The sequence below is a fragment of the Pinus tabuliformis genome, chromosome 5_2, assembly GCF_031772625.1.
Source record: "Pinus tabuliformis cultivar Carrire ecotype Pingquan chromosome 5_2, CPIR1, whole genome shotgun sequence".
Taxonomy (NCBI): Eukaryota; Viridiplantae; Streptophyta; class Pinopsida; order Pinales; family Pinaceae; genus Pinus; species Pinus tabuliformis.
The window spans coordinates 502493901-502565989 of NC_142306.1; positions in this window are offsets into that span (position 1 = coordinate 502493901).

The following is a 72089-nucleotide window of genomic DNA, read 5'->3' on the forward strand; positions in this document are numbered from 1 at the left end:
TGTCGTGCAGAGGGACCCCGTCTGGAGGCTGCGGCCACTGTCTTCTTCTTTCCTTGAGGGCGTATCATCAGGAAAACAAATTTCCTAGTTTTGGAAATGATCTTACTGCATTGTTTTGCAGTAATCAAAGAGATGGCGGTAGGTGGTGCTACCTCTGGTATCCTGTACAACTTATTTCCCAATGTAATAATAACAGCACGGAGTCTTGATTCATACACAGCATGTCGCTTCCACAAGTATGGTTGTCCTAGTAATACATCACAAACTTCAAGGGGAGCAATGTCACACAATACCTCATCCGTGAAGGGCTTGATGTTTTATGGAAGGCGACACTGCTGGCTCACGCGAAGATCTCGTCCTTGGTGAAGCCACCCAATGGTGTATGGTTGTGGATGTGCTATGGTTGGTAAGCCCAACCGCTTCACGACCTCTGCAGAAATGAGGTTCTTTTGACTCCCGCTATCAACAATGAACTGTATCAGGGAGCCCTTTACCCACATCTGGGAGTGGAAGAGACGCTCCTCCTCCTCTAGATCTTCGGGTTCATTTTTCTGGATCTTTGCGGTAGCAACAGTGGCGTTGGGATCCGCATCAATGATCTGCTTCCCTTTTTCATTCCCCTTATCAGGTTCTGACTCCGAGTCAGAACATGCATCTGATTCTGAAACCTTTAGCTCAGCCACCAGTGACTGCTTGGCTCGACACTCACTTGTGTTGTGAGTGGAGCTCTTATGGAACTCGCACCATTTTCCAGTGTCCTTTTTCAGCTTCGCGGCGTTGTTCTTTTCTTGCAATTTCGGCTGGTTGTCTTGGGTTGTCCCGCCTTGGCTTTGTCCTTTGCTCTGTGGCTTAGGGCCACCTTTCCCCTACTTTGGATTCGCAGATCCAAAGTCTCGCTTCTTTTGTTTAAACTTCTGCTCGACCTTGACGACATATCGGTATGCTGCGCCAAGCGAGGAGATGTTTAGGAATTGTATTTCTTCCTGGATGTACTTGTGTAGGCAGCCATGGTATTTGAGTATCAAATGTTGCTCCGAATCCTTGATACCCAACTTTGTGCGAAGGGTATGGAAAAGATTGGTGAACTCCAGCACGTCTTGGTCCCTTCTCTGCCGCAGCGTGGTCCACTTTATGTATTCATCCTCATAGCTTCCAACAGGGTAGTACTGCTCCTTGATGGCATCCCGGAACGAATTCCAGGTGGGTGCGGCTGAAAATAGTGAGCCAGTACTTTCATCCTTCTGCTCGTAGTAGGTTTCCCACCAGTCCTTGACGTGGGGGGCTACTTTCAGAAGAGCAAAAACAATATTTTCCCGACTCGAAAATTCATGAACAGAAAAATAACCCTCTAGCATATTTAACCATTTATCTACGGCATCTGCGTCTATCTAACCCTCGAATATGGGGATTTCAAAATTAAATTGTACCTTAAAGGGTGTGGCGTTTCCAGAGTAGCTGTTGGAAGCCGATGCGTCGCTTCTGGGTAGCCGCTGAAGGATCTAGGCAAAGTTGTCCATCATCGCGTTCTGTTGTCGCTCGAGGGCTTCTTCGAGCAAGATTTTGATGGGATCTCCTGCCCCCTCGTCTTTCTTCTCATCCGCCATGGGAGGCCGTCGGGATTTGCGAGGCTGGTCTTGCAAAGGTTCAACCCGTTCAAGCCGTAACTCCTTATATCCCGACCTTGTTGGGGACATGAAAAGAAAAACAGAGAAAAAGCAGACCGCTCTGATACCACTGATCCGGATTTAAACAGGAACACAACAAATTACAGAGATAACCATATACACAAAGATGCAGCGGAAATAATACTTCATTTCATTAATGGAAAATACTGAAATATGCTTACAATCAGAAATGGAAATAAACCGGCTAGGGCGATGGTAGCTTATCTCTGAGAAGGGATGTGATGGCTACATGCCTCTGAACTATGTTACAATGAGGCTCAAAGGTCTATTTATTGTTGAGAAACAATGGAAAACCCTTCACATTCCAAAACCTAACCCTAGGAGATGAAACGCCAAACTGTGGGCCCCGTTTGGGGTAAGTTGGTACATCAACTTCCCGGGGTCGTAACTTTGGCATATGATCTCTGTTTGACGCATACAATAGCTCGTTAGAAAGATCTATCCGAGCACTACCATTTTTGGAACGGACAACATCAATCCATTCCATGGACCTGTGTTGCCCCCGGATTCCCCAAAAAACGTCGTTTAGGGCCTCAAAACGGCTCCAGAAGTTCAGGACCCGAAAAACTGCTAAAAATAGTAAGTTGTGCTACAATTAAGGAAATTGAAAATGCTGAGAAAAGCAATGGTGGGGGTCTAGGTGGACTTGCCAGGTGGCCACGAATATCCACCTGGATCGGTATCGAAGCTGTTGATCATCAAATCTATTATTCAGAAAGTGTTTACATCTTATTTCTTCAGGCAGAGTTTGTAATTGAGCCAGGTAGCCTCTGGATTCATCCTTCCTTTGGAAGGTGAGATATCTGGTAAAAGCCCATACAGTCAATCTTTGTATGAGAAATAATTTGTTCTCACGAATTCTAGATCAGAGGCGGTTGAGTTTTGAGCTGGTGGGATTCGAATTTGCAGCAATGTTTTCTTGGTGTCAACGTTGCAATGTCTTTCAATGGATTATGATTGGAGTATGCTCTTGAGGGCAGCTCGAACTATATTGCATGGAAGGACAGGATGGAGGTGGCGTTAGATGATAATGGGTTGAAGGAGTTCATAGAGGTTGAGGTCCCAAAGCCTACTAATGCTGCCGAGGCTGAGGTTTGGCAAAAGAATACAGCAAAGTGTCAAAGGATTCTGTTGGAGGGCATGAAGGATCACATTATGTCCAGCCTGCATGGAAAAGCTTCTCCATAATTGATGTGGAAAGCATTGACAAATCTATTCCAAAGAAAGAGTGATCAAAGGAAGCTGGTGCTCAAGGATAAACTCAGAAACATTAAATGCGAGAAGGGAGACAGTATGCCCAATTATCTCACGAGGTTCACTCAGTACAGGGATGAGCTAGGAAGCGTGGGGTTGACTATCGATGATGAGGACTTGGTGAGCTTGGCTCTCCTTGGTCTTCTGAAGAGTTGGCATTCCTATCAGGACTCTGTCAATGGTTGCGAGAAATTGCCAGGATGGGAGAGACTTTGGTCAGATCTTGTGCAGGAGGAGATCAGGCGGAATACCAGGGACGGATCTTCATCAAAGGTACCTAATGAAGAAAATTGCAATTTGGCTGCCAAAGCAAAGAAGGGGAAGAACAAGAAATCTTCTCATTCTGGTGCAAAAGGAAAGAAGCAGGACATGTCCAAGGTGAAGTTCTTTCACTGTCACCAGCATGGACACTATGTCACAAATTTTCCATAGAAGAAGAAGAACAAGCAAGCTGCTAGATCTGCAGTAGGAGAGGCTCTAGCCTCGTAGTTTGAGCTTGCTTTTTCATTGATCACATGCTTGGTATCAAGTGTGATGGGATCAGTATGGTTCTTGGACAGTGGTGTGTCTTTTCACATGACAAGAGATCGAGATTTTTTTTCTGATCTAGAGGAGAAAGATCTTGGAGTGCACATCGAGATGGGAAATGATGGTAGATACAGTGCGATCGGTATTGGTACCATTTCCTTTGAGAGGGAGTCTGGTAAACCCTTCGTATTGAAGGAAGTGATGCATGTTCCAGGATTGAAGAAGAATCTTATCTCTGTGGCGATGTTAGAAGACAAGGGATATGATGTTGTTTTCAGCGAGGGAAAGGCTTTCCTATGCAGTAAGACAACTGGAGAAAGCCGAAAGATAGGGGTTCGAGTGAGGAACCTTTATCAATTGCATGTAGATGGCTATGCAGCAATGGCATGCAAGGCAGAAGGATTGGTGAGCCGGTATGATGGCGAGTTGTGGCACAGTAGATTGGGTCACCTTCACCATGGAGCCTTGAAGATACTACAGTAGATCACTACTGGGCTGCCCAAAGGCACTCTTGTGCAGTCAGATCAGTGCAAGGGGTGTACTTTGGGAAAGTTTGTGAAAGCCACCTTTCACAAGAAGGATAGTCGTGCCATGAAGATCCTTGAGAGAATTCACACAGACGTGTGTGTACCTTTCTCAGTAGCTGTGACAACAAAACACAGGTATTATATGATCTTTGTTGATGATTTCTCTCATAAGTGCTGGATTTTCTTCATGTAGAAGAAGAGCGAGACATACTCAAAGTTCTGTGAGTTCAAAACACTGGTCAAGAAGGAGTCGGGGAAGAAGGTGAAGGCTCTTAGGAGCAACAATGGTGGTGAATACATCTATGACGAGTTCAAGGACTTTTGCAGTGCAGAAGGGATTCGAAGAGAGCTCATAGCTCCCCATAACCCACAGCAGAACGGGGTTGCTGAGCGGAAGAACAGAACGATCGTGGGTGCTGCATGGGCGATGTTGCATGATCATAGCCTACCCCTTCACTTGTGGGTAGAAGCATGCAATACTGCAGTATATGTGCAAAACCATTGTCCTCACAGGATACTTGGCATGAGTACACCCGAGGAGGCTTATTCTGGTAAGAAGCCTAATCTTTCTCATTTGAGGATTTTTGGTGCTAACGTTTACATGCATGTGACAAAGGATGCTAGGAAGAAGCTGGAGCTGACCACAGAGGTTGGGATATTTGTGGGGTACACTGTTACGCCCCAAAACTATCATGTGTATTTTCCAGACAGTGGCAAGACTATTGTGCGACGGGATATAAAATTTCAGGAGGAGAAAGCCATGAAGTGTTCGCTTGAGAGGGAGCCACACTTGCATGCAAATGAGGAGCTATTAGTTCCTAAGGATGAGCTTCAGGATGTGGATCAACCACAGGATGAAGTTCAAGGAGTGGAAGAGACCACTCATGCAGTGCCAACCATCAGAGGGCGAAAGTGCTTGATAGAAGCTGAGCGACTGGCTCAAGATGCAAAGAAGGTTGTAGGACCACCTACAGCTCAACGTAGATAGAGACAGTCACCCGATCGGTACAATGGATACATGGCTCTTGTGAGAAAATGTGTTGTGACTGATCCATCCTCTTTTGAGGAAGCTGTGGAGGATCCCGCATGGGTAGATGCCATGGTGGAAGAGTATGATTCGATTATCAGAAACAATGCATGGGAGATTGTCCCAAGACCGGAAGGGAAATCAGTGGTTGGTTTGAGATGGATCTACAAAGTTAAGTAGGAAGCTGACAGGAGTGTGGAGAAGTACAAGGAAAGATTTGTTTCCCGAGGTTTTTCACAGATAGAGGGGATTGATTATGAGGAGACCTTTGCACCTGTCGCAAGGTATTCTTCCATATGGCCGATTCTTTCTCTCTTAGCGCAGATGGGGTGGCACATTCATCATATGGATGTGAAGACTACATTCCTCAACGAAGTCATTGAGGAGGAGGTGTACATAGGACAGCCTGAAGGTTTTGAGATCTTTAGCAGCGAGTCGCATGTGTGCAGGCTCAAGAGAGCGTTGTATGGGTTGAAACAAGCACCATGTGCTTGGTACACACGAATAGACAGTTATTTCACTAGACTTGGATTCTCCAAGAGTGAGGCAGATCCTAACCTATACCAGATTGTGGTGGAGGGTAAGTTGCTTATCATTGTACTTTATGTAGATGATTTGATTCTAACAGGTGATGAGTTGTTGATACTTCCATGCAAGGATGATCTTGCTAAGGAGTTTGAGATGAAGGACTTGGGCCTCCTTCATTATTTCCTGGGATTGGAAATCTGGCAGCGCAGTGATGGACTATTTGTTTCTTAAGATAAGTATGCTCAGGAGATACTGGAGAAGTTCAACATGCATGGCTGCAAGCATGGTGATACTCCTCTTCCTGGAGGTTGGAGGAAGGAGGATTCCACTTCAGCAGAAGAAGTGGATGCCACTGTTTATCGACAGTTGGTGGGGTCGCTTATGTATCTGGTCAATACACAACCCGATATATGCTATGCTGTTAACCAGCTTTCACAAGCTATGGTTAAGCCAACCAAGCTCTTCTGGAAGGCAGGCAAACATGTATTGCATTATCTCAAAGGCACATCGGGATATGGATTGTGGTACAGACATGAGGATGAGGTGAAGCTATGTGGCTTCACGGATGTAGATTGGGCAGGGAGCCCAATGGATAGAAAGAGCACATCAGGAGGGGTCTTCAGTATCGGGTCGACGGCAATTTCTTGGTACAGCAGGAAGCAGAGATCTGTGGCACTCAGATCAGCAAAGGTCGAGTATATGGCAACAAGTTTGGCTGCATGCGAGGCTATATGGATGAGGAAGATCCTGGTCGGGTTGTTCGGTTCATATTTGGAGCCTACTGTGATTTATTGTGATAACCAGAGTTGCATTAAACTCTTGGCTAATCTAGTATTTCATGATAGATCTAAGCATATTGACATTAGGTACCATAATATCAGAGATTATGTGCAGTGGAGAGTCATGTTACTTTCATACATTCCAACGGAGGATCAGGATGTTGATATCTTGATGAAGGCGCTCACCAGGAGAAAATTCAAATACCACCAAGGCAAGATAGGGGTTGCTGATAATCCATATATTATTGAGAGGGAGTGTTGAGAATGCAACACGATGATGGAGCTTAGTGGAAAGAAGTCGCCTTCACTAAGTGGGCCCGCAGGCTATTTTTGGTGATAAGTCTATTTTTAGACTATGTTATACATATGGATCATGGTATATGAGTTGTAGGATGCTATTTGTGGATGATTGGTCATGTTGGAAAAAATAGATGGACTTCTATTTTTAGACATATGGGCGGTTTATATTTTTAGACTGCCAGGCTAAAAATAGAAAAGTTGAATATTATTGTCTCATAATAATATTTGGACTATAAACATTATCTTATCCTCTTGGAGCACTTTAGTTTGAGCTACAGATGTGGCACATGCAGCTGTCAGAAGGAAATACGCTTTTCTTGTGGGTCAGTTGAGCTATTGCATGCAGGACTTCAGTTAGAACTCATGTGGTTGAGTTTCGGTGGAGTTGATGGAGTTGTGTTCAATTTGACTTGGTTGAACTAGTTGTATTTTAGTCTAACTAAAGAATACACTAGTGATGAGTTGTGTGAATTAAATATTAACTAATTCACTAATTATTAACTCATAAAGCAACCAAAGAATACATCAGTTAACTCAGTGCATGTACAGTTCAGTGGAGACAGGTGTTAGAGGTTGATATTGCTATCAGTTGTGACTATAGTTGTGCATGAGATTTGCACATGCATGGATGGAGATTGACAATGATGGCTTGCGTAGTATACCAATGGAATTCATTTTACAGAGTGGATGATTTCTCTTGCAGATTGCGCAGTGGAGGCAGGAAAACAGTGGAGGAGATTTGAGGCTTCAGATCTGAGCTAGTTTGTGTGTAACATGTGGAGATAGTGATGGATACTTGAGAGGAGTATTGTACTATGTATTGTTACATGTTCTCTATCATTATAATATACAAATAGTGTGGGGTTTTCAGCTATATGCTTTCCCCGGGTTACATACTATGTTAATGTGTGCATGCAATTGATGTTTCGTTGATTTTAATACTTCTAAATTGATGATCAACGTAGAGGAGATTATGTATTGTGCATGTATTCCACAATAGTGTATAATCGGGATAATATCATAAGTGTCATATTATTCAAAATTTCTATAGCCATGATCCTCCAACATAGAAATTGAAACCAAATTATTATTCATACCTAGAACATACATGCCATATTTTAATGTGAGAGGACAACCATACTGTGAAATGTAACAGTATCGATGTTGGTCACGCTATACCTTCCATCATCTCCCATTTCGATGTGCATCTAGAGGTCATTCTCCTCCAATTCATTGAATAATTATTTGTTGTCATTCATATGGAATGAGGCTCCACTATCCAAATACCACACACTAACCATCATTGATGTCACCAGACAAGCGATGAGGGTGAAATCCAGCTTGAATTGTGAAGCAGGAGCTTCACCTGCTGCTCCTCCTAAGGGATTGTTTTCGGACTTCTTGTGTGAACATTTCGTGGCATAGTTTCCCAACTCATTAAATTGAAAACATTTAAGCTTCGACAGGTCCTTATTCTTGCCACCCTGAATGGAATCTGATTTGGAATGGGATGACTTCCCTTTTCCTTTCTTTTCCTTTCCATCTAAGGCCCAATTCTCCTCATCATCATGCTTGGATGAGGATCCATCTTCGGTGTACTGTTGAATATCTTCTTACACCAAGTCGAACCACAAACACTCCCACGCTGGTGGCTTCTCCCTCCCATTTATTGATCCCTAGTAGTTGTGATAGCTCTTGGGAAGGCCTATAAGTGATAGGCTAACCAAATCATCTTCAGCAATTATAACACTAACACTTCCAAGATCATCCTGACATTGGGTGAACTTGGTCAAGTAATTTGGTATTGTTTTTCCCTTATCCATCTTGATTTTTCTGAGCTTGTCCTTCATTTCCAGCTTCCTTTGGTCACTGTTGTTTTGAAACAGGTCTGTCAAGGCCTTCCACATTGCATATGGAGTTTCCTTACCATGGATGTTCGAGACAATATGATCTCGAACTCCTTATAGGATAATCCTTCTCGCCTTTACAACTCATTTTCTCTACTCTGCTAGATCTTGAGCATCAGCTATTGGAGTCTTAGGAATATATCTGTCTATGAATTCCTTTAGCCCATTGTCTTCCAACACTACCTCCATCTTTTCCTTCCAAGAAATATAGTTCGAACTACCCTCAAGGGAATACTTGAGTTTCAATCCATAGAATGACATCCTGGTGCCTATGAAGTATGATACTACAAATTTGATTTCACCTGCAAAATACAAACTCATATTCTACTCTTCTAGAGTGATTTTTTCTTTGATACCATGTACAAATTCCTTGTAGATTCAAACTGCTTATGTAATATTCTAAAACAAAATACTTGAATCTACTCTTCTCATCAGCAAAAACAATTAAACAATCGTGAAATCATGAAGCATACAAGAGAAATAATTCAATCAACACATTACACAATGATTTCCTAGGGAAGTCCATAGCTAAAAACCCATTCCATTTTCATATTTCATTAGTAAGAAAATAAGAGAAGATTACAATGCTTTGCTCAAGCTCAAGCAACATCTGCACTATCTCTATCCGTCTCACAGCTTCCTAGAAAGCCGAGGCCAATATTTAATGAATTTCTTGCTTTCCCAAGTCCCTATTTCTTTGTGATGATTCCTTGGTAATTAGCCCCCTATTAATTAGAGAAAACCCTCAAAGGAATTATGCAATCCATCATAGACCTTCCTCTAATTGCATGCACCACCTATACAATTTGGATGATTATGCGACTGATAGTACAATGTCCTTGAACTCAAATATCAACTGGGTAACTCTCAGATCTGACATGCATGAGTTATTTATGAATGAATCATCAATTAACTAGTTGATCACTGTAAGAAGCACCACACTACTAGACCTCCCACTAGTTCCTCCAATGGTTGGAACTAGTTTAACTAACTTTAACTTAGTTAGACTAAATTAATTAATTACAACTCAAAATAAACTCAATCAAGGCTCCTATAATGTAGGAGACACTCTACTTCACTCAAGTTAGATCCTAAACTCGAATTAACTAATCCAACTAAGTCAAATTAACTTAGTTAACTAATACAACTTGTCATGAGATGTGGAATTACAATTTTATTCCTAATATAATTCAAGGACAAAATTAGATTAGGATTTTCTTGTTCCATTTTCAACACTTGAGATAGTCAAATAACTATAAGGGCCAAATTTCTTTTAAGTTCAAATGTAATCCAAGGGTCTAAGGAATGCCAATAATAGATAATGGCGTGACACCCTATATTACTTTGGAACTAGATACAATGTAGAATCATCAATAAACATGATGGGGAAGGCCCAGGTGGGGCCTGTGCTTAAGATTATGTGGCAATGTCATGGGTATTTTCCAAGGACCACATGGATGCCTTTAGGATCCCATTGATGATGTGGACCCAATTAAGCTTGTTTGGTAATTCCACATGGCCCATATGTGGATTCCACATGGTAGTCACCCTATGACATTGACCCATGCCAATTTTGACGTGGCAATGCCTCATTGATACCACGTGGCAGTGGTGAGTTGGTGTGAAATTATGTTAATGTGGAGGTGGAACCATTTTTTTTGACTTGTCATGGTAACATGGAGGCCATGTGGGAACCACATGACCTTACCACCATCCACAACTCATCGTCATAACCAATGTGCAATGTATCACAAATGAGTGATGCTAGTGGAGCAATGATGGTAATTATCTAAGAAATTCATGTATGCCAAAGTTGTCAATTGACAAGACTTCCCATCGCTCATCTAATTGACCTTCTAACACTCTGCGAAAAGAGGGCTTATCTAGATGGTGTGATAATGACATGGCCAAATCGACAACCCACATTCATTTCGAGGCCCCCTGGTCTATTATGCATTAACAGGGGGGGTTCGATGAAGGGATTCCCATTGTGGGCTCCACATTAAAATGGAACCACATCATGGTGCCATAATTGGGGTATTGGTTTATTAGAGGCCCTTCATCTCTCCAGTGACCCCTAAGTCGATTGTGAGTTAAAAAGGGGGGGGGGGTCTAAAATGATAAATCACCCATGCCAAACCAATCCTATTTTTAGGAACTTGGAATTGGAGGTAACATGGAATGGCATAATTCGTGGGTCAAGCCTAGTGGGGCCCATGAGCCTAGGCTGACGTGGAAAGTTCCATGGAGACCTGCTAATGGACATGTAGATGCCATGTATGGGACAGGAGTGATGCAAAACTACTTGTGGTGACATGGAAAAGCCACACACAAGTTCCATGTGGATGCCGCATGGCATCCTAAATTTGATGCGACCTCTTCTGATTGGTTACACTTTAATGGGGCATAAATTTCAATCTAGGTGTTATATTGGTATAAATTTTATATCACTAGAAAGATTTTGACGAGTTAAATACAATGGTGGTAATAGAAGTTAATTCTGTAAAATATGAAAAGGGAGGCCTTTTGTAACCCCATTCTCATATTAGGCCTTGAAGGTCAGGTCAATTCACTAAGTAACACCTCTTGCAACCTAAGAGAGTACAAGGGGATGGGAAGGATTGTTACAAATTGGCATCATAGCTTATTTTCAAGCTAGTAAAAAGAAAACTATTTCTTTTTTGAACCTCTTGTTGGCTTTGTGGGCCCTGAACCAGGTTTAGCATTAGTTAGCCAAACAAATCCCTACACTACTGGCCCTTTCGGCATCAGCCCATGGAGTGCGGGCCGAAGTCTCACCCGAAGCAGTATGGGGGATGCTGGAACCATGTTTCCACACCCTGAGATGGTCGTCATGTTAGTTATACCGCCTGCTCCTGCCTTCATGCAGGTCACTCAGCCTTATTGCTTATCAATCTACCCTCTATCTTGCCCTTCAGTACTTGTGCGAAGGTATACAATTGACCTTCGCACAACCCTAACCAGAGGTTCAGGTACTTTCACGCTTCTATGACGATGTATTATATAGGTTCCCAAGTTATCTCAATGTGTTTACTTATTCTAGCAATCAATTACAGTTATCATCACGTAAACTGATATTCTTACTTGCGTTCAATTAACATATATAATCACATACATTCGCGCATCAAATAAACATTTAATATAAACCCACATTGTTAGAAAATTATATATTACAAAGAAATGGAACACCTAAAATATTACAGAAATATAAACACATAAAACAAGAGAGACACAAATATACGTGGTTCACCCAGTTTGGGCTACGTCCATGGAGAAACAACTAATCCTTCTTTTAATATTATCCAGCAAACTAAAGAGATACAACCTACAACAAACCCATTGTAATTCCCTCCTCACTCTCAATCTCCTCTCTCTTCCTCACTCAAAATACAGATCTACATAGACGCAATACAATTCCCTCATATATAGCGAGGGGTTGCCTTCTAAGGCAAAAAACCCTAAATTAAACATAACTTCTACCGTTAGATCTCTGCCTAATGAACAATCTAGATTGACTACAAAATTACAACATTTTACAAGGCAATTTTACATCTATTTTTAGCTTTGGGGGTGCTTCCCCTAATTGGGAGGGGGGGGGGGGGGGGGGGGGCTCCCAAAGGTCGCAGTTGCCCCCCCTAGACCCCCGCTGCAGCTAATATTTTACGGGCGGATTTGCCGTCCCATTATGAAATGGGGTCCAATGCAGGGATACCTTTGAATACAAAAGATAATCAGGCTCCACACCCAACAATGTCCCACTTGGAGACTGATTATAACAACTCCACCGTTGCTTCATTTGCTGGAAAATGACTCCACTTTGGACGTAGCTGTTTCTCATATTCTTCATCATACTTGACGACTAATTGAAACTGAGCAAATTCTCAGTTTCTCCCTGGTTACAACTTTTGTTAACATATCTATAGGATTCTAGCTAGTGTGTATCTTTTCCAGCTTCAACTGTCCATCTTCCAATGCTAACCATATGAAATGGTATTTGAGCTATATATGTTTAGTCTTGGAATGAAATACAGAATTATTTGTAAGATTTATGGCAGTCTTGCTGTCACTCTATAACTTGCTGAACTCCTACTTCTTACCCAATTCAACCAGAAACCTTTGTAACCAAAGCATTTCTTTACTAGCCGCTTGATCCAAAATGGATCCTAGAACACTCTCTAAGTTTTCATGAACTCTCTAAAAATCATGACAAAGATTAAGAGACTTATAAATATCAATATATCAGAAGGAATCCTCAAACAGTTGCAATGGTGATCAACGCGGATCAATGAGGGTTGTCGATATAATTCCCAGAGCGGCAGACCATGGTCACGCACATTGACACCAACTAGAAAATGCAAGGACAAATTTAAGTTGCGGAGGTAGTTTCTGATATGCAATTAGTGACAAGTCGCTAATAGCATATCGCATGGCAAACCTCTCAATGAAGAGATGCCCTGAGCACCCGGACTCGAAATAATTATAAAACGTGGAAAGTTTTGTTTCGGTTCTGTCAAAGCGGGATTCCACAAAATTGGTAGGATATCGGAGGGGCTTCGAGTGGTAAGTGGTTTTAACCGAGTTCCACCCAATGCCATACAATGAGTGCCACGTGTCCCGGGGAAGATAGAGATAACCGCTCACATTGGACAGGTAAACATCATGTTACTTAGCCACCCAATATGAACGATGACCGTCGCATCTGGGGCCCCCAGATCAATGGCGGAGACACATTTCGATAGATGACCAGATTTGACAAGGTTATGAAGCAAGGTGACATAGGATTTGAAGTCCGATATGGATGATGCATTGGCGGAAGGTCACATTTTATGGTCATTCTTGGAGTTAACGGAAAAAATAGTCGTTTCAAATATGTCCAAGAGAGCTGACACTCATTTGTTATGAAATAGGTGGCCACCTCCCTATGAGGTGTTATATAGTGAATGATTACGCAGGATAAAGGGATTCAAATCGACAGAGGCAGGGGAACTAGAAAGCCAGGAAGTAGAAACAAACAATCAGGAAGAAAATTAGCTTTAAAGCCACAAACTGATGAAGGGAGAAGTTAAGAGAGCAGTAGGCAGTAAGCCGAAAGCAGAGAGAAGAAGCTGAGCTAACCTATAGAAGAAAAGGCAGTAGCATCGAGCCAGAGTTAAGACAGAAAGAGAGAGGATCAGAGAGTCCGTGTACTCCAGAGAAGGCTTGAAAGGTTCAAGCACCCTCCTCTGTAATGCCTGTCTTGTATGAGTCTCAGATTGGGCTCATACTACGGTGACCGATAGAGGTCAAGAGTTCAATGAGGAGAGTCTGTGTACTCCAAAGACTTGGGGAATCCAAGTACAGTCTTACTGATCTGTATTTGTTGAGTGAGACTCAAATTGAGCTCACTTTTATAGAAACTCTGCTCTGAAAACATAATATAGAGGCCACCACTAAAGGCTGGACTGAGAGACGTAGCCCAGGAGTATTGGCTGAACTCCTTAGTAAACTTCTTGTGTTTATATGTTTACCTGATATGTTTTCTTTAACTGCTTCATTGCCTATGTATTTCGCAATCTTATTGATCTGTTGTATAAAATAACATAGGCACATCCATGCACTTGAGTCTGTAATACCTTATTAATTGTCTTGGATCAATATCAGATCAAGTGGTATCATAGCTCTAGGTTGCTAAGGTTAGACAAGCTTGTGTTGGACTAGTTTTTTGTTGAATGCTAACTAGGACAAAGCTTAAATTAGGAGAAGAAGAGTTGGTTGAAGCTAACCCAAAAATTGGAAGAGTCTATCCTAAGAGGAAAGTTGAATAAGAAAGTCCCTTGGAATCAGACTCGCAGTTCATGGACAGTTTCATGACCATGAGAGCCAGGGTAGAAGAAATGTATAGAGAATTTAAGAGAGGTATAGGTGAAGAGTCATCAACCTCCAAGCAAGATAAAGGAGTAGAAGAACTTCTTCTAATTGCCCACCCAAAAGGTAAAGGAAAAGAAGAGAAGCCCTCTCCACCAATCCCCCCATCATCACCTTCATCATCATCTTCTTCACATAAAGAGAGCCCTGAAAAGAAAAAGAAGAAACCTTCTTTGATTAAATTAGATGTGAAGTTTGATTTGCCAGTTTATGATGGAGAATTAAATGCAGAAAAGCTAGATAATTGGATTGGACAGATTGACATATATTGCAAAGTGTATAACATTGATTCAGAAATGAGAAATATTCAGCTAGCTAGCCTATACCTTGGAGGCACCACCCTGATATGGTGGGAAGGCAATGCACAAGCTGATTTGAAGAAGCATGGTAAAATTCTTTCTACCTAGAATGAATTTGTTTTTGCCATTAAAAAAAAATTATATCCACTAGCTTATATGCAGCAAGCTATGATGAGTTGGCAAACTCTTGCCAATTAAAAGGGCAAAGTGTACAAGGGTAAACCCAAGAATTTAGAAAACGAGCTTTGATTCTAGGGATTTCTTTAGACTCACCTGAAACTCTATTGAAGTATATAGGAGGTGTAGACAACTATTTAAAGCACACCATTCTCATGTTTAATCCTACTAGCATAAATGAGGTATCTATTCAGGCTACACATCTAGAGGCTAGAGGCAAGAATGTGAACCTAGAAGTTGGGGGATCATCAAAACCCACTGTAAGCAAGAAAAAGGAGAAGAGAAAGAAGAAATGGAAAGAGAGGAAGACAAATGCTATACAAAATACCAAACCTTCATGCACTCACTGCAAGAAGGATGGGCATGATGATGAACATTGCTAGATTCTGCATCTGGAGTTGAAACCCAAGAAGTTCGATGGCAAAAAGAAGAAGGTTTCTGCAGCTATTTAGAAGGATTTGGGGTCAGACTTAGGGGATGAAACAACAATCGCAGCCACAGGTATAAAAGGTAAAAATTTTGAAGCATCTACTAGTAATTCTACACAATCTATTGATAATGAAGAAAATGAGAGGAAAAGACATGAGCTTTTTCATATTAGAGTTATTTCCAAGCATCAAGAGATTGATACTTTGTTTGATAGTGGCTAACAAGTAAACTTAATTTCTAAAGCAGTTGTAAAGAAACTGGGATTACTAACCACACCTCACAAGAAGCCATATCCATTGGGTTGGTTATGTGATAAAGCAAAGCTACAAATGACTAGATAATGTAAACTTAGGTTTTCTTTTGGGTCAGCATTTGTAGATGAGCTTGAGTTAGATATTGTTTCCTTGGATATATGTGGAATTTTTTTAGGAAGTTCTTACTTGTATGATAGAAAAGCCATTTTCTATAGAGCTGAAAACAAGTATCAACTTGTTAAGGATGGAATTGAATATATTGTAAGAGCTCATAAACTCAAGAATAATTATACTCTCATAAACTCAAGGCAGATGAAAAGAATTGTAAATTCATGCAAACAATTTTTACTAATGGTTGTAAAGGGAAACAAACCTGATAAAACCAATGTATTTGAGGGCTGTAATGCTAAACAAAAAATTTATTAGAAAAAGTTGTTTCAGAATATGATATGCTATTTCAAGAACCTAAAGATCTGCCACCCAAAAAGGAAATAGTACATGATATTAATTTGCAGCAAGATGCTCCATTGCCTAACATCAGAATGTACAGGTTGTCTGCTTTAGAGAACAAAAAAATCAAGAAGCAGGTATAGGAGTTGCTCGAGAAAGGGTTCATAAGACCTAGCACATCACCATGTGGGTCTCCAATTGTCTTGGTGAGAAAGAAAGATGGCTTATGGAGAATGTGCATTGATTACCGAGCACTGAATAAGATAACGATCAACAATCATTATCCCCTTCCTCGCATAGATGATCTATTAGATTAGTTGAAAGAAGCTATTTAGTTTTCCAAGTTGGACTTGCATAGTGGCTACCATCAGGTCAGAGTTGCAGAGCAAGATGCATGGAAGACTGCTTTCAAAACAAAGTAGGGATTGTATGAGTGGTTAGTTATGCCTTTTGGCTTAACTAATGCTCCTGCTACTTTCATGAGAGTAATGAATGATGTACTCAGGCCTTTTATTGATGATTTTGTCATTGTATATCTAGATGACATTCTTGTATTTAGTAAAACATAGGAAGAACATTTGAAGCATGTAAAGTAGACTCTAGATGGAAAAACATCTTTGAATTATTTGGGTCATATTGTAGGGGGTGGTGAATTGAAGATATATCCCTCTAAGGTTGCAGTCATTGTAAACTAGCCTAAACCCAAATCTGCTACAGAAGTTAGAAGCTTCCTAGGAGCAGCACAGTATTGGAGAAAGTTTATTGCTAACTTTTCCTTGATTGCAGCTCCCTTACATGCTTTAACAAGATTGAACAAGGTGTTTTAGTGGGGAGGTAAACAGCAAAAAGCCTTCGACACCTTAAAATAAAACATTAGTATAGCACCAGTACTAGCACTGCCCGATCTTCAAAGACCCTTTGAGATTGAGATGGATGCCAGTGATTATGCCATGGGAATAGTGTTGATGCAGCACGGTAAACCCATATGTTATCATTTTGAAACATTTAATTATGCAGTAGTTAATTATCCCTCATATGATAAAGAATTGTAAGCATTAGTACAGAGTGTGAAAAAGTGGAAACATTACCTAATGGGCAAAGAGACAATTATACACACTAATCATCAACCACTTCAATATTTACACTCCCAAACTAAGCTGCAACAATCAAGATACTATAGGTGGATGGGTTTTCTACAACAGTTTCATCTTTTCATCAGATATAAAAAGGGCATACACAATAAATTTGTAGATATGTTGTCCAGACCAATCATAAATGCATCTACTATACTTGAGCATAATTCAGTATTGCATGAAATCTACATTGAAAAGTATGCTCAAGATATAGATTTTAAAGTTTCTTAAGTCATGGTAACAAGTAGAAGAATTGAATTATCATGTTAAGGACCAACTCTTCTATCATTTTGGAAAGTTATGCATTCCTCAAAAGGAAAGAGTAAATATAATTCGAGAAGCACACACTTCTCTAATATCAGGTCACTTTGGTGTAATTAAAACAGTTGCACAGCAGCAAAGATTTTGTTATTGGCCAAAAATGAATGAGATAGTTTCTAGATATGTAAGAGGCTGTACCATGTGTGCTAAAAGCAAGCCCGGCAATAGAAAACTAGGCTTGTACACTCCACTAGTAGTTCCTTCTCATCCTTGGGAAAGTATTTCCATGGACTTTGTTGGGGGATTGCCTAAATCTAGAAAAGGTCATGACTATTTATATGTTACTGTGGATAGGTTCAGAAAAATGTGTATTTTAATACCTTATAAAAAACATATTACAGTTGAACAAACAACAAAGTTGTTCTTTCAACATGTATGGGTTCATTTTGGATTACCCACTTCCATTGTATTTGATCGAGATTCCTGATTTGTTGGGAAATTTTGGTCTAGTCTGTGGGAATTGATGGACACCAGATTGAAGAAGAGCATAGCCTTTCATCCACAAATAGATGGCCAAACAGAGTTGGTCAATAGGATAGTGATCCAGTTGCTCAGGGGCTATTACAACAAGCATCCCAAGCTTTGGGATGAATATTTGTGTTATGTGCAACATGCTTACAACCGAGCTAAACATTCTTCTACACAGAGATCTCCTTTTGAGACCTGTTTTGGTTTCATACCAAGGTCTCCCTTGGATTTTGTCTTTGGTAAAGACATAGCGGTTGATGGACACAATGATGTGGACAAGGAAACCAAGTTCACTGAACAGATCCAAGAGATTCACCAGGCAGTACATGAACAACTGGAAAAGAGCCAAGCCAAGTACAAGGAAAGGCATGATAAGCATCAAATTGAGCATAGTTTCCAACTTGGTGATCAAGTCTAGCTATATATCAGCAAAGACAGAATGCAAGGTGAAGGTAAAAAGTTGAAGCCGATAAGGTATGGACCTTTCAAGATACTTGAGAAAATCAGTGAGAATTCTTTTCACCTTGATTTGCCAACTTACATGCACATCTATTCAGTAGTTAATGCAGAAAGCTTGAGACTATTTTAACCTTCACTGATTGAAGATCCTGAAGAGAAGAGTCAATTGCCTTCTATTAATGACCTATTGCCTGAATATCTCAATGAATTACAGGAAGATACAGTTTTGGACAAGAAGGTGAGAACTACACGCGGAGGGGATGTTGAGTACCTCAGGATTGAACTCAAAGGTTCAAAACCAAGCAATGCAAGATGGATAGAAATTGGGCAAGCGAGGAATCTATATCCTCACTTGATTGATGCTTAAGAAACCAACTTTGGGTGGTACAAAAACTTTTTTAGTGGGAATGCATGATCCAAAATGGATCCTAGAACACTCTCTATGTTTTCATGAACTCTCTAAAAATCATGCCAAAGATTAAGAGTCTTATAAAGATCAGGCTATTGAAAGGAATCCTCAGATAGTTGCAATGGCAATTAGCACAGATCAATGAGGGCCATCGATCTAGCACACAAAGAAGTGGACAATGGTAACGGACGCTGACACCAACTATCAAATGTAGGGACAAATTTAAGCTATGGAGGTAGCTTCTGATATGCGATAAGCGTTCTCAATGAAGAGAAGCCCCAAGAACCCAAACCTGAAATAATTATAAAACGCGGAAAGTTTGTTTTTGTTCCATCAGAGAGGGATTCCACAAAACCAGTAGGATATTGGAGGGGCTTCGAGCAGTAAGCAGTTTTAATCGAGTTCTACCCGATGCCATACAGCGAGTGCCATGCATCCCAGGGAAGAGAGAGAGAACCACTCACATTGGACAGGTAAACATCATGTTACTTAGCCGCTCGATATGAACGATGACCATCGAATCAGGGGCCCTCAGATCAACGATGGAGACACGTTCCGATGGATGACTAGATTTGAAAAGGTTATGAAGTGAGGTCACATAGGATTTGAAGTCCGATATGTACGATGCATTGGCAGAAGGTTGTGTTTCATGAGCATTCTTGGAGTTAACGGAAAAAATTGTCGTTTCAAATATGTCCAAGAGAACTGACACTCATCCGTTATGAAATAGGTGGCCACTTTCTTGTGAGGAGTTATACAGTGACTGATTACATAGGACAGAGGGATTCAAATGGACAGAGGCAGGGGAACCAGAAAAATGGGAAGCGAAAACGAATAGTTAAGAAGAAGATTGGCTTTAAAGCCACAAACTGATAGAGGGAGAAGATAAGAGAGTACTAGGCAGTAAGCTGAAAGCAGAGAGAAGAAGCCAAGCTGACCTATAGAAGCAAAGGCAACATCGAGCTAGAGTTAAGATAGAGGTAGAGGAGTCAGAGTGTCTGTGTACTCCAGAGAATGCTTGAGAGGTTCAAGCGCACTCCTCTATAATGCCTGTCATGTATGAGTCTCAGATTGGGCTCATACTATTGTGAACAATAGAGGTCAAGAGTTCAGTGAGGAGAGTCTATGTACTCCAGAGACTTGGGGAATCCAAGTATAGTCTTACTAATTGGTATCTATTCAGTGAGACTCAAATTGAGCTCATATTTGTAGAAAATCTACTTTGAAAACATAATAGAGAGGTCACCACTAAAGGCTGGACCGGGAGACGTAGCCCAGGAGTATTGGGTGAACTTCTTATTAAACTTGTTGTGTTTATATGTGTTATGATCCTATACCAATGGGTGTCATATTTCATGATTGACTTGATAAGCTCTGTAATATGTTCATACCTTTCTTTGTTGCAAAGGTTTTCCACATTGTCAAAAAATCAAAAAATTTAAAAAATGTAAAGAGGGTATACCCTAAAAGAAAAATCAAAGGGTAAAAAGAATAAAATGAGAACAAAATGAGAAAAAATGAACCCCAAACAAAAATAGACCAAGAAAGTATGCAAGTCTAAATGCTACTACTTTTTCATTTTCTGTAATAAACAATTATGTGCAGCTTGTCATTTTTGCCATAATTCATGAAGAGTCAAACTATTTAAACTTGGCTCATTCATTTTTCAATTTCATGCTATAGAGATAGAGAATAAAATCTAACCAAATTGTTTAATCTTGGTAGATAAGTAGATAGGTAGACTGAATAAAACGAGCTCAATAGTTTAATCTGAGCACTTGGATGTAATAAGGTTAGACTTAGATAGATTTCTATATGTAAAAGAAAAAGTGTGATAAGGGTTTGCCAGTTCAAATGCACCCTAATAAAGAAGAAAAAATGTCAGGCTAAAGTAGGTAGGGTAGGTAGATGATGTTGCAGAATGATACTTGTGATGAAAAATGCTTCTAAATGTGTTAACTTTTACTTTTATCACAAGTGCAAGGCAGATATTACACTTGATCCAGTTCAAGCAAGACAAGGTCAAATAACTAATTTCCATTCACATTTTCCCTCAATAGTTCACTAATTCCCCCTAAAGTATTAAAGACTTTGAAAACCAAAGGGGCTCAGAGCATTTCTCTGACTTCTGGAGGGACCAGACCCTTGTCCAATGATCTAAAAGCCTAAGTACTCAAAAATCATCCATCCATCATTCATTTCGTTTCATAAAGTTTGCCTAAGTAAAAAACCTATTTTACTTATGAAATGCATAATATCACTTGAAAACCCCTTTAGCCTAAGCTTTAAATGTAAATTTCTAACATTTTAACTTGCCGCTTATCATTTTATTTCATATAAACTTTAACTATTATTATATAACTCCCGCACCATAAAACCCTTCCCGTATTATTTAATTATATATAAAACCCCAAATTTTTAATATATCCTGCCTCGGTTGAATACAACCATAACCAATGTTTAAAAGGGGATTAATGAATTAACCTGTAATTCATTAAGAACTCTAACTCCCCGTTGTGCAAAGGGATTAGTTAACTCTCTTAGTTAATTAATAACCTACCCATCAACCAATCACTTTCGCCCTGATATAGTTAATTAATAGTTAATTATATCGGGCCCTCATACATAATGCCCCACCATGTCCCACACCCATCCATCGTCCGATTAAAGTTTTTCCATCCAACAGTCTACGACGATATAGCGACCCCCCTGGTGACTATGCTTTAACTCGCGATCACCAGGTAGTTTTCCGCCGTACCTCTGCCACACGTCACGCTGCCAATATGTTCGCTCGCCCCCGACCCAAAACTGCCCAGCCTCAAAAGCGGTGTGATGCAAACCGCTTACCACCCTCCAAGTAACAACAAGACGTCACATCCAGCTTATGTCATCTACGCAATAAAGCTGAAAAGTCTCGCCAACCTTAATTTCGTTAAATACAACGATAAAATGTCATCTTCATGGTAATGCACTTTTTCTTGAGCTCCCATGCAAGTTAACGATCGAGTCCACTGTTTCAGCTTCTCAAAGACCACCTGACCAAAAAGACTACAACACAAGCTTCACAGCCTATCAACCAACTTGCCATTGTATGGTTTTCCTCTTTAACATAGGTATTTATTCATTTTTCCCTGCAACCCTGCAATTTCAGTGTTTTACTAAGAATTCTACCAGAGAAAGCTGAATTCAAGGTAAAAAAAACCTGTAGCTACCATAAAAAGACCCTAAACCTGCTGCTTAATCCATTTTTCCACAGAAAGCCTGAATTCCAGTTTGAATACACAAGAACAAAATATGGAAACTCCTATAGCCCTGAATGTCGCGCCCATGAATGCACCTCATAAAGACTTAGATTATCTACCTCTGGCTGACAAATATTTTCAAATAAAGGATTTATCTGGTGACAGGAACCATTTTCAGGCCTTCTGCCAAATCAGGGATAACTATCTAAAAAAGTCTAACATTTTTGGATTGTGGGAATCTAACCTTTCGATGTATTTCCTCCCCTCAGTCCATGTTTTCCCAGACATCATTCATCAGTGTTGTGCCAACTATGACCTTGTCCATAGAGCAGTTATGTCCCCATCCCAAACTATCCTTTTTCCCATAACTGCTAAGTCCATTGATGAAATGATACAGTTCCACTCCACTCAACCCCTTGCTCCTTTTTACATGGGGTATCTACTTGAAAAAGCATCTCAATTTCCCACATCAGAAATAAGCAGTATTGCTCAGACCTTCGTGCTACCAAAGTACCAGCCTAAAGGCCCACCTCCTTGTCTGCAGACTTTTTCACTGAAACTGGTAGACTCATCGTTGACATGATATCCCTGATCATGGGATTTAACTCGAGTGAATATTTTGACGATATCACCTTAGTTTTACTATCAATTTTTACTTCAAGACAACCCCCTGTTGTCAGATATGACTATGCCACTTTCATTGCCAACAAAATCCATGATCAATTCATAAATTTGGATAGAGAAGGAGTCTTTAAATATACATCTTTTATATACCATCTTTTGTTGTATCATCAGCCAGACAACTTTCCTTTCCCCATCAGGAAATTGGACTCAAAAGGAAATCGAAGGTCGGTGATTTTTTGGAGTTCAATCTTTTATGATACCCATGAGTCCCCTTACACTTATAATGAGTTCATTGACTAGTTTGTACATCCAGTAACCATTCTATTTTTCCCCTCCTAGGATCACTGGTGACATGAAGAAGATTCTGCAGTGCTCTAAACAGTATAGGATAGGTGACTGGTACCTGTACCAAAATCACACAGAAATCAGAATGTATGGATGTGAACTTTGCCCTTTTAAATTACCCAAGTATGTTCCCATGAGATTATTTGCACTAGAATATTTCAGACAGATCATAAATGCAGATTTAGTCCATTTTTTGTTGTCAAGAAGAAGGCTCAACTAAGAATTAAGAACCAGCTAGGCCCTTTTGTCATCAATTCTAGGGATGCATGGCAAGAAGCTAAAAATATTTTAGAAGACCACCTTAGATTACGAAAGAGTTTTTGGTGGGTGCCATATGACCCCAACAGTTTTATATGTGACAGAAGGACAAAAAACAGGTTATCCCCATATATCCACCATAGGATCCCAAAAATTGAGCAGTTTGCAAACTTGGATGAATGGGTAGAAGGGACCCTTATAGAAGAGGTTAGTGAGCAAGAAAACATGGAAAATGCAATGAGAGATCTTGAGAAAACTCTTGACCTGGATTCTTTTGGACAGGCACCATTCAAGCTGCCTCAAAAATCAGTAGGTAGTTCATCCATTGTTGGAACTTCTCAATAGCCTCCACCAGAAGTCAACATACCAGTCATAGGCACACATAAGGGAAGGAAGTAGAGACTATAGAAAAGCCCACAATAATAGATCAGCCTGAAAAGTCCAAAGAACAAGGTCAAGTGCCAATTCCTCTAGCTCAAACCCATGTAGCAGAAAGTCCAGCCTTACAAACTCCTCTAAATGAGGAAAGAGGAAAAAAGAGGGACAGGGAAACCACTACCCCTGCCAGTGGACCCATGGAACAGCCTGGTACTAAAAGACAAAGACTGAACCCTCTGTAAGAAGAGGAAATGATGAAAGAGACTATAGACAGCCATAGAGAAGAAAGAGTAGTGAACCAGCAAACTTATCCATTGGGAGAAACATCTCTTAGCTCACAGAATCAAGAGCTAGATAGGCAGAAAAGTTCAGAAGTTTCATCTTGTAGACCTCCAGGAAAAGAGGCCTCAGATATAAAGAAAACCTTCACAAAAATAAAGGCCATAAATGATCCTGTCAGACTCCAAATTTACAATCAATACTTGAAAATGGCCCCCACAAACCAACAGAGATTGATGTCATCCTATGACATCAAAGAAGGCAAAATGATAATGAGTTACTTCAAGCCAAAGGTGCAACAACCCCAGTCAGCAGCAGATTACATCAGAAAAAATTTGGAGGTCTTAGCCAAAGATATTCATCCTATGGACTGAATTGAACTTCACAAGCAAATTGGGGAAATGGTCTATTCCACACTGGCTGACAAAGCAATGATGGCCCAAAAGCTACAAAATTCCTTGGATAATACAGCTGCTCAACTCCACTTGGAAAAAGCCTCCTCCCTAGTCATGGATAACAGAATAAAATAATTAGAAGAAATCATCATTGGATTGGGACATGATCCCAAATATATGAAACGCGTTGAAGCATTAATCAAGAAGAAAGAAGAAGACATTGCTGCCCTGAGGAAGCAGCTAAAGATGCCTCCTTCAAGGCATCCATAGACCACTGAGGTTATTAAACAAAAATCTGAAGAAGAAATGATGGACCTACTCTTGAAACTCATTGAAAGATTGAATGATACAGAGCAGGCATTGGAAAAGGCACTGAAGGACAGGCAGGGAGAGTCGACCTCTCAGCCTCCTGAAGTAATTCCCATAGTCTTAATAGTAGTCCCTTATACACTTGCAACAACATTGGCTCCAAACATCCCAACAGCCACAGCAAAGGTGGTCATAGGTGCAGTAGCAACAGGAACAACAACAGGTAGCAACATCAATTTAAGCATAGAAGAGTTGATAAAGGAAATGGAAGACATGAGGCTACAAGTGTCAGAATTAAAACAGGTAAAAGAAAAGCTGGCTAAAATGGAAACAGATTATAATATTTCAAAGATAAATGTTGTGGAAAAAACAAGGGAGATCAAAGCATTAGAGAATAAAATTAAAGCATTAGAAAAGGATCTCACTTTTGACAAGCCTCTGGCAGATATCAAGAAAATATTGTGGACCAACATCACTCAATCTATAAATGATGTATGGCCATCTATCCAAGTGATTTATGAACAGATTGATTTAGTGAAAGCAACACATGGAGAAATTCAAAGGACTAATACTTTGTTAGGACAAATGCCTGAACAAGCCAACAGGCTTATACATCTTTTAAATAATAGAACTAAGGAACAATTGGAAAAACTTGGCATTCTAGATAGAACAAACACCATTCCGGAAATCAAAAGTGTGCTTACCAAGAGGACTTTAATGCATAATATAGAGAGAAGATGCGAAGATATGTAGGTGGAAATTAATTATTTTATGGAGAAGTTCACAGTTTTGTACAATAAAGGGTTACCAAGTCCTTTGGTCATCAATGACAGGTTAATGAAGCACATGGATTATGTAGAAAAATTGAATAAGTATGTTGGAGATCAAGCTAGTTCATCAACAAGTGCATCAGGAATAAAAGCACTTCCCACAGGCTGAGTTCTCTATGACAACTTGGAGAACTTATTCTATATTGAACATGAGGTAAAGCACTTGTTTCAACTCCAGCCTAATTTTTTCAGATATACAGAAACTGATGAAACTCTGAGGAAACTTCGAAAACACAGATTGCCAGAGCCAAAATGGTGGGAACATATGTTAGAAATTTTGTAAATTTACTCTTGGAAAAATGTAAATTTTGGGCTTTTACCATAATGAACAAAGATGAAAAGGGGTCAAACAGGTCGAAGAGTATCAGAACAGGTGAAAAGTATTGGTTAAAACAAGGCAGCCAGCACAGACTTACTAAAGAGGACAACAACAATCCAAATAAAAGGGCCTGCCTCCAGCACATTCAGTGAGAATAGGAACAACACAACAGCAGTTCACCTTTCTCCTATCTTCGAGACTAAGTGTCTCTATTTTTTTGTAAAAATAATTAGTCATCATCCTATCTTCGAGACTAAGTGTCTCTATTTTTTGTAAAAATAATTAGTCATCACTAGAATATATCTCACTCTGTTATGAGATATTTTTGTAAATAGTTTTTGTATATATACCCCCTCAATTGGAGTATTGAGTGTGGATTCTTAGACATTGTTGTAATATTGACTATTTTGGAATAAAGTGCTGTTTGGACCAACTTTGTGGCTTGCGGGATGAAGAATTGGAGCTAAGGATTTTTCTCAGAATTCTTAAATCAAACACTGGATCAATAAGTCATCTATACCTTGTGTTTTAAATTTTTCCTTGTTTAAAATATCATCTATGTTTCACATCTGAATGATAAATGAAAAAGAATAACTCATAATATGTTTAGTTGCACTTTGTTTTCAATCGTTATTATTCTCAATGTTTTCTTCTGAACTAGTGTAAACAGTGAATTCCTAATTGCCCCTGTTTCCTAGTTTATTCATCTTAATCATTTAGTAAAGAATTCTTCAATGCTCTTTATTGGTGGTTAGTCATGTTCTTCTCTCTTAAAGTATTTTAAAGGATTCTTAGTTTCCCTTTAACCCTTTAAGCCCATACCATCTTTAAGTCTTTAATTATTCCCTATTTGACTACCTTGCTCTGTTAAACCATCCTTTGTGAAAAAACCAAGTCTAGTTAAGCCATTTTCTTTGACTCCATTAGCCCAATGGACTAAGCTACTCAGTCTTACCCCTTTTCTATTGAATCTCACCACCCAAATTCAAACAAAACTCCTAAACTTCACAACTAGCCTAATATCATTAAAAAACAAAGCTAAATTTGAAAGAGAGAGCCCTCTCTGGATACAGATTGACTAGATTTTGTATCTAAAAGATTGGTTTGTAGTTACCTCGGACCCCTTTTCTCTTCCAACAACTTCAAGGAAACTCTGAGTCATAACATAGTGGCGACTCCGCTAGGGACCTGAACATTTTGTTTGTTACTATTGTTTACTTTATAAACTACAGACAGAGCCTGAAGTTAGCCAAGTAGCCTTTGAAATTCTCTTGCTTTGCAATTGCAGAAGTAAATGAATGTTGCTTCAGTCTATCTCCAGTCTAGTTTATGGATTGAACATCTAGTTTCAAATTATTGATCAGTTCCTCTTATCAAATAAGTATTTAAGAATGTTCAAATCCCATATCCAAAGCTTCTTAAAGAAACTGTAAGAAGTTTTTTTGCCCAACCTCTTTTAGAGAAAAAACCCAAAAATACACCTAGAAACCTGGCTTCAGAAAGGACTTGTTACACCAGAGCTAATCCTGATCCAAATCCACCACCTGTGTTCGAAAACCATAATCTAATCCCCAGGATTCTTAGGAGACAAGATAGCCAAGTGAATTTTGCTAGTTCTTGGCCTTTATAGAGATCAAGATCCTATCTAGTGAAGCGGATTTACCTTGAGGACGAACCTTTTAATGAGTCTTTTGGGACCTCTTTATTTGTAACTTTTTCTGAATCTGGGTTAGCCCACACAGTTCATGATACTTTATTCATCGAAAATTTACAACTTGAAGTTGTCACTTCACATCTTGACAAACATTTGCAGAATTCCATTCAATATGAACTTACCTTTGCAGGAACATCAAGCCTTTCTGTAATCACTTTAGCCTCTCCAAGTTCATCAATACCACCTCAGGCATCTCAACCCCAAACAACCCCTTCCACCCCCCCATCCACCACTCCAAGACCAACCTCAACTATTGTTTCAACCCAACCTACTGCAATGGAAAATAGGTATACTCCCCTCAATTTACCTACAAATCTAGGGGCTATGCCCCAAGACTATCAAAGTAAGATCACTCCTTTTGATGGCTCTGGTACCTACACAACTCAACAACATACCAAGAAAATGACCGACTATTTTGAGATATATGAAGTTGATGCTGATGATGTTAGAATGAGGGTATTTGTTCAAAGTTTAACTGGAGATGTCAGAAAATGGTTTTGGAGCCCTCCCTGCAAATAGTATCAATGACCTACAACCTCTTTATCAGACATTCTTGAACCGATGGGAAAAGAAGAAAGATCCTCTCCATATTTTGTCAGAGTATGAAAACATGAAGAGGGGAACACAAGAAACTGTACAATATTACTTTACTAGGTTCAATAATGTTTACAATGCTATCCCTCAAAACCTTAGACCTCCTCCAGATTTGGATTTAATAAAATTCCTTGATGGATTTGATTCAGATATGGCATACCAACTTAGCGAAAGAGCTCCTCGAACCTTATAAGAAATGAAAAGTATAGCTGTCGGCATTGAAGCCAACCTAATATCCAAACGAGCTAGAGCTAGAGCTGAAAGGAGGATACCTTTCAAAGAAGAACCTTTGGCCTTTGAGCAAAAATTAGATGTTATTATTAAAGGAATGGATAGGCTTGGAGATAGAGTAGAAACAATCGAGAGAAAAGCTCCCTGGGATGGTCAACCAAGTAATACTCGGAGAAATCCAAATTTCAGGGAGAACCAAAATCTGAACACTGGAAAGACTAGCCCTGATCAAAACCTTAGGCCCCCTTTCTAGGAAAATTATGCTGAAGCCTCAACTTCTGATCAACCAACAGAAGACACCGAAATCAATTTGATGGGACTCAACAATGGAGAACAAGTTTTCTTGACCCAAGACGACCAAGAAACTCACATTCTAAAACAATTCCAAACTTAGTCAGGTGAATCATTTGACTTTAGGGAGGGATATCACACAGCCATTTATGAAGTCCACGAACAATATAATTTGAGGAGCAGAACAATAGATGTCCCTGAAACTAATAAACAGAAAGCCACCAAGCAGCCTTACAAAGGTAAGACCAATAATATCCTTATACATATTCTTTCTGGAACCGACGCAAACCTAGCTAACCCAATTATTGAAGATGTATCTAATAATCAACCCAATAATAGACAACTTTCCACTTCTATTCCCTCTAAAGGAAACGTGGAAGAACCTCCAGAAGTTGATGAGGAAACGACTTCAGCCCATAACCCCACTCTTGAAAAGGAAAGAAACATAGAGAACACAAATGAAAAAGAGAATCCAACTGTCCGGAATGCAAGAACTCAGATTGAAAATACTTTTATTCTGGAAGTTGAAGTAGGAAAATTAAAAATAGTTGTTCCACGTCTAAATTAGCTAAACATGATGTCTACAGAAGCCAAATCAACAAGTCACTCAAAATCTCGGTTAATGAAGATTCAGTAAATGTTTTTGATGATCAGCCTGAATTAATTTTTGGCCCTGAAGTGAATGGAAAATCAGTAGATGGAGGAGTTCCTCCTTTCTATGTAAGTCTGAACAAACACGATAAAATACTTCATAATGCCACGTTTGATTTTGGTGCATCTCATAACTTAATGCCTAAATCTGTAATGGAGAAATTGGACCTAGAAATCACAAGGCCGTATAAGGACCTCTTTTCTTTCGATTCAAGTCAAGTCAGATGTCTAGGATTAATCAAAGACTTGTGTGTGTCACTATTTCAATATCCCACCAAAGCAATTTTAATGGACATAGTAGTAGTTGATATTCAACCGAAGTATGGCATGTTATTTTCCAGGTCTTGGGGTGAAAAACTTCAAGGATCTCTACAATTGGACATGTCTTATGCTACTATTTTAGCATTCGGTCAACCCAAGAAACTATACAAAGAAACCTTAATGAAACACATTGTAAGTAGCCAAGAGAAACCTCAGAAATTCCCTATCTACTCAGTACACTCTGATATGGATTCTTTCATTCTTTACAATGCTAAAATTGATCCTTTAATTGAATTGGAATTTTTAGCAGCAGAACCAAAAGAAATTACAAATGATAAACCTAGTGTTCAAATACATGAAATTTCTTAGAACAATGAAACATCAGACACCCAAGAGAAAATAGAAGAAAGCAAGGAAACAAATCTCCCAATTAAACAGATTCCTGAGACTCCTGACACCAATTATGAACATGAAATTCTCTGGCACTTAGAATTCGATGGTTTGGTTAACAAATTAGGAGCAGGAGTAGGAATCTAGGTGCACAATCTTAAAAACGACCATGCTGAAGGCCATGCCTATAGATTAAAATTTAGGTGCACCAATAATATGGCAGAATATGAGGTTCTATTGCTAGGTTTTAAATTGATTAAAATATTAGGAGCAATCAGGGTGTCTGTTTTAGGAGATTCTGAGTTAATAGTTCAACAGATTAAAGGAAAGTATTCAACCAATGATCCCAGACTGAAGTATTACAGAGATACTATGATAGAGATTCTCAATACATTTTTGGAAACTAAGCTTGCCAAAATCCCAAGAAAACATAACTTGCAAGCTCATAGTCTGGCAATGTTTGCCAGCACCTGCAAATTACCATTTGAACCTAATCATCAGTTCACAGCTGAGATTAGACATAGGCCAGCTATACCTGACAATTTAAAGAACTGGCAAGTGTTTGATAGTGATAAGCAGATTAACAATTTCTTAACCTTAGATGAAGAATTTTGTAACATGAACATAGATATAGATAGATTTAGTGAATTTTATCAAACAAACAAGATAGAAATAGACATTTCAGTAGAAAGTGCAACTCAAATGCTTCATCCAACAAAATTTACCAAAAAGGAAATGCAGGAACTTCAAGAGATGGATATTGATGAAATTATTGAAGGAGAATCTGAAGTAATCAATTTAAAAGACAATCATTTGCCTCAAGGATTAACTCCTTTGGAAGATCTTTTTGATTTCAATGATATTCCAAAGAAACCTAAAATGGAACCCTTAAGAGCAGATATTGAGGACTATAATTTGGGAACTGAGGATGATCCTAAAATAGTGAAGTTGTCTAAATCTTTGCCCCCTGACCAAAAACTCAAATATGTTGAACTAATGAGAGAGTTCCAGGATGTTTTTGCCTGGAGTTATGAAGACCTAAAATCTTATGACACCTCCATAATTCAACATACAATACCTCTGAAGGAAAACCAAAAACCATTCAAGCAAAAACTTAGAAGAATTGACCCTGTACTGCTACCCTTAATTGAAAAAGAAATCAAACGAATGTATGAAGCAGGGATAATTGCTCCTATCAGGTTTTCAGAATGGGTGTCTAACTTAGTACCCACTAGGAAGAAAACTGGAGAAATCATATTATGTGTTGATTTAAGGAATGTTAATAAATTTTCTGTGAAGGACAATTACCCCTTGCCCAAGATGGATCACATTTTAGAGAGGGTGGTAAGTGCTTCTAGGATTTCTCTCTTAGATGGGTTCTAAGGCTATAACCAGATCCTAGTTCATCCTGATGACCAGGAAAAGACTGCTTTTACAACACCATGGGGTATATTCAAGTATGTTAAAATGCCATTCAGACTTAAAAATGCAGGGGCGACCTTTCAGAGAGCAATGGACATAGCATTTGCAAAAGAAATTCATGACTTTCTGGTTATATATCTAGATGACTTGACTATTTTTTCTAAATTAGATCGGTAACACTTGGATCATCTGAGACAAGTATTCTTTAAATGTAGAAAATATGGTATTTCCTTAAATCCTAAGAAGTCCTTGTTTGGTCTAGAGGAAGGCAAACTTTTAGGCCATATCATCTCCAAAGAGGGCATCAAAATTGATCCTGCTAGAATAGAAGCTATTCTGCAAATACCCCACCCTAGAAATGTCAAAGAACTTCAAGCTTTTCTAGGAAAGATCAATTTTTTGAGAAGATTCATATCTAATTTAGCTGAATTAATTACATTGATTAATAATATGTTGAAAAAGGATTCTAGTATTAGTTGGACAGTTAAAGCCAAGCAAGCTTTTGAGGAAATTAAAATGGCTTTAACTAGAACACCGGTTCTTACAAGTCCAAAGTTTGATAGAGACTTCATAATATTTTCATTTTCATCAGAACACACCATAGCTGTTGTTTTACTTCAAATGGATGATCAAGGATGTGAGAAACCAATAGCCTTTTTTAGTAAAGCATTTAGGGATGCACCTCTAAAATACAAAATCATGGAAAAGCAAGCTTTTGCATTGGTGAAAGCTATTAAAGACTTTAGAGTCTACATATTGTATTCCCATGTAATAGCTTATGTACCAAATGCTGTTGTCAAAGATATCTTGACTCAAGATGGAATTGAGAGCAAACAAGGCAAATGGATTACTGCTATATTGGAATATGATATTGAAATAAGACCTAGAAAGCTTATAAAAGGACAGGGATTGGCTAAACTCATGACTGAAACAAATTGTCAGGCCCTAGATATTGATGAACTGGATAACGAACAGGAGATGGCGACTCCACAAATTATCCAGGCCTTCTTAGATTCACCTTGGTATGCCGATATAACTTATGTATTATTAAACCTGCAAGCTCCCCCTGGATTATCCAGAACAAAGAAAAGGTTTTTAAAGATGAAAGCTTCAAAATTTTGTATTTTAGATAATGCTCTATTTTGGAAAAATCATGAAGGTATTCTATTGAATTGTTTAGTAAAAGAAGAAGCTGACAAGGTTCTCCAAGAATTTCATGCAGGAGACTGTGGTGGACACCTTTACTAGAAGGAAACTGCAGACAAGATCCTAAGGGCTGGATTTTATTGGCCAACCTTGTTCACTGATGTAAAGAAATTTGTCACTGCTTGCCATAAATGCCAAATTTTTGAGGGCAAGAGAAAACTACTACCTTTACCCCTAAGACCAATCTCCACTGAAAAACCCTTCCAACAATGGGGCTTAGACTTCATTGGAGAAATCCATCCTCCATCTTCTGGCCAACATAAATGGATTCTCACTACCATAGATTATTTCACCAAATGGATAGAAGCCATTCCTACTAGACAAGCCAATGATACTGTGATTATAGGATTCTTAGAAACCAACATATTGTCTAGATTTGGTTGTCTTGAAAAAATCATAACTGATAATGCTGCTGCCTTTAAATCCAAGAAAATGATAAGTTTCTGTAATAAATACCATATCACTTTGGGCCATTCCACAGCCTATTACCCTCAAGGTAATGGTCTAGCTGAGTCTTCCAATAAGAGCCTAATTAATATCATTAAGAAATTATTGGAAGAAAACAAGAAAAATTGGCACAAGAAACTTACCAATGCACTATGGGCAGACAGAATCACTACAAAGAAATCCATTGGGACTAGTCCTTATGAATTAGTCTATGGCATGGAGGCTGTATTTCCTTCATCCTTAGGAGTTCCAGTAATGAAACTACTTCAGGAGGCTCAAGTGGAGCCCAATGAGATTCAAAGGAGAATTAACTAAACTATCCATTTGCAGCAGACCAGAGAAGAAGTATATCAGAGATCCCAAGTGGTACAAGAGAAACTTAAGAAAATATTTGATAAAAGAACCAAGGCAGAGGACTTCTACATTGGAGACAAAGTTTTAAGATGGGATTCTAGGAGAGGAGATAAGGGAAAACATGGGAAGTTTGACTTCCTATGGAAAGGACCTTTCATTATCCATGCTTTACAAGGGAACAATACTTGCTATCTCAAAAACTTGGATGACACAAAAACAGAAGAAGAGCCAATTAATGGTGGGATGCTGAAACACTACTATGATACCACTTTTTAATATATCCTAATTTTAACATGTAAATACTATATCCTTGGTAATGTCACAATTTTGATTGGATAGTAACTTCCTAGAGTTGAAGCCCAGAGAGAAGGCCCTAGGCTTCAGAAGGATTACTGTCATACATACAATAAAGAAACCAGTAGAAGGAGATTTCAGAGCATAGTCAAACTCATTCAGAAGGCCATCTGACCTGTTGTTCTTGACTTTCCACCAGGAAAAGCCATCCCTAAGTGGAGCCAGTGTTATGCTCCTATACCAATAAGTGTCATATTTCATGATTGACATGATGAGCTCTGTAATATGTTCATATCTTTCCTTGTTGCAAAGGTTTTCCATATTGTCAAAAAATCAAAAAATTTAAAAAATGTAAAGCGGGTATACCCTAAAAGAAAAATCAAAGGGTAAAAGAATAAAATGGTCAAAAAATGAGAAAAAATGAACCCCAAACAAAAATAGACCAGGAAAGTGTGCAAGTCTAAATGCCATTACTTTTTCATTTTCTGTAATAAACAATTATCTGCAGCTTGTCATTTTTGCCACAGTTCATAAAGAGTCAAACTGTTTAAACTTGGCTCATTCATTTCTCAATTTCATGTTGTAGAGATACAGAATAAAATCTGACCAAACTGTTTAATCTTGGCAAATTAGTAGATAGGTAGATTGAATAAAAGGAGCTCAATAGTTTAATTTCAGCCCTTGGATGTAATAAGGTTAGACTTAGATAGGTTTCTATATGTAAAATAAAAAGTGTGATAAGGGTTTGCCATTTCAAATGCACCCTAATAAAGAAGAAAAAAAAGACAGGCTAAAGTAGGTAGGGTAGGTAGATGATGTTGCAGAATGATCCTTGTGATGAAAAATGCTTCTAAATGTGTTATCTTTTACTTTTATCACAAGTGCAAGGCAGATATTACACTTGATGCAGTTCAAGCAAGACAAGGTCAAATAACTAATTTCCATTCACATTTTTCCCTAAAGATTTCACTAATTCCCCCTAAAGTATTAAGGACTTTGAAAATCAAAGGGGCTCAGAGCATTTCTCTGACTTCTAGAGGGACCGGACCCTCGGCCCAATGATCTAAAAGCCTAAGTACTCAAAAATCATCCATCCATCATTCATTTCGTTTCATAAAGTTTGCCTAAGTAAAAAACCTATTTTACTTAGGAAATACATAATATCACTTGAAAACCCCTTTAGCCTAAGTTTTAAATGTAAATTCTTAACATTTTAACTTGGTGCTAATCATTTTATTTCATATTAACTTTAACTATTATTATATAACTCCCGCACAATAAAACCCTTCCCGTATTATTTAATTATACATAAAACCCCAAATTTTTAATATATCCCGCCCCAGTTGAATACAACCATAACCAATGTTTAAAAGGGGATTAATGAATTAACCCATAATTCATTAAGAACTCTAACTCCTCGTTGCGCAAATGGATTAGATAACTCTCTTAGTTAATTAATAACATACCCCTCAAGCAATCACTTTCGCCCCGATATAGTTAATTAATAGTTAATTATATCAGGCCTGCATACATAAAGCCCCACCATGTCCCACGGCCATCCATCGCCCGATTAAACTTTTTTCATCCGACGGTCTACGGCAATATCGTAACCCACCTGGTGACCGTACTTTAACTTGCGATCACCAAATGGTTTTCCGCCGTACCTCCACCACGTGTCGTGCTGCCAATATGTTCACTCGCCCCCTGCCCAAGACCGCCCAACCTCAAAAGTGGTGCGATGAAAACTGCTTACGACCCTCCGAGTAATGACAAGATGTCACATCTAGCTTACGTCATCCACCCAATAAAGCCAAAAAGTCCCGCCAACCTGAATTTCGTTAAATACAATGATAAAATGTCATTTTCATGGTAATGCACTGTGTCCCGAGCTCCCATGCAAATTAATGACCGAGTCCACTGTTTCAGCTTCTCAACCGCCACCTGACCTGAAAGACTGCAGCATGAGCTTCGCAGCCTGTCAACCAACTTGCCATTGTATGGTTCTCCTCTTTAACATAGGTATTTATTCATTTTGCCCCAAAACCCTGCAATTTCAACGTTCTGCTGAGAATTCTACCAGAGAAAGCCGAATTCGAGGAAAAAATAGTCTATAGCTACCATAAAAAGACCCTAAACCTACTGCTTAATCCATTTTTCCACAGAAAGCCCGAATTCTAGTTTGAATACACAAGAACCAAATATGGAAACTCCCATAGCCCTAAATGTCATGCCCATGAATGCACCTCATAAAGATTTAGATTATCTACCTCTGGTCGAAAAAAATTTCAAATAAAGGATTTATCTAGTGATAGGAACCATTTTCAGGCCTTCTGCCAAATCAGGGATAGCTATCTAAACAAGTCTGACATTTTTGGACTGTGGGAATCTAATCTTCCCATGTATTTCCTCCCCTCAGTCCATGTTTTCCCAGACATCATTCATCAGTGCTGTGCCAACTATGACCCTGTCCATAGAGCAGTTATGTCCCCATCCCAAACTGTCCTTTTTCCCATAACTGCTAAGTCCATTAATGAAATGATACAATTCCACTCCACTCAGCCCCTTGCTCCTCTTTCCATGGGGTATCTACTTGAAAAAGCATCTCAATTGCCCACATCAGAAATAAGTCGTATTGCTCAGACCTTCATGCTACCAAAGTACCAGCCTAAAGGCCCACCTCCTTATCTGCGGACTTTTTTCACTGACACTGGCAGACTCATCGTTGACATGATATCCCTGATCATGGGATTTAACTCCAGTGAATATGTTGATGAGATCACCTTAGTTTTACTATCAATTTTTACTCCAGGACAGCCCCCTGTTGTCAGATATGACTATGCCACTTTCATTTCCAACAAAATCCATGATCAATTCATAAATTTGGATAGGGAATGAGTCTTCAAATATACATCTTTTATATACCATCTTTTGTTGTATCATCAGCCAGACAACTTTCCTTTCCCCATCAGGAAATTGGACTCAAAAGGAAATCGAAGGTCTGTGATTTTTTGGAGTTCAATCTTTCATGATACCCATGAGTCCCCTTACACTTATAATGATTTCATTGACTGATTTGTACATCCAGCAACCACTCTATTAATAGGGGTTTCCCCTCCTAGGATTATTGGTGACATGAAGAAGATTCACAGTACCAGGATAGGTGACTGGTACCTATACCAAAATCACACAGAAATTAGAATGTATGGGTGTGAACTTTGCCCTTTCAAATTACCCAAGTATGTTCCCATGAGATTATTTGCACTAGAATATTTCAGATAGATCATAAATGCAGATTTAGTCCATTTTTGTGCTGTCAAGAAGAAGGCTCAGCTAAGAATTAAGAACCAGCTAGGCCCTTTTGTCATCAATTCTAGGGATGCATGGCAAGAAGCTGAAAAGATTTTAGAAGACCACCTTAGATTACGAAAGAGTTTTTGGTGGGTGCCATATGACCCCAACAATTTTATATGTGACAGAAGGACAAAAAACAGGTTATCCCCATATATCCACCATAGGATCCCAGAAATTGAGCAGTTTGCAAACTTGGATGAATGGGTAGAAGGGACCCTTATAGAAGAGGTTAGTGAGCAGGAAAACATGGAAAATGCAATGAGAGATCTTGAGAAAACTCTTGACCTGGATTCTTTTGGACAGGTACCATTCAAGCTGCCTCAAAAATCAGCAGGTAGTTCATCCATTGCTGGAACTTCTCAATAGCCTCCACCAGAAGTCAACATACCAGTCACAGGCACACCTAAAGGGAAGGAAGTAGAGACTACAGAATAGCCCACAATGATAGATCAGCCTGAAAAGTCCAAAGAACAGGGTCAAGTGCCAATTCCTCTAGCTCAAACCCATGTAGCAAAAAGTCCACCCTTACAAACTCCTCTAAATTAGGAAAGAGCAAAAAAGAGGGACAGGAAAACCACTACCCCTGCCAGTGGACCCATGGAATAGCTTGGTACTAACAGACAATGACTGAACCCTCTATCAGAAGAGGAAATGATGAAAGAGACTATTGACAGCCATAGAGAAGAAAGAGCAGTGAGCTAGCAAACTTCTCCATTGGGAGAAACATCTCTTAACTCACAGAATCAAGAGCTAGATAGGCAACAAAGTTTAGAAGTTTCATCTCGCAGACCTCCAGAAAAAGAGGCCTCAGATGTAAAGAAAACCTTCACAGAAATAAAGGCCAGAAATGATCCTGTGAAACTCCAAATTTACAATCAATACTTGAAAATGGCCCCCACAAACCAGTAGAGATTGATGTCAACCTATGACATCAAAGAGGGGAAAATGATAATGAGTTACTTCAAGCCAAAGGTGCAACAACCCCAGTCAGCAGCAAATTACATCAGAACAAATTTGGAGGTCTTAGCCAAAGCTATTCATCCTATGCACCAAATTGAACTTCACAAGTAAACTTGGGAAATGGTCTATTCCACACTGGCTAACAAAGCAATGATGGCCCACAAGCTACAAAATTCCTTGGTTAATACAGCTGCTCAACTCCACTTGGAAAAAACCTCCTCCCTAGCCAAGGATAACAGAATAATATGATTAGAAGAAATCATCATTGGATTGGGACATGATCCCAAAGATATGAAAGGAGTTGAGGCATTAATCAAGAAGAAAGAAGAAGACATTGCCGCCCTGAGGAAGCAACTAAAGCTGCCTCCTTCAAGGCATCCATAGACCGGTGAGGTTATCAAACAAAAATCTGAAGAAGAAATGATGGACCTACTCTTGAAACTCAATGAAAGATTGAATGATATAGAGCAGGCATTAGAAAAGGCACTGAAGGACAGGCAGGGAGAGTCGACCTCTCAGCCTCCTGAAGTAATTCCCATAGTCTCAACAACAATCCCTTCTACACTTGGAACAGCATTGGCTCCAAACACCCCAATAGCCACAGTAGAGGTGGTCACAGGTACAGTAGCAGCAGGAACAACACCAGGTAGTAGCACCAATTTAAGCACAGAAGAGCTGATAAAGGCAATGGAAGACATGAGGTTACAAGTGTTAGAATTAAAACAGGTAAAAGAAAAGCTGGCTAAAATGGAAACAGATTATAATATTTCAAAAATAAGTGTTGTGGAAAAAACATGGGAGATTAAATCATTAGAGAATAAAATTAAAGCATTAGAAAAAGATCTCACTTTTGACAAGCCTCTGGCAGAGATCAAGAAAATCCTGTGGACCAACATCACTCACTCTATAAATGTGTGGCCATCTATCCAAGTGATTTATGAATAGATTGATTTAGTGAAAGCAGCACATGGAGAAATTCAAAGGACTAAAGCTTTGTTAGGACAGATGCCTGAACAAGCCAACAGGCTTATACATCTTTTAAATAATAGAACTAAGGAACAATTTGAAAAACTTGGCATCCCAGATAGAACAAACACCATTCTGGAAATCAAAAGGGTGCTTACCAAGATGACTTTAATGTAGAATATAGAGAGAAGATGCCAAGATATGCAGGTGGAAATTAATTCTTTTATGAAGAAGTTAATAGTTTCACAGAATAAAGGGTTACCAAGTCCTTTGGTCATCAATGACAGGTTAATGAAGCACATGGATTATGTAGACAAATTGAATAAGTATGCTGGAGATCTAGCTAGTTCATCAACAAGTGCATCATGAATAAACGCACTTCCCACAGGTCGAGTTCTCTAAGACAGCTTGGATAACTTATTCTATATTGAACATGAGGTAAAGCACTTGTTTCAACTCCAGCCTAATTTTTCCAGATATACAAAAACTGATGAAACTCTGAGGAAACTTCAAAAACACATATTGCCAGAGCCAAAATGGTGGGAAGATATGTTAGAAATTTTCTAAATTTACTCTTGGTAAAATGTAAATTTTGGGCTTTTACCATAATGAACAAAGATGAAAAGGGGTCAAACAGGTCGAAGTGTATCAGAACAGGTGAAAAGTATTGGTCAAAACAAGGCAGTCAGCACAAAGTTACTAAAGTGGATAGCAACAAGCCAAATAAAAGGGCTTGCCTCCAGCACATTCAGTGAGAATAGGAACAACACAACAACAGTTCATCTTTCTCCTATCTTCGAGACTAAGTGTCTCTATTTTTCTATAAAAATAATTAGTCATCACTATAATATATCTCACTCTATTATGAGATATTTTTGTATAAATACCCCCTCGATTGGAGTATTGAGTGTGGATTCGTAGACATTGTTGTAATAATGACTATTTTGGAATAAATTGTTGTTTGGACCAACTTTGTGGCTTGCTGGATGAAGAATTGGAGCTAAGGACTTTTCTCAGAATTCTTGAATCAAACACAGGATCAATAAGTCATCTATACCTTGTGTTTTAAAGTTTTCCTTGTTTAAAATATCATCTATGTTTCACATCTGAATGATAAACGAAAAAGAATAACTCAGAATATGCTTAATTGCACTCTGTTTTCAATCATTATTATTCTCAATGTTTTCTTCTGAACTAGTATAAACAGTGAATTCTTAATTGCTCTTGTTTCCTAGTTTATTCATCTTAATCATTTAATAAAGAATTCTTAATTTCTCTTTATTGGTGGTTAGTCATGTTTTTCTCTCTTAAAGTATGTTAAAGGATTCTTAGTTTCCCTTTAACCCTTTAATCCCATACCATCTTTAAGTCTTTAATTGTTCCCTGTTTGACTATCTTCTTTATTAAAACAACCTTTGTGAAAAAAACCAAGTCCAATTAAGCCATTTTCTTCGAATCCATCAGCCCAATGGACTAAGCTACTCAGTATTACCCCTTTGCTATTGAATCTCACCACCCAAATTCAAATAAAACTCCTAACTACACAACTAGCCTAATATCATTAAAAAAAACAACGCTAAATTTGAAAGAGAGAGCCCTCTCTAGATACAAATTGGAAAGATTCTGTATCTAAAATATTGGTTTGTGGTTACCTCATACCCCTTTCCTCTTCCAGCAACTTCAAGGAAAATTTGAGTGATAACAATATGTTTGCCTGTTATGTTTTCTTTAACTGCTTCATTGCATGTGTATTTTGCAATCTTATCGATCCATTGCATAAAATAGCATAGGCACATCCATGGACATGAGTCTGTAATAACTTATTAATTGTCTTGGATCAATACCAGATCACCTCTGTAGTAGAAACATACTTTTCTTCTGTTGTTGAGAGTGCAACAACACTTTGCAGTTTTGAGACCAAACTGACAGCTATTCCACCTACAATAAACACATACCCTGTTGTGCTTCTCCTGTTATCTCTATCACTCACCATATATGCATCAAAATATCCCAGTAGAGCAATGTTTGAACCACCAAAGCATAATGCTTGATTTGTGGTACCTCTAAAATACCTGAGAATCCACTTCACTACCATCCAATGTTCTTTTCTTGGATTGTTCATGTACCTGCTTACAACTCCCACTGCATGTGCAATATCAGGCCTTGTGTAGACCATTGCATACATTAAAGTTCCAACTACTGATGCATATGGAACTTTAAACATATGAGCAATTTCTTCCTGAGTCTTGGGACACTTCTCCTTACTTAATTTGAAATGGCTAGCTAAAGGTATACTCACTGGTTTTGCATTCTGAATATTAATCCTTCTCAACAACTTTTCTATGTACTCACTTTGAGACAATGTTAATTTGCAATTCTTCCTATCTCTAGTTATTCTCATACCAAGGATTTGTTTTGCAACACCCAAATCCTTCATTGCAAATGAGTTTGTCATTTTTATTTTGAGTGCATTTATTCCCTGCATGTTAGAACCTGCAACAAGCATGTCATCTACATACAATAATGATATAATATAGTTGTCATCATTTTGCCTTTTCAGATAAACACAATGATCAGAGTGACATCTAGTATAACCTTCTTCAGACATAAACCTGTCAAATTTTAGATACCACTGCCTTGGAGCCTGTTTTAAGCCATACAAGCTCTTCTTCAACCTGCACACTAGTTTCTCCCTCCCTTTTACCTCATATCCTTGTGGTTGCTGCATATATATCTCTTCCTCCAAATCCCCATGGAGAAAGGTTGTCTTTACATCTAACTGCTCAAGATGCAAATCTTTAGCTGCTACTAGACTTAAAATAGTTATGATTGAAGTCATTTTAACAACAGGAGAAAATATCTCATCAAAGTCTATACCCTTTTTTTGTGCAAAACCCTTTCACCACAAGTCTAGCTTTATACCTTTTTCTACCTCCATCTTCTTCCTTCAACTTGTAAACCCATTTATTCTGCAATGATGTTTTACCTATAGCCAACCTGACTAAGTCCCAAGTTTGGTTATGTGCTAAGGAGTCCATCTCATCTTTCATGCCTTACTCCCACTTCTTCCTGGTTTTTACCTGCATTACTTGTTCATAACATTCTGGTTCACTAGAATCAATCAACAATACATAATATAATGAATGAGAGTATCATTTAGGGGGTATACTTATCCTAGTAGATCTTCTAACACCACTTTCAAGTGTTTGAGGTGCTTTTTGTTGTTGTGGTTGTTGTTCTGGCTATTGATTATTATGATTTTCAGACACCATCACTTTTCCTATGATCTCATCAAGTATTGTGTATTCTCTATTTTCTTTTTCCTATTTCTTTTCCTGCAGCTAATCCTTATACAAAACCTTTTCATTGAATATGACATCTCTGCTCCTAATGATTTTGTGCTTTTCATAATCATAAAAGTGATAACAAAAATCATTAACACCATATCCAATAAAGGTACATTTCTTTGATTTTGCCTCAAGCTTTGTTCTATTTTCTTTATTAATGTGGAGAAAGGCTTCACAACCAAAAGTCTTTAAAAAAGAGCAGTTTACCTTTTTACCTGTCCATGCCTCCTCTAGAATACCACCATCCAAGGAAATTGAAGGCCCTCTGTTTATTAGATAAACAACAATATCTATAGCATCTGCCAAAAATTGTATAGGAAATCCGGCATGCAATCTCATGCACCTTGCACACTCCATGACTGTCCTATTCATCCTTTCTAACACACAATTTTCTTGTGGTGTTCCTGGAACTGTCTTCTCTCTACGAATTCCATTTTTTGAATAGTAGCTATCAAACTCTTTGCTGCAATATTCACCTCCATTTTCTGATCTGGGACACTTCAACCTTTTTCCTGTCTCATTTTCAACCAAAGCTTTCCATTACTTGAAAGTATCAAATACATCAGATTTATTTTGAATACAGTAAATCTAGGTTTCTTTGGTTGCATCATCAATAAAAGTAACATAATAATGACAGCCACCAAGAGATGATACCTGAGCAGGTCTCCATACATATATATGCACAAGCTCTATTTTTTCGCTCTTCTTTTCTTTCCCAACTCTAAGGAATCTGACTCTCTTCTGTTTTCCATAAACACAATTCTCACAGAATTTTAAATCAGCATGCTTCAAACCTGGCAACAAATTTCTTGAGTGAAGAATCTGCATCCCTTTCTCACTCATGTGCCCGAGCCTATGATGCCATAATGTCGTATCTTCTCTTGTAGAGGTTAAAGAATTAATAGAATTAGAAATACCATTGCATAAATACAATGTACCAACCTTTCCTCCTTTCACTATTACCAGGGATCCTTTAGTGACCTTCCAGGTTTTATCTGTGAAAATAGTTACACAACATTCACCTCCCAACTACCCTGTTGAAATTAGATTTTTCTTCATATCTGAAACATTCCTTACCTCCTTCAATAGCCACTGATTTCCATTTTGTTGTTTTATGAAAACTGTATCCATTCCAATGATTTTACAGGGTTTATCATCACCCAATCGAACCTGTCCAAAATCTCCTTGAACATAATCATAAAAATATTTCTTATCAGGTGTGGCAAGGAATGAGGCCCCTCAATCTACCACCCAGGCATCAATAATATTTTCTAATGAAATAATCAAAGCATCTTGCAACACATCACCTATTACATTCGCTTCATTATTAGTTTCTTGTTGTGTGTCTCCTTCTTTTCCCTTTCGAGACTTGCAGTCTTTCTTCAGGTGTCCTTTCTTCCCACATTTCTAGCACACTATCCCCAATCTGGACCTGGATCTACCTTTCCTTGACTTATTGCAATATATAGGGTTCTTTCCTCTTTCCATTTTTCTTCCCATAGTCACTACAGTAAAAGCATTACCTGATGTCTCACCGAAGCTTTTCCATCACATTTCCTTGCTAAGGATTGCACCGACAATATCATCAAACTTTATAGTACTAGATCCAGAGATAGAGTTACTAATGGCCATAACTAGACCATTCCAACTTTCTGGTAATGAGCATAGAAATAACAGAGCCCTAAATTCATCATCAAAAGTTACCCCTATAGAACTTAACTGACTCGTAACTGTATTAAACTCATTTAAATGATCAGCAAGAGATCCACCTTTTGACATCTTCATATTAAATAAACACTTCATAAGAAATACCTTATTTGAGGCCGAGGGTTTTTCATATAGATTGGCTAATGTCAACATTAAACCTTCTGTTTTCATTTCCTTTGAAATATTAAATGCTACCGACGCTGCTAGGCACAGCCATATTGTTCCAAGTGCTTTTCTGTCTAGAATATCCCATTCTATGTCTGTCATACTCATCAACATCTTTGTATTTCCATTCAATGGTTGGTAAAAATCTCTTTGGTATAAATAATCTTCCATATGCATCTTCCATAGCTGGTAGTTTTTTCCGTTAAAGTTTTCAACCCTAAACCTACCATCTTCCGCCATTGCTCCCACTCGAACCAGGAACCCTTCTCTCTTGTGAGTTTATCAGCCAAATAAACCATTGGCTCTAATACCAATTGTTAGAAAATTATATATTACAGAGAAATGGAACACATAAAGTATTGTAGAAATATAAACACAGAAAACACATAAAACAAGAGAGGCACAGATATATGTGGTTCACCCAGTTTGAGCTATGTCCATAGAGAAACAACCAATCCTTCTTTTTATACTATCTAGCAAACTAAAGACATACAACCTACAGCAGATCCGCTGTAATTCCCTCTTCGCTCTGAATCTCCTCTCTCTTCCTCACTTAGAATACAGATCTACATAGACGCAATACAATTCCCTCATATATAGCGAGGGGTTTCCTTCTAGGGCAAAAAACTCAAAATTAAACATAACTTCTATCGTCAGATCTCCGCCTAATGAATGGATCAGATTGACTATGAAATTACAACATTTTACAAGGCAATTTTACATTTATTCTTAGCTTCAGGGGCACTACCCCCGATCCCCCCGCCAGGGGGGGGGGGGGGTGCTCCCAAAGGTCGCAACCCCCCCTGTAGAAAATATTTTATGGTCGGTGTTGTCGCCCCATTACAAACTGGGGTCCAATGCGATGATACCTATGAATACAAAACATAATCAGGGTCCACACCCAACACAGATCCTAATGCAATATAATTAGATGCATTAACAGAGACTAAATACACAGTAATTGTAGAATACTTCTCTTTCTTTATATCTCCAGTTTAATACAGACTCTATCCACCCTGCGCACACAACTGCAAGGGTCTGCACACTCAACTGCAGACTTCCACCCTATGCCTCTATGCACTCAACTACAAAGCTTCTACGTAAGCAGAGACCTGAAAACACTTAGACTTCTCCAAGCTAGATCACTCTGTAGAAACCATCTTAACTCTACTTGTCTACTTACTACTTAGAGGTTACATACTTAGCTCATTTTTCTACAATCCCATGGTCCACGAACCATGGGTAGATCTTTATAACCAACTTAACACTTTACAAAATAAGGGTGAACAACCTTTATGAATCTTGACACCTTCGCGCTCCGTTACCACCAAATGCGGTGACTTTACAACTTTATTACAAAATTATCCCAAAACATGAGCTTTTATCCCCAAAATTACTCTTGGGGGAACCCGTTCCTAATAGGCCCCCGACACAAACATGGTTAATTGTCCTCGAGTCACTCTATGAATGCAGAGATCTTGGCACGAAGACCTCCCAGCTTGACCTGTATGACTGCCACCTTGGCGGTTCACTGCGTGACCACCAGCTTCACTTCTTCGACCAATTTCTCTGTCATTGGTCCTTAGCTGTCAGCTTGAAACTTCTATTGAGCTACATATAGACTAGCAAGCTTGCCTTCAATGGAGGCCTTGACCAAATAGGCCTTGTCCAACCAATACTTCAAGCGCACCTTCAACATTGCCTCTTTGTGCTGAGCTCCATCTACCTGTTCCTTCACTATTTTGGCCTCCTATAGCTTCGAAAGTCTCTGTGCGAGGGTGACAATGCACGATGTTCCTTTCACCTCGTCATAGCATTACTGCAGTTCTCACACCTCTATTTCCAGCCTCTCTACATTAGGATCTTCTTGCAAACTGGTTAATACTTCGAATGACTGTTCAAACAAACTTGTGCAGTCTACTACTACACTGTCTATTGCCACTACCACCTCTATGATAGCGGTTGCGTGCTGCTCCATTACTGCTGACAGAGTTGAAGGCTGGGCCTTCAACTGCAAATCTGCAATCTAAAGGTTCAGCACCAGTTGAACCTTGACCAACTCTATGTGAGTGTCGCACACCCCCATAGCAAGTTTGTTGACCTATTCGTCTACCTCTGCATCCTCAGGAATGGCCAATTCAGGGACCATTCGGTAGGCTTCCTTCATGACCTGAACTGTGTGCTTGTTTTGGTCAGTTATATCATTCACGGTGGTGATGGCAAAGTCTCGTTGTAAGGCCATCTGTACATTATTGATCTTTTGTTCGCTGATCACCTAGAACGCGCGATGTTCACCTCGCCAGGAAGCACTTCCAAGTTCAACCCACTTTTCCCTCTTACGTCAAGACTCCACCAAGTCCTCTTTTACAAGCATCTGTACATACCACTAAATCTTTATCTGGATCTACAATCTTTAGAACTGGAGCATTTATAAGAAAATACTTCAACTACTCAAAAATATATGCACATTCCTCTATCCATTTAAATTTCATTCCTTTTCACTACAATGATGTAATATGATAGGAAATCCATGAAAATTTCCTGATGAACCTCTTGTAATAATGTGTTAAACCCATGAATGCTCTGACCTCATCAACATTCCTAGGAGCTTCTCATTACATGATAGATTTGATATTTTATGGTTCCACTACTATGCCTTCCTTAGAAACAACATGTCCCAAGTAATGTACCTTTGTCTGAAAGAAACTGCATTTACTAAGCTTGGCATATGACTAATTCTCTCTTACCAATCTCAACACTACTGCTAAGTGTTTGGAATGATATTCCTCATTCTCAGAACATATCAATATATCATCAATGAATATAATCACAAACTTATCTAGATAAGGACGCAACACAATATTCATTAAACACATGAAAGTAGTTGGAGAATTAGTCAAACCAAAAGGAACTACAACAAGCTCGTAATGCTCGTACTTGGTTTGGAAAGACGTTTTGTAGATGTCCTCTTCTTTGATGCTTACCTAATGATATCTTGATCTTAGATCAATCTTTGAGAACATTATTGCTGCCTTCAACTGGTCAAACAAGTCATCGATCTATGGCAAAGGGTATTTGTTCTTAATCATCACATTGTTCTTAAGGAAGCACTGCCAAGTTCAGCCCTACTCCCTTGAGGATGCTGATAGTGAGCCTGTTAGCTTTAATCTCAGTGGTCAGTGCTCCCTCTAGCAGCACTATCGCTTGGGAGTCCTTCGCATGCAACATCCCGATGGCTTCTGAAGTACCGATGGCGAGGCTGGTAGATGTTGTGCCGATATGTGATGCATAGATCTGCAACTCATGCAGACCCATCTGGATGCCCCCCAATACTTGATGTTGTTGTTGCTCGAACTGTTGTACTACCTACACGGTGACATCTTGCACTATATCTCTAATGTCATTCAAATCTCCCTCTGTTAGGGTGTTTGGGTCCAGTGACGTCTTACAGGCCTTGGATTTCTTCCGCGGCCAAACTTTTTCCTGTCCTCTTGGACACTTGATACAGAACGATGCCGTCTGTGTGTCCGCTCCATGCTGCTTTGTCTATGAGTTTGTTTCTCTTGCTGTTTTGGGCAAGGGCAACCTTGGACCATTGTCAGAGTTGTGCTCTGCTCTACTTGTTGACTCTTACACATACTGTGTGACATCGTGCTTTGCCTGTGCCTTGTCATCGGCCTCCTTCCTCCTCTTCTCGGCCAATTACACCATATTGAGCTTGGCCTCCTCCTTTTTGTGTTGCGTGACAGACTTTCTTGATCCCACCATTGAGTCTAAGGCAGTGAGACACTCTGCCAGCCAACGATCAACAACTGCATCGATTGCATCATCAATTTCTAGGTAAGACAAGTCATGCCACTTCTGATGAGGGTCCTTTCGTACCATGATGGATACGTGGTGAAAGTCTGCCTTGAACTCCACGTACTCTTGTAGTTTGGAAAAAATAGTGGGCGACAATCATGGCTTGCATTTGATAGCCATGTGTATATTCATTTCCATCAAGATACAAAATATCTTGCTCTCCTTGATGTGTTGGGCATCCTTGGTCACCCACAGCAAAGTGTACTTTTCTGGTTCTGGCACATATGGTGCGACCGAGGGAAATTGATTGTCTTTAGGCAGCTCCTAGGCTACCAGCACAATGGACAACAAGAGCCACTCATAGTGGAAGGTCTTGCTGAGCTCCTATGCTTCACGGCAGTTCACGAGGAACTCACTGTAGAGGTAGTGTGCCCAATTAAACTGAACTCCTTCTATGCATTAGGTGCTAAAGTGATGATGGGTGCGGGCACTTCATTTGCACGACACTTCCACATAACTTTGCTTACTAAAATCTGCGTGGCCACCTTGACCGCGGGATCATAGATATTCAAGATGGCAGAGCCTCATGGCTTCTTCACGAGCTTGAATTTCTCCTTCATGGCCTCCACGAGGGTATTCTCACCACCTTTTCCACCAAACATAATGGTTGGATTCTCCCGTATATAGAGCAGTCGTGTGATCCTATGGATCAACATGTTGGTGATCGACTCCTCCAACCACAAACACCCATCATGCACCAAGCATAGCAGCTGCTTGATTAATAATAATGTAATGGGTGTGTGATTGTAGTGCGACACCCATAGCAGGTTTAGAAGACTTGCCTAATCTATAGCCTTGAGCCACTTTCGTAATTCCAATGCAATCATCCCGGTGGGGTTATGAAAAAGCAATGCATTAGCTGGTCTGTTGCCAAGTGAGGGAACTTCTCAGTGTTAGTTAAGTCCCAATCTTCCAATTTCAACAGCAAAACCTACCCCAAGCATGGTCCTTCAAAGACAATATCATCTGGAAGTAGAGGTATGTGCAAGGAAACCTTGCTTTCATTAATGTCCTTTTCTACCTTGGTCTTGTCCTTGCGTAGAGGGATGTATTTGGGTAACTTAGTAATAGGGTCAGAACCCTCAGCTTCAACGTCCTCCACTTCCACCCCCATATCATCATCATCCCTGAATCTCTTCCTCGTTCAGTTCCAAGTTAATAGTTTTTCCCTTTTCCTATGCGGTGGGCTTGTCCTTCAGTGGGTTTCTTCTAGGCAACACGTGCACTAGTGTCGCAGCCTGCTTACCTTTCTTATCCTTCATACTCTCCTTGGGCGGGGTAGGCTTCGGTCTAAGCATCCATGGTGACTTGAGGACTTTAGCTAATACCTCTGCAACCTCTAAAGCAACTCCTTCTGCCTCCATAAAAACTTTTGGCGCAACCCCCTCAGTTGTCACTCCTTCGGCATCCATAGCTTCTGATCCTAGGAAAATGTCACGGCTGATGTTCTAGCCGGACTCTAGAAATTGATCAAACACTGGCCAGTCAAGCAATTCTTCGAAGAATGTGAAGTTCCTGTCATGCAGAAGCATTAGGCTTAAAATAAAAAAGGCTTCGTATTATTCCAAAAATCCAAAAAAAAAGTTACAAGCAAAGGAGTGGGGTCCTTTAGTTGTCAATTTTAAAAGCTTTCTAAATAGGATTTAGACTAGAATCTAGGATATAGATTATCATGTAATAAATTCAAGTAGTTAGATGTAGTGTAAATTATTGAGGAGAATATCATGCAGATTAGATAGGATTATTTAGTTCAGTCCTTTGATTTAGGATCTGGTTGTTTTTCCATATATAAGATTTAGTTGCAAAAAATATCTCTATGTGTATTTCTATGTATATTTGGTCAATCCCGGAGGTGTTTCATCCCTCTATAATATCATTTTGTTTTGTTGAATTTCATGTTTAATTCTAAAAGTTTCGAGTATTGTGTGATCAAGTTTAATCTCTTTTCACGTGTATTATCAAATGCGGGGTTTCTTCTCGTGTGTTTTAGTAACTGTGAGGTTTGAAGGTATACAGGTTCCTTGATTAGGCTTGAAGGGCCACACTCATCCTTAGTCATTGATCTTACTTTCAACACCTTACGATCATTCAACAGTGGGGGTTAGCCTGGTGTTAACTCGTGGTTTAATTAGAAGTCCCATAAGCTGGAGGATCTAATGGCCATCGTTATTAGATGAATATTGGGCTAAAGCAATGAGCGGATGTTAACTCATGAACTGGACCCAACATTGATTATATTGCAGTCTATAAACCCCATCAGATCCGTCTTAAGGAATTAAGCACATGGGAAAAGCCAAAACTAAACTTCTATAGGCTGAGCATTTATAAACCTCATCGGGTCTGTGAGGCCAGTTAAAGATCGTGCAGATTCTTACGCGATGACACAGTGACCTTCAGATCAATAAGGTTTTTGACCATTCGATCAATCTCATATCGATTTAGACATATGTAAGTAAACCTTACCTAATATTCTTGCGATTGCGATTTTGCGATGTTTTAATAGATTTATAAGGCTCATGCTGTTTGGGAAATTTTAAGCGGTTCCGGTAGGTTAGTGGAATAGATAACTTTAGAGATAGATGAGTGATACTCCACGGGAAATTGAAGAAGGGGTCCAGCCTGAATTAGAAGAGATTGTTTCAAGTTTTGAATGTTTGTCAATAACGCCTACACCCCAGCCACCATTTGTGGTATCATAGCAGCTTAAGGACACTGAACAAGATCTCAGGAGTCAGAGAAAGAAATCCACTATGGCTTTCAGAGTTGGGAGAGGACGTGGTAGAAGAGGAATACCTATTGCAAATGCTGAATTGATGGAACCTATGCAACAAATGCAGGCTAGATTAGAAGCAATGGAAACAGGGAGAGATGTAGATGCTGGAGATGTTAGTGATCCTGAAGCAGAGGCTACAGAAGAGGAGAAACCTGTAGAAGTTACTCCTGAGATGATATTCTTTCAGTCAGTTTTGAGATCCACATCTAGACCCAAAACTGAAGTTTCAATTTATGCAGGAGGATTAAATCCTGAGGAGCTGATAGACTGGATTAATGACATGGAAAAATTCTTCAATTATGAAGAAACAGAAGATGAAAAGAAGGTAAAGTTTACTATCACAAAGTTGAAAGGATATGCAGTACTTTCATGGGATGGAGTGCGGGCAGAAAGAAGAAGACTTGGAAAACAACCAATTAGGAATTGGAACAAAATGGTGGAAAAACTAAAAGGTAAGTTTCTGCCAAGTGACTATCAGTAAACATTGTTTAGAGAGATACAAAGTCTTAGACATAGGTCTATGACAGTAAAGGAATACACAGAGGAATTCTACAAAGTGGGTATAAGAGCAAGACAAGTCCAAGATATAGATGAGAAAGTTGCCAGATAAGTGAATGGTCTTAGAATGGACATTCAAGATGAGATAAGTGTATTGTCTCCTAAAAAAGGGGAAGAGGCTTATTAGATGGTACTGAAAGCCGAAGAAAAACTCTTGAGAAAGTAATCTGCCAGAAATAGAGGTACTTTTCGAGGAAGGGGAAGACAAGGTGGTAGAGGAAGATCTACAACACCTGGAGATGGAGCTAGCAGCAACTCAAGTCAGTATACACCCGTAGGAGTTAATGCAAGTGGCAGAGGGAGTTTTTCTAGAGGAAGAGGAGGAAAAGGCAGAGGAAGAGAAGTTAGATGTTACATATGTAACAAGTTGGGACACCAAGCTTATGAGTGCCCAGAAAATACAGGAACACCTCATAGAAATGAAATTTCTTCACAGACTGAAGAGGAAGCAACAACTATGATAGAAGAAGAAAATGTACCAGAGAGAGGAGAATATTTGGTAGTTAACAAAGTATTGCTAAAGCCAGAAAAGCAAGTTGTTGAACCAACACAAAGGAAGACCGTGTTCAGGACTGTGTGCAAGGTTCAAGGGAAATGTTGTCAGATGATAATTGATAGTGGCAACACTGGTAATTTGGTCTCTACAAAAGTGGTGGAGAAATTGAAATTGAAAAAAAATAAACGTCCAACACCTTACAAGGTATCATGGTTACAAAAGGGACATCAGTTGTTAGTAAATGAACAATGTGAAGTGGACTTGCAGTTGAGAAAGTATAAAGATAAAGTTTTGTGTGATGTGATGCCTATGGATGTGTGTCATATATTGTTGGGTAGACCATGGAAGTATGACAGAGGAGCTATGAATGATGGAAAGAAGAACACCTACAAAGTTAGCAAAGATGGTGTCATTCATACATTGCTACCAATAGAAGAAGAAGATACATTGAAGAAACCTGAAGTAAAGACCCTTTTGCTAGGTGGAAAGGAGTACTTGCCGTATATGCAGGAAGATGTGGTAAGATTTGCATTGGCTTGTAAACATAAGGTAATAATTACTTCCACAAAATTTTCTGATTTACCAATTGAGATTCAAGAGATGCTGGACAATTATTGTGATATCATTGTAGATGACTTTCCTAATGAGTTACGACCCACTAGAAAAATCAGTCATTATATAGATTTGATTGCAAGAGAAAATCTACCAAATAAAGTATCTTATGGGATGACTCCCATAGAGAATGAAGAAGTCATAAAACAAGTTCAGGAACTATTAGATAAAGGGCTGATTAGAGAGAGTTTGAGTCCTTGCACAGTGCCAACAATGTTGAGCCCAAAGAAAGATGGAAGCTGAAGAATGTGCACTGATTCAAGAGAAATAAATAAAATAACCATTACGTATAGATTTCCTTTACCTAGAGTTGAATATTTGATGGATTGTCTGAGTGGAGCAAGATATTTTACAAAGCTAGATTTAAAGAGTGGGTATCATCAAATAAGGATTAGAGAAGGGGATGAATGGAAAATTGCTTTTAAAACAAATGTAGGGTTGTATGAATTGGATGGTAATTCCTTTTGGGTTGTCAAATGCACCGAGTACATTCATGAGGTTTATGAATGAAGTTTTGAAGGAATTTATTTGTAAATTTGTAATAGTATATTTGGACGATATGTTAGTTTACAGCAGGTCTAAGGAGGAACACATGAGACATCTGAATTATGTCTTACAAAGGTTGCAGCAAGAGAAGGTACTGATAAACTTAAAGAAGTTTTCATTCATGAAGGAAGAATTGTTTTATTTGGGTTTTGTTGTTTTTGCTGATGGATTAAAGATGGATCAGAGAAGATCAAGGAAATCACAGAGTGGCATTCGCCAAAAAGTGTTTTTGAGGTAAGAATTTTTCATGGTCTTGCTAGTTTTTATAGAAAATTCATAAGGAATTTTAGTAAGATCAATGCTTCTATTATTGACACTATAATGAAAGATAGACAGCCATTTAAGTGGACTGCTGAAGAAGAAAGGAACTTTCAGCTGTTGAAAAGAAAGATCACTGAAAAACCTATTTTGATTTTTCTTGATTTTAATAAAGCTTTCCAAGTGAAATGTGATGCCAATGGAGAAGCCATTGGAGGTGTTTTAAGTCAAGAGGACAGACCTGTAGCTTATTTCAGTGAGAAACTGAATGAATCAAAGAAGAAGTATTCTTCTTATGATAAAGATTTTTATGTAGTTGTGTAGTCATTGAAGAAGTGGAGACATTACCTGATGTCTAAAGAGTTTATACTTTATTCAGACAACCATGCATCACAGTACATTATGCAACAACCAAAGCTTAACTAGAAACATGCCAAATGGATAGAGTATCTTCAAGGTTTTAATTTTGTCTTGAAGCATATAAATGGCCAATCAAATAAAGTAGCAGATGCCTTAAGTAGAAGAAAAATACTAGTTCAAGAGAGTCAAATTCAAGTGTTGGGTTTTGATTTTCTTAAGGAATTGTATGAAAAAGACTTAGATTTTAATGAGGCATTTGAAGCTTGTAAAAATCATGTTTTGTTAGACAGAATTAAGTGGATTGATTATTCCTTGCAAGATGGGTTGTTGTTTAGAAGAAATCAGTTGTGCATGCCAAATTGTTCTATGAGAGAAAATTTAATCAAGGAGAAACATAGTGGTGGACTTGCAGGATATTTTGGTGCAGATAAGACTTATGAGTAGTTGAACATGTTTTATTTATGGCCAAAGATGAGGATTGAAGTGGAAAAGTATGTGAAGAATTGTAAAGTTTGTCAGTATGCAAAAGGAAGAAGCCAAAACATAGGGTTGTATGTTCCATTACCTATTCTAGATAGACCTTGGGATATGGTAAGCATGGATTTTGTTTTGGGCTTGCCAAAGACTCAAAGAGGAAATGATTCAATTTATGTTGTAGTTGACAGATTTTCAAAAATGGCACATTTTATTCCATGTTATAAAACTGGTGATGCTACTCACATTACTAATCTGTTTTTCAAACAGATTGTAAGATTTCATGGGTTACCCAAGAGTATTGTTTTAGATAGAGACTCCAAATTTGTTGGACATTTTTGGAGGAAATTGTGGAAGAATCTTGGAACTAAATTGAGTTTCAGTTCTGCTTATCATCCTCAGATGGATGGACAGATAGAAGTTGTAAATAGAAGCTTGGGTAATCTTTTGAGAAGTCGTATAGGTGAACATCCAAAACAATGGGATCAAGTATGGGCATAGGCTGAATATGCATATAATGACTCTCCTAACAGGAGTACAGGGAAAATTCCATTCCACATAGTTTATGGAATGCATCCAAGGGCAGTGTATGAATTAAGAAATATGGGAAAAGCTGAGATGAGAAGTGCTAGAGGGGAAGATTTTGCTTCAGAAATGCAAGCAATACATGAACAGGTAAAACAACAGTTACAGGACAACAACATAAAGTACAAAAATAGAGCAGACTTGAGAAGGAGTGAAGTTAACTTTGAAGTTGGAGATTTGGTTAGCACACCTGAGGAAGGAAAGATTTCCCAAAAGAGAGTATAACAAGTTAAAGTTCAAGAAAATTGGACCATGTAGAGTACTGAGGTAATTTTCTGCAAATACATATGAAATTGAATTACCCTCTAATATCGGAATATCTCCAATTTTCGATGTTGCTGATTTGTATAGGTATGAAGGTGAAAATATAGATGACACAACAGAAGACCAAGAGAAGCAAGAAATTGATTAGGTAAAATAGTTACCTATAGGAAAGGAATTGCAGCCAGAGAGGATTTTGGACAACAAATTATTGAAGAAGACAAGGGGACATGCGTATTTTCAATATTTGGTCAAGTGTAAAGATCAACCAATTGCTGAAGCTACCTGGGTAATAGATGCTACACTACAGAAATTGGGTAGTTCTATAGAAGAGGTGATCCGGATTTAAACATGAATGCAATAAAATACAGAGATAACCATAAAGACAAATATGCAGCGGAAATAATACTTCATTTCATTGATTTAAAATACTGAAATATGCTTACAAATAGAAATGGAAATAACCCAGCTAGGGCGATGGTAGCTTATCTCTGAGAAGAGATGTGTTGGCTACATGCCTCTGAACTGTTCTCCAAAAACTGTGTTACAATGAGGCTCAAGGGCCTATTTATTGTTGAGAAACAATGGAAAACCCTTCACATTCCAAAACCTAACCCTAGAAGATGAAACGCCAAATTGTGGACCCCGTTTTTGGGTAAGTTGGTACATCAACTTCCCGGGGTCGTAAATTGGTCGTACTATCTCTGTTTGATGCGCATGATAGCCCGTTGGAAATATCTCTCTGAGGACTATGACGGAAAAGACGATTTTTAGATAGAAAAATCGCTGGCGGTGGATTTCCCAAAAAACGTCGTTTAGGGCCTCAAAACGGTTCCGAAAGTTTAGGACCCAAAAAACTGCTAAAAATAGTAAACTGTGCTATAATTAAGGAAACAGAAAAACTGAAAGAGACAGTTGTGGGGGTCCAAATGGGATGGGTGGCCACCAACATCCACCTGGATCATTCCTCCCCCCTCAGGAAGCAATGGTCCCCATTGCGTTGAGTTCCTCCCTGAGATGAGGAAGCTTCTGCTGAGCTGGGTCTCTGGTGAGCTGTTCTGCAATCTCTGATGTGTACAGAAATGGTGGGGAGCATGGTCGGTGATGGTCCACATTGAACACTCGATGCAAGCGAAGGAATGGAGGAATGTTGTGCTTCAAAGCATTGTTTCTCGTAGCCTTGTTACTAGTGTAAGGACCATGTCGAAGTGGTCTGAGTTTCTGATGGGTTCTGGTAAGGCACTCCCTCTACAAATGTAACAAAACTTTGTCACCCACCTGAAACTTTTGTGGTAACCCTCCGAGTAAGGAGAAGTTGTTCCTGTGTTCTGTCACGACTGTATCCCTCTGTTGCTGCTGCTGTGTGGAGGAACCCTTCGCGGGGGTCATGGATGTAGTAAGGATCTTCCCCTTACTTTGGGAGTGAACTAGACAGAAAATAAATTTCCTAGTCTATGAGATGAGCTTGCTGCTTTTCTTAGTAGTGATAAAAGAGGTGGCAGTAGGTGGGGATACCTCCGGTATCCTGTATAATGAATTATCCAAAGAAATGATGACAGCGCGAGGCCTTGACTCATACACAGCATGTCGCCTCCATAAGTATGGCTAGCCTAATAGTACATCACAAACATCTAGAGGTGTAACATCACACAATACCTCGTCTGTGAAGGGCTTGATGCTGTAGGGAAGGCGGCAATGCTGGCAAACTTTGAGATCTCGTCCTTCGTGAATCCAACCGATATTGTACGTCTGTGGGTGTGGTGTAGTTGGTAGGCCCAACCTCTTCACGACCTCTGCTAAAATGAGGTTCTTTTGGCTGCCACTGTCGACAATGAATTGCAGCGGCAAACCCTTCACCCACATCTGTGAGTGGAAAAGGCGTTCCCCCTCCTCTGGATCTTCGGGCTCATTTTTCTGGATCTTGGCAGTAGCAACAGTGGCGCTGGGATCCGCATCAATGATTTGCTTTCCTTTGTCATTCCCCTTGTCAGGTTCTGACTCAGAGTCGGAACATGCATCTGATTCGGAAGCCTTCAACTCGGCCACCAGTGACTGCTTGGGCCGACACTCACTTGTGTTATGAGTGGGACTCTTGTGGAACTCACACCACTTTCCTGTGTCCTTCTTCGGCTTCGTGGTGTTGTTCTTTTCTTGTGGCTTCGACGGGTTGTCTTGGATCACCCCACCTTGGCTTTGCCCTTTGGGCTTTGGATTTGCAGATCTAAAGTCTCGCTTCTTCTGTTTGAACTTTTGCTTGATTTTGACAGCGTATCGGTATGTTGTGCCGAGTGAGGAGATGTTCAAGAACTCCATCTCTTCCTGGATGTATCTGTGTAGGCAGCCACGGTATTTGAGTACCAGATGCAACTCAGAATCTTTAATACCCAAATGTGTGCGAAGGGTATGAAAAATGTTTGTGAACTCCGGCACATCTTGGTCTCGTCCCTGCCGCAGTGTGGTCCATTTGATGTATTTGTCCTCATAGCTTCCGACAGGGTAGTACTGCTCCTTGATGGCATGCCAGAATTCATTCCAAGTGGGTGCGGCTGAAAATAGTGAGCCTGTATTTTCATCCTTCTGCTCGCAGTAGGTTTCCCACCAGTCCTTGATGTGGGGGGCTCCTTTGAGAAGAGCGAAAACAATCTTTTCCTGACTTGAGAATTCGTGAACAGAAAAATACCCATCTAGCATATTTAACCATTTATCTATGGCATCTGCGTCTATTTGACCCTCGAAGATGGGGATTTCAAAATTAACTTGTACCTTAAACGGTGTGGCGTTTCTAGAGTAGCTGTTGGAAGCCGATGCGTCACCTCTGGGTAGCCACTGAAGGATCTGCACAAAGCTATCCATCATCACGTTCCTTTGCCGCTCGAGCGCTTCTTTGAGCAAGATTTTGATAGGATCTCCTACCCCCTTGTCTTTCTTCTCATCCGCCATGGGAGGCCATCGGGATTTGCGAGGCTGGTCTTGCAAAGGTTCAACCAGTTCAAGCCCTAACTCCTTATATCCCAACCTCGTTGGGGACATGCAAAGAAAAACAGAGAAAAGGCAGACCGCTCTGATACCACTGATCTAGATTTAAATAGGAACGCAATAAAATATAGGGATAACCATAAAGACAAATATGCAGTGGAAATAATACTTCATTTCATTGATGTAAAATACTGAAATATGCTTACAAATAGAAATGGAAATAACCCAGCTAGGGCGATGGTAGCTTATCTCTGAGAAGAGATGTGTCGGCTACATGCCTCTGAACTGTTCTCCAAAAACTATGTTACAATGAGGCTCGAGGGCCTATTTATTGTTGAGAAACAATGGAAAACCCTTCACATTCCAAAACCTAACCCTAGAAGATGAAACGCCAAATTGTGGGCCCCGTTTTTGGGTAAGTTGGTACATCAACTTCCCACGATCGCGAATTGGTCGTACTATCTCCATTTGACGCGCATGATAGCCCGTTGGAAAGATCTCTCTGAGGACTATGATGGAAAAGACAATTTTTAGACAGAAAAATCCCTGGCGGTGGATTTCCCAAAAAACGTCGTTTAGGGCCTCAAAACGGCTCCGAAAGTTTAGGACCCAAAAAATTGCTAAAAATAGTAAACTGTGCTATAATTAAGGAAATAGAAAAAATGAAAGAGACAGTTGTGGGGGTCCAAATGGGATGGGTGGCCACCAACATCCACCTGGATCAAGAGGTTATGGACAGGAGCCCATGAAGAATTTTTTCCTCAAGAGTCTGATGCAGGAGCATGAGGCTTAAAAGACAAAAGGCTTCGTATTATTCCAAAAATCCAAAAGAAAAGTTACAAGCAAAGGAGTGGGGTCCTTTAGCTGTCAATTTTCAAAGCTTTCTAGATAGGATTTAGACTAGAATCTAGGATATAGATTATCATGTAATAAATTCAAGTAGTTAGATGTAGTGGAAATTCTCGAGGAGAATATCATGCAGATTAGATAGGATTAGTTAGTTCGGTCCTTTGATTTAGGATCTGGTTGTTAATTGAAACAGTACTTATGTAAGTTCCGAATCATAATAAGGGGATTTTGACTAATTCGGCTTGTTTTTCCATATATAAGATTTAGTTGCAGAAAATATCTCTCTGTGTCTTTCTGTGTAGATTTGGTCAATCCCGGAGGTGTTGCATCCCTCTATAATATCACTGTGTTTTGTTGAATTTCCTATTTAATTCTAAAAGTTTCGAGTATTGTGTGATCGAGTTTAATCTCTTTTCGCATGTATTATCAACTGCGGGGTTTCTTTTCGTGTGTATTAGTAACTGCGGGGTTTGAAGGTATACAGGTTCCTTGATTGGGCTTGAAGGGTTGCACTCATCCTTAGTCGTTGATCTTAATTTCAATGCCTTACAATCAGTCAACAATGGGGGTTAGCCTGGTGTTAACTTGTGGTTTAATTAGAAGTCCCGCAAGCCAAAGGATCCAGTGGCCATCGTTATCTGATGGATATTGAGCTAAAGAAATGAGCGGATGTTAACTCATGAACCGGACCCGACATCGATTATATTACAGTTTATAAACCACATTGGGTCCATCCTAAGGAATTAATCATGTGGGAAAATTTGGAACCAAACTTCTATAGGACGAGTGTTTATAAACCTCATCAGGTCCGTGAGGCTAGTTAAAGTTCGTGCAGATTGTCAAGTGATGACACGGTGACTGTTGGATCACTAAGGTTGTCGACCGTTCGATCAATCTCGCATTGCTTTAGACATAAGTAAGTAAACCTTACCTAATAGTCTTGCAATTGTGATTTTGCGATGTTTTAATAGATTTATAAGGCTCATGCTATTGGGGAAATTTTAAGTGGTTCCGCTAGGTTAGTGGAATAGATAACTTTAGAGATAGATGAGTGATACTCCATAGGAAATTGAAGAAAGGGTCTAGCCTGAATTAGAAGAGATTGTTTCGAGTTCTGAATGTTTGTCAATAACACCTGCACCCCGATCACCATCATGCACGTCTGAGAGCTCACCAACTCAATGCTCAAAATGCCAAGTGTTTTTTGTTGCGAAGCCACATGTAATTTATAGGCCATTTTGAATTCAAATCTAACCATTCCCCCCAAATTTAGTTCATTAATGCCAAATTGGCAACAGATTTTCAAGGATCTTAACCATAAATTTCATCTTAAATGTTTCCCCCCTGCTACATTTGGTTGCGTTCTCATCGTCAAATCATGAAAAATGACTTTAATGGTCACTTTCCGGCTGACCTACACGGTTTTTCCCTGGATAGTGCAACTGTCTCTATGATATTCTGAACCTTGTGACATCTCCTCGTTCAGCGTGATCCCCTGATCACGTAGTTTCCCAACCCAAGTAGTGTAGTTTATAGTCCCGCACCTCCTTTCAGCTTCTTGGAGCGCTAATACTATGTTACCTTCATATAGTCACCAGACCTGATCACCGGTGTATGGCTTCAATCAACTACCATTCACCTTTCCTAGGAGGGGATCTCCTTTCAATTTAACCAACTGAACTGCTCCACCATCGGTAATCTCCTTAATGACATAAGGCCCTAGCCAGTGCATCTTGAATTTCCCTAGAAATTTATCAAACTTGTTGTCATATAAAAAACCAGATCAATTACCTTAAAGGTGCGCAGTTTAATGTGCCAATCATGCCATGCTTTTTCATGGTCCTTTTTCACTTTTTGGTGAAATCCAGCCAGAAACCTTTCTTCCCCAAGCTCGGCAAGCTGAACAAGCCTCTCTTCTAGGGCTTCACGATCCGTCATACCCATGAATGCCGCTATGTGTAGACTAGGCACAATGTATTCCATTGGCATCACTACTTCAACACCATATACAAGCCTAAAGGGTGTCTATCCTGTTAGTGTCAGTCTTTGAAACCTTCCACCAGTGATCAAATATGCTCTTACAAAGTGGTCTCACAGTGTCAAAGTCAAATTTTGTCATTTCAGTGAGTTTTCAAGTAAAATTTGGTCACTAGGTATTAGGTCTAAGGTTCGTTCTCACTCCTTCCAAAGTTTTCAAGTGTCGGTCCATGTCACCATTCAGCTGAGTGTACCATCATTCAGAGAGTTTTCATCATCATTTCGGGTTCCAATGGATCATTTTACACATTTTTCGTGCTTCAGTTGTGCCTAGGTAAGATTCATTTCCCTCTCCTAGGGTTTTGAAGGTAATTTCTCTTATATGGTCAAATCATCAACAAAGCTTGCATCCTGATGCTCATACACCTTACCTATCCCTAATATACCTTATTAAACACTTCCCATCATTGATATCCCTCGAATTCCTCATTTTCCCACAAACCCTAGTTTCTTGCCACAATTTGACAATTTTCTAGGCTAGGTCTGTGTTTTTCCCTTTTGGACCCATTTACCTCACTCAATATTTGAAATTTGATTTTCCCTTACTTCCTAACATCCCTCCATACTTTCAAAAATTTTCTCAAGAATTTATAAGCCGCTTATCCCCTTCATTTCACTTCATTTCGACAAATCCCCTCTTCCACACAGCGGGATAGGTTTTACTAAAATGATGTTTCTCAGCAAGAAAAAATGAATCTGGAAAATGAGAGAGTTTTTTTTCCATAACTGACCAAGGAAGAAAAACCTCCTTCACTTTTTACAAATCTTTCATGGTTTTAGAGAAATGTCAAAAATACAGTTGCCTCAAGAGGATTGCTGCACCTCTGGAGTGGCCTTGGGAAAATCACGATTTCTCCTAGCTTGGTTGGCCAAATGACTTTCTTGATGAGTCCAATGGTAAATAGACACAAATATATTTGCAATGAGCTATCATGAGCTCAATTTTGAGTTGAGGAAGACCTTCAAAAGTTGACTGCAACAGCACTCTACATTTAGGCAGCCTCATTTTGCACATTTTGACCAGTCTTGGGAGATTGGACTTTTGACAAGGCAAATTACCTCCAAATTAGAAAATTCAAGATTTTATGAAAGGTAGACTTCAATAATATTTCCAACTAGCTATCCTGTGGCCAATTTGGACACCGGGAAGGCCTTCAAAATCGGTCTATAAAAATGAGTTGTGCACCTATTCCTTGGCACTGCACACCTGTTACAAGAAGCAGAATTGCCTAAAAACACCTCCAAACTTCCTAAAAAGCAAATTGATGCTTAGGAAAGTTATTTTTGGTGGCTTGTATGTGTTTTGGTTTCTTGAAGAGCAAGCCCTAGCTAAATGGTTAACCCAAACCCTAGCTATTTGCTAAATCATCTCTTGCAAGTTATTGAAAGTCATTTGCTTTTCTTTCTCACTCCATCCATATTGTGCTTGTCAAATCCCATTCCCTCTTCCTACATCATCAATACTATCCCTAAAACCTACCCCCATATAAACCCTATCCTACATATACCCTCTTCCCACACATAAAACTCCCAAGCCCTACCTCACATGCACAAAATTTACACTATCCCTGAAATCCTATTCCCTAAATTCCCAAAACCCTAGTCATCCCCTTCATACCCTATTCCAGTGAAATTTTTGCATGTTGTTCAATAATACCATAGTATTATGGGTATGCACAAGTCCAAATCATTTCGCTGAGCTTTGAAAACCTTGGTTAGTGTGTTCTCTAGTATCCTATTGAATGCTTCCACCATCCCGTTAGCCTATGGGTGATAAGGCATGCTTTTCTGGTGATATACCTGAAATTCTGACATGAGCACGGTGATCGTTTCATTCAGAAAGTGTGTACCGCGATCACTCATCAAAATATTTGGGCACCCAAATCATGTCATTACATACTCAAAGAGAAACTTCACAGTGGTCGTGTCTTTGCAGTCCTTCACAAGTTATGCTTCTGCCCATCGATTCAAATACTCAATCATGGTGATAATGTACCACGCACCCGTATTCTTTCTTTGAGGCTGAATGGGTTCCACAAAATCTATTGCTTATTTCTTGAAAGGCTGTAACGTCATTTGTGGGTTCAAAGGCATCTCATCTCTCCGTGATGGCCTGCCAGTCCTTTAACACATGTCGTACGCTCCATAGTAGGCTTTTGAAACCTTATAGAGGGTTGGACAACACATCCCTGTGCATAGAATCTTTTGCACGGTCACCCTTCTTGTGTAATTCCTTCCCACGACACCCCCATGAGCATCCGCAGGGATACTACTTGTTTTAAAATCTGATACATATCATCACAATACTTCATTAGACCCCATTTTGTATAGATGTCTGACAATGACATAAAAGTCTGTCACGTGCACCATTAACTCCATTTTTTTGCTAAATGGTGTAGCCTTCTGGGGCAGTTCCTGTTGTTAGGAAGTGTATGATGTCTTCAAAGTGACGATCTGCGACACACATTGCAAATAACTATGTGTCAGGCAATCCTTCCTCCAAATTAGTGGGCTCTTCTCCTATTTCGATGTGTGATAGATGGTCTGGTCCTGCGTTCAGTCATCTAGGCTTCACAATAACTTCAAAATCATACTCCTGGAACAATAACAACCAGCTGTAGATTCTCCCCCCCAACACAGGCTTATTGGCCAGGTATTTCAACGCAGAATGATCAGTATGCATCTTAATATATCCACCTAGCAAATAGTGTCTAAACTTCTGGAGTGTGTATACCATGGCTAGTCCTTCACGCTCAGTGGTGGAATAGTTCTTCTCAGCCTTGGATAACTTCCTGCTTGTGAATGCTATAGGATGGTCCAATTCTCCTTCGCCAACCTGTGTCATTACTGCTCTCAGTGCTATACATGACGCATCTAAATGTATGTTGGGACAGGAAAAAGGTATGATTTCTCTTCATTAAATGCCTCGTTTATCATTCATCCTTATAATATTATCTCTGTTTATAGATTAAAATGAGGAAAATATCAGCTAAAGTAGGAAAACTACTTGGTGATAAAATAGGAAGATTAATACTAAAAACTGATTCTTTGCTATCTTTGTATGCAGAGATGTGATTGGGCAAAAGTTGTTCAGTTGGCAGAATAGCATGAGGCCATAAAGGGGAAAAGCCACGGCATCTGGGGCAGACAAGGAAGTGGGAGATCAATTTGAACACTCCTGTTTTATCATATGATTAGTTTTTATATTCCGAAATCCTCTGGATCTCTTGATCTTGAGGATTCACTTTTATCCAAGTTTCTCTTTATGTTATATATAGGTCTGAAAGGCAACTAGATAAAAAAGTTCATACTTTTAATTTGTAATTATTCTTTTTTGAAGCATAAACATTGTTAATTCAATGACTCTATCAACTATTACTTGAAGTTAATGAAAGAAGGTTGTGTTTGATACATCTCCGTATTCTGAGTTTTTATTAAGTAGAGGCTTCTGGCGACTCTAGGCCCAGTCACAAGAAGTTCCACTGCTCCTTTGTGTTATAGTTTTATATTCAGTCTTGACAATTTATTTAATGTCCAATTATTTCATTTATCGTGAATATTTGTGATATAGATTTATACTTCTATTCAATTAGGTTCATATTGAAGTTACGAGATATACTTAAGTAGCGCTTTGATTGGAATGAGTGAATGCGTGTTTAATTATTGTTCATTTGAATAGATGTTATCATAGATCTTGAAAGACAAGAATGATTAACTTCTATAGATATCAATATAGAACATTTTTCATTTAGGAATCCTTTATCGTTGTTGCTATTCAAATACCAATTGTTGTTCAAATACCAATTGTTGATTGCTATTCTTTTATTATTGTTGTTCAATTGAGTAATGCAAATTGATTTGGGTTATTATAGATTCATAGTATTGTTCAATAGCCATAGTTTCTTTACTTGATTAAGTGTGATTAGTCTTAAGCTTATATGAACGATTCTCAGTGTATTTATTATTTTCATTCAGTTTCAATTGGTTTTGGAACAAGTTGCATAGAATTACATAGTGTGTTCAGAGAATTTCTTTCATAGATAGTTCTTTGTAGAGTTGTGTGAATTGAATTGAAGAATTAGCCTTTAGTGATTGCAACGATTCATCATTAGATAACCTCTATCTTCACTACACATACTGTGTTGGCACTCTTGAGATAGGAAGACTTACCTCGGGTTAACAACTAATGTAGGGATTAAGATTGACTGTAAAATGACATCTTAGTGAGCCAACATTTTGGCGCTGTCGTTGGGGAGAGTGTTTCAAGTGATTGTTTTTACTTCTTTGCTGTAGGAGAACTAGGTTTTAAAAATGGAAGGTAAGAACCTACATACCTAGAAGGTAAAGTTCTTACTTACCTGCTCGCTTTATAGCAAAACCTTAGAGGTTAAATAGGAATTTGTTTTTATGAATGACTAGAAATAAAAAGACAGAAAAAGAGTAGAATCCTCCACCAAAACCCACAAAACCCAAAGGATCGGTGAAACTTGGGAGAAAGACCTTTATAGACGAAATCATAAGAAGAGTAGAGTCTCAAGCATCAGTAAGATTCTAGGCTATACCTGGAAAAGGTTCTACTGTTATCCCTCAAGCAGTAGGCTCACCATCTGTAGCTCATGCTGAGATTCAATGCCAAGTAGGAGGATAGGAACAGAACTTTCAAGATACAATAAGCCTACAATCGGATCCTCTACAAGAGGGAAAATCTTGTAACCTACGAGAAGGAAAAGGAGAAACTAGTGGGGCTGCTAAAGCAGAGTCATAGTTTTCTGAACAAGGATCTCCTAAGATTCCAAACCTAGGAAGTGTTGTAAAGCTAGCTCGGGTTGCTAACTCTCTGCTTATTCCAGAAGCACCCCTTGAAATCCCTGAAGATTATTGTCATATCTTTGATCAAATGGAAAATCACCCAGCCCAAGGTCAATCCTTAACATTAGAGTACCCCATAGTTGACCAGGTGGCCAATGCCCCTATAAAGGTTATTTCTCTGCAGAGCATCCCAACCTTCCATGGGATGATCACAGAGGATCCTGATTCTTTCCTATTTGAGTTTGATGTCCTCTGTGGAGGGTATTACTATACCACCGACCCCCAAAAATTGAAATTGTTCCCTTCCAGTCTGAAAATAGTAGCTTTGAGATGGTTTATGGGTCTAGATGGGCAAACCATCAATTCTTGGGATGAAATGAAAACCTCCTTCCTCAAAATATATCATGACTTTTGTAAAACTAGGGAACTAAAATATGAGATTTTTAAGATGACTACAAAAGATAATGAAACACTAGAATAATTTGTAGAATGATTTATTTATAATTTGCAGAGATCTCCACACACTGCCCTACCAAAAGAAGTCCTAAGAGTTATATTGATTAAAGGATGAAAGAGGAATGGGTAGAAATTCTAAACTTAATGGGAAAAGGAGATATTTCTTAGGAAGATTATGATGAAATTATTCGTTTGTGTATCAGGTGTTCACGAGGGAACACACGTATAGGAGCAACTAGATGAGATCCAATGAGCAGAGGAAGCAAACCACATAGTGGGGTGTAACATGAATGGAGATTGGAAACCTCTTGGAAGACTTTAAGATGAACATCCTAGGCACTCTTACAACACCGTTGGATTTCCTATAGGCCAAACAAAAATAGGCTTTAGTAGAACAAAATTTGGCCATCTTCTGCCCACGTTGTCGGAAGAAGCACAACCAATGGGAATGCCCATTAGACATGGTTCAGATGTGTGCCATCTATACAAAAGATCACAACACTGAACAATGTCCATCATTACCCGGGCTGAAAGAAGTATTCAAAGAAGCAAAGGAGGAAAAAGAACGGTATATTTGATGAACCAGCGTCGACAATGGCAAGATAAACCTATAGGTATGTCACAAGACGCATCCCAATTCTTTCCTTCCTTGCAATTTAATCAACAACAGAACCTTGGGGTAGCCTAGCAAGACACATCACCCTACCCAAATTGGCAAAGCCCACCATTCCCTATGACATCCTAGCCAGCACAATCTTTTCTAGGAAGTGGCTGGCCAAATTCTCCTTTTACTCTTGTTTGGCAAGGAAATCCCTATCAATCTCAGTGGCTTGCCTCCACCTCTCAAAACCTGAATTGGTCTAAAAACTAGCAACGACCTCTGGGGATATCTAATGTACTTATGGGGACAAGCCCTCAGCCTCAACCCACACTATCAGCTCTGTATACATTACAACAAAATTCTCAACCTCTTCTGCAGCCACAATTACCAGCTCAGTCGAACCTAAATCCTAATAACAGACCTGTCCAATTGGTACAGATTATTGAAAATCCAAAATATGAGAACCACTTTATTAGAACTTTCTCACTGATCAGTAGTAAGACCATAAGGGACCTTACAATATATTACAATTTCAATTGAATCATGGGAATATCTAGTAGATTTCTTGGTTATAAACCCAAGGAGTAGATTAGATGGGCATCCTTTGATTCTGGGTTGACCTTGGCTGGAAATAGTTGATGCATATATTGGTTGTTGAGAAGGCAACATGACTATTACAAAGGGAGATGCTATAAAAAATCTAGTGTTATACCCTCCTACCAAGCCAAGTTTTCCCATTGTAAAAATATGTAAGTAGCCACCAGTGTACCTAGAAGAAAGAATCCATTCACCACTCACAGTAGCAGAAGCACTGGAATTTAACATTCAAACTGAAGGTGAAGTTATAAAATTTTTTATAAATCAGCCAACTATTGTGAGTAATGTACAGTGTCAGATGTTGAAAGCAATCCTTGGTAACGAAGCCATGGAAGATCCCTTGAAGGATACAGATGACCAACATATTCAGACAACTATTGTTCATAACAGCAAACCAGTTGAGATCGAACCAGGCAAAGTTATAAATATCAATGTTGATCTGGATAGCGAATAGCAGAAAAAGCTTATCCAGGTATTGCAGAGAAATAAAGGGGCTTTTGCCTGTGATTATCCTGATATGAAAGGGATAGACCCACAACTATGTACACACCACATTTATATAGAGAAGGATGTGTGACCCATCTGGCAGCCTCAGTGAAGGTTGAACCCACACCTCAAGGAAATCGTAATCGAGGAATTGCAGAAGCTAATAGATGTAAACTATATTTATCCTATCTCAGATAGTAAATGGGTCTCTCCATTGGTGGTCATCCCTAAGAAAAATGGGAAGTGGTGTATTTGTGTAGACTATCGAGAGTTAAACAAGGCAACACAGAAAGATCACTTTCCACTCCTGTTCATTGATCAAGTCCTCAATACGTTGGCAGGGAAGCAATTCTTCTCCTTTTTAGACAGATTCAATGGATACAATCAAATTCAGATTGCCCCTAAAGACCAGGACAAAATGACCTTCACCTGTCCCTGGGGCACATTCGCATACAAGGTATTACCATTTGGCTTGTGCAATGCCCCAACCATGTTTCAGAGAGCTATACTAAGCATCTTTGTTGATCTAATAAATGAAGGACTGGAGGTATATATGGATGAATTTATTCCATATGGAGATGATTTTGATCAAGCATTGCAAACACTAGAAAAGGTCTTAGAATGATGCATTGCTACCAAGTTATGTTTAAGCAATGTCAAGTGTCACATGATGATGACCGAGGGTGTGATCCTAGGGCACTACATCTCTACAGCAGAAATACAAATAGATCTAGCAAAAATACAGGTAATTCTTTTATTGCCTACCCCCTACACCCAACAAAGGTACGTAGTTTCGTAGGATATTCAGGTTATTATCATAGATTTATCAAGAATTTTTCGCATATTGCGGCACCCTTATACACTCTAACTGGAAATCTTGATTTCAGTTGGTTTGACAAGTGTGACATATCTTTTACAAGATTAAAGAAACTAGTCTCAACAGCACCAGTATTACATGGACCAAACTGGGAGCTGCCTTTCCACATCTCCGCGGACACATCATATGTAGCTATAGGCGTTGTCGTCAGCCAGGAGGAGGACAAGAAACCTTATGCTATATATTACATTAGCAAAAATATCACTCTTGTAGAACTCAATTACATAGTGACACAAAAATAATTCTTAGCAGTTATTTATGTAATAAACAAGTTTAGACACTATATAACTGGCTACCAAGTCTTTGTGTACACTGATCACTCTGCCATTAGATATCTAGTTAATAAACCAATCACAAATTTTCGAGTAACATGATGGATATTGCTTTTGTAGGAGTTCGACAATACTATCAAAGATCGTCAAGGAAAGGAAAATCCAATCGCTAATTTTCTATCTCGAATCCCGAAGGTTAATGATCCACTGGCTGTAGAAGACCAATTCCTAAATGAACACCTATTTTTCATGGCAATTAATATGCCGTGGTACGCCGATGTGGCAAATTATCTGGCAGTGGGGAAGCTACCTAAACATTTAACAACAAGAGAAAGAAAATTGATTTTTTAGCACAACACCCAGTTCTCTTGGATAGGTGGATATCTTTTTCATACAGGGGTTGAAGTGTGTATACGCAAATGTATCCATGAGGATGAGATCCGACATTCGGAAGGCTTGCCATGATGAACCCTGTGGGGGACATTTCGCATACCAAAGGACAGGACATAAGGGATTACAAATGGGATATTATCGGCCCACTATTTTTAAGGATGCTAAAAAATATGGCCAGGCCTGCGATAGTTTCCAAAGGATGGGATGGCCTGGCCAGTCTCACAAAATGCCTCTGTAGCCACAGTTTTTCATAGAACCCTTCGAGTGTTGGGCATTAGACTTTGTAGGTCCATTCCATCTGTCATCCAATCAAAAAGCATACATACTGGTAGCCATGGATTACATGACAAAATGGGTTGAAACAGTAGATTTACCAAGAGCCATAGTGGAAGTAGTGATTAAATTCCTTTTTGGGCTATTTGTTTGGTATGGATTACCGCAAGAAGTGATAATATATGGGGGAAAGCAATTCACAGGGAAAAAGATTACTGCCACTCTCAAAAACCATCATATCATGCATAGGATCACTTCTCCGTATCACCCGCAGGCGAACGGGCAGGTTGAAAGCACCAACAAGGTTATAGAAGCAATTCTTACCAAGACAGTCTCAACGTATCGGTGAGATTGGGCTGATAGACTGCCAAAGGCCTTGTGGGCCTATCATACGACTTGGAGGAATACTATTGGATACTCTTCCTACTATCTTGTGTTCGGTAAAGAACAAATTTTTCCAATCGAATTCAAAATAAAGACTCTAAGGACAGCCCAGGAAGTGGGTCTGGATTTAACAGAAGCCCATACCAAGCATCTTCAAAAAATTAACGAACTAGATGAGGCTCAATTGCTTGCTTTGCAAAAAACTACAACAATATAGTAGCAAAGGGAAAAATGGCATGACAACCTTATCAAGAAGAAAATTTTTCAAAAATGGAATTGGGCACTTCTATACTATTCCAGATTTTAGGACTTCCCAGCCAAGTTGTAAAAAAGATGGCTCAGCCCTTACGAGATTCAAGAAGTACATAACAATGGTACTCTTACCTTGACTACCAAAGATGAATCCGACCATTCCTTTAAGGTAAACGGGCATCTATTGCGCCTTTATCATCAACCATTTACCAAGGATTCTTTCTACGAGCAGGTATGCGACGACCCCTCCATGCAAATTCTAGCTGTAGGGAATGATAACCCAGCAACTTTTTCTTTAAAAAATTGAAATTGCTTGAAAAATTGTAAATAATGTACATACCTCTGTAGGCATTACCATGTAAACATGATTTTTTTTAAGTTTCATTTTTCTCTTCTTTGTTTTCATTGTTCAAATAATTGAACGTTTTTCGTTCAATCGATTGAACAACACATTTATTCCTCTTCTGTAATTCATTGTTCAAACAATCGAATGTTTGTCGTTCAATTGATTGAACAACACAGTTTTATTTTGTCACATTTTGTTGTTCAAACAATTGAACGTTTGCCGTTCAATTGATTGAACAACACATTTTTCTTTTGTTTTTCGTTGTTCAAACAATTGAATTTTTGATGTTCAATTGATTTAACATCATGTTTTTCCTTTGTTTTTCATTGTTCAAACAATTGAACTTTTGTCATTCAATTGATCGAACAGTGCATTTTTTATTTTGTTTTTCATTGTTCAAACAATCGAACATTTGTCATTCAATTGATTGAACAACACATTTTTCTTTTGTTTTTCGCTATTCAAACAATCGAGCATTTTCTGCTCAATTGATTGAACAACACATTTTTCTTTTGTTTTTCATTGTTCAAACAATCGAATGTTTGTTGTTCAATTGATTAAACACATTTTTCTTTTATTTTTCGTCATTCAAACAATTGAACATTTGTCGTTCAATTGATTGAACACCACGTTTTTCTTTTGTTTTTCATTGTTCAAACAATTGAATTTTTTCCATTCAATTGATTGAATAACACATTTTTCCTTTGTTGTTTTTTCTGTTCAAACAATCGAATGTTTGCCATTTAATTGATTGAACAACTTATTTTTCCTTTATAATTCATTGTTCAAACAATTGAGCATTTGTTGTTCAATTGATTGAACAACACATTTCTGTCTTTTGTTTTGGTTGTTCAAACAATCGAACGTTTGCCATTCAATTGATTGAACACCATGTGTTCTTATTTGTTTTCATTGTTCAAACTATTGAACGACTGTCGTTCAATTGATTGAATAGTGCATTTTACTTTTATTAGTTTTTGTTGTCCCAACTATTGACAGACTATTTTTCAGTTGATTGACCAACGCATTTTTTCCTTATTTGTTTTCATTATTCAAACTATTGAACGATTGTCGTTCACTTAATTGAACAACACTTTTCTTTTTTGTTTATTTTCGCTGCCCAAACAATCGAACGATTGTCATTCAATTGATTGAACAACATACTTTCCTTGCTATGTTTCACTATTCAAACCATTGAACACCTACCATTCAATTGATTGAACAACACATTTTGTTTTTATTTTGATTTCGTTGTTCGAACAACTGAATGATTGTCGTTCAATTGATTGAACAACATTTTTGTTTTTGATTGATTTCTCTGTACAAATGATTGAACAATTTTCATTCAATCAATTGAACAACACTTTTTATTTTTTATTTTGATTTTGCCGATTGAACCGCACCTTTTAAGAGCTAAATTGTGAATTTTTCTCATTTTTCTCTTGATCATTATGCCATTTTCTTCTTCTTTTGTATTGCAAATAAGCACCATTTTCATTGAATTGTGC